Source organism: Elephas maximus, chromosome 3, assembly GCF_024166365.1.
Source record: "Elephas maximus indicus isolate mEleMax1 chromosome 3, mEleMax1 primary haplotype, whole genome shotgun sequence".
NCBI lineage: Eukaryota > Metazoa > Chordata > Mammalia > Proboscidea > Elephantidae > Elephas > Elephas maximus.
Window position 1 is genome coordinate 9960329 of NC_064821.1, and position 61135 is coordinate 10021463.

The 61135-nt window shown below is 48.5% G+C and overlaps 1 protein-coding gene and 1 long non-coding RNA gene across 3 annotated transcripts; one reads left to right on the forward strand and one right to left on the reverse strand.

Annotated features, from left to right (window-relative positions):
• Positions 1 to 6748: 6748 nt before the first annotated feature.
• LOC126072008 (complement C3-like) lies at positions 6749 to 45165 on the reverse strand. Its single transcript, XM_049876584.1, has 41 exons — positions 45030 to 45165; positions 43730 to 43922; positions 43077 to 43239; positions 42914 to 42984; positions 41134 to 41228; positions 40943 to 41025; positions 40767 to 40857; positions 40508 to 40610; positions 39861 to 39987; positions 39388 to 39503; positions 39158 to 39301; positions 36280 to 36489; positions 35976 to 36179; positions 35219 to 35377; positions 34190 to 34319; positions 33829 to 33900; positions 33439 to 33636; positions 30864 to 30972; positions 30045 to 30130; positions 26164 to 26303; positions 25863 to 26075; positions 24411 to 24477; positions 24219 to 24305; positions 22266 to 22469; positions 21508 to 21583; positions 20832 to 20991; positions 19139 to 19237; positions 18349 to 18505; positions 16362 to 16525; positions 14891 to 15049; positions 14678 to 14737; positions 14453 to 14543; positions 14276 to 14327; positions 13225 to 13312; positions 13026 to 13115; positions 10637 to 10742; positions 9690 to 9779; positions 9441 to 9524; positions 7921 to 8004; positions 7704 to 7839; positions 6749 to 7616 (listed from the first exon to the last, which is right to left on the reverse strand). The coding sequence occupies exons 1-41, from the start codon at positions 45101 to 45103 to the stop codon at positions 7475 to 7477; spliced, it is 4977 nt and encodes a 1658-aa protein (XP_049732541.1). The 5' UTR covers positions 45104 to 45165; the 3' UTR covers positions 6749 to 7474.
• On the forward strand, positions 21329 to 30050 carry LOC126072022 (uncharacterized). Of its 2 annotated transcripts, none has more exons than XR_007516441.1 (3): positions 21329 to 21510; positions 22394 to 22523; positions 27812 to 30050. It is a non-coding gene; the product is annotated as an uncharacterized LOC126072022 (long non-coding RNA). The 2 variants fall into 2 exon arrangements; XR_007516442.1 differs by lacking the exon at positions 27812 to 30050 and adding an exon at positions 27130 to 27795.
• Positions 45166 to 61135: the final 15970 nt, after the last annotated feature.

Genomic DNA, 61135 nt, shown 5'->3' on the forward strand with positions numbered 1-61135 from the left:
GGTGGGGCAGATTCTACGTTAGAAACCTCAGCTTGGCGGGCTACGAGGGAGGGGGAAGCTGTGGTGGATCGGGGAAGCCTTGGTGATGGCTTCGGTATATCCGTTACAGCAGCACTAAGAAACTAAGATGATAGTAATCGTCATAATGTCCTTGATCTTTCGCCTTGGCCCGCAAGGCCTAAAATCTTTACTCTCAGGCCTTTTACAGAAAAAGTTCGCTGTCCCTGAGCTTACAATAAACATCAAGTGGTCTTTGCTGTGTCTGGAAGCATTTGCCCCTTGGCTCGCTTGGCCCCCTCTGTCTCAAGGCCTTTGCACATTCTGTTCCCTCTGCCCAGAATACTGTTCCCTGGATTGCCCGTGATCGGCCCCTCCTTGTCAGCTGTCTCAACTCCAGGGTTACCTCCTCCCAGGAACCTTTCTGGACCACACAATGTAGAAATGATCTCCACTACTGGTCCTACAGAGGAGGGGCTCTCTCATGCCAGCCCACTCTAATCTGCTTGTTGGACGTCCTTGCTGTCTGTCTTAGTCATCTAGTGCTGTTATAACAGAAATGCCACAAATGGGTGGCTTAACAAAGAGAAATTTATTCTCTCACAGTCTAGTAGTCTACAAGTCCAAATTCAGGGCCTCAGCTCCAGGGAAAGGCTTTCTCTCTCTGTTGGCTGTGGAGGAAGGCTCTTCTCATCAACCTTCCCTTAGGCTAGGAGCTTCTCCGAGCAGGAACCTCTAGTCCAAAGGACATGCTCTGCTCCTGGTGCTTCTTTCTTGGTGGTATAAGGTCCCCAACTCTCTGCTTACTTCCCTTTCCTTTTATCTCTTGTGAGAGAAAAGGTGGTACAGGCCAGACCCCAGGCAAAGTCCCTTTACACTGGATCAGGGATGTGACCTGAACAAGGGTGTTACATCGCACCCTAATCCTCTTTAACCACACGCAGAGATTATGATTTATAACACACAGGAAAATCACAAAATGGAGGACAACCACACAACACTGGCAATCATGGCCTAACCAAACTGACACATATTTTGGGGGGACCCAATTCAATGCATGACACTGTCCAACATTAATTTGATCATTACTTTAAGTGTCTTTCCTGCTCTTCCTGTTTAGAATGTAATGTTCACAAGGGTAGGTTGTGTGCTGTTCACAACTATATTCCCAGGCCTACGACAATAACCACTACTAGTGGAAAACCTCGTGGCATAGTGGTTAAGTGCTACAACTACTAGCCAAAGGGTTGGCAGTTCGAATCCACCAGGCACACCTTGGAAACCCTATGGGGCAGTTCTACTCTGTCCTATGGGGTCGCTAGGAGTCCGAATCGACTTGACGGCACTGAGTTTGGTTTTTTTGTTTTTTGGTGGCTGGCCACCCCACTCTGTAACACGTGGGGTCACCATGATTTGGAATTGACACAGCAGCAGTTTTTTTTTTTTTTTTTTTAAGGAGGCAGGAACTTCGGGCTCCATTTGGCACTTGGGGGTGGGTGGGGTGGAATGGGCTGGTATTTCCCTGATATTCCTGGACTTGGGAGGTGGGGGTTCCCAGGGCCTTGGAGTCTTAGGAGAAAATGACTGTGCAGGGGGGATTTCCAGGCACAGAGGGGGTTTTGTGATGAGGGCCCAGAGCTAGAGCTTGGATGTACCGCTAGCACGCACACAGACACAGACACAGACACAGACACACACACACACACATACACACGGAGTCTTCTAAGGGATTTATTGTTACCTGCCATCTAGTTGGAAACCCTGGTGGCATAGTGGTGAAGTGCTACGGCTGCTAACTGTAAGGTCTGCAGTTCAAATTCACCAGGTGCTCCTTGGAAACTTTATGGGGCAGTTCTTCACCATCTTTAGCCTCCAACTCATGGTGATGCCCCACACAACGGAATGAAACACTGCCCAGTCCCGCGCCATCCCCATGATCGGAGTCGGATTGGACTGTTGTGATCCATTGGCTGTTTTGGGGTTTTCTTTTTTTTTGGAAACTTTTTTTTATTGAACTTTAGATGAGAGTTTACAGAACAAACTAGTTTCTCATCAAACAATTAGTACACACATTGTTGTATGACATTGGTTAACAACCCCACAACATGTCAACACTCTCCTTTCTCAACCCTGGGTTCCCTATTACCAGCTTTCCTGTTCCCTCTTGCCTTCCAGTCCCTGCCCCAGGGCTGGTGTGCCCCTTTAGTCTTGCTTTGTTCCATGGGCCTGTTCAATTTTTGGCTGAAGGGTGAACCTCAGGAGTGGCCTCATTACTGAGCTGAAAGAGAGTCCGGGGTCCATACTCTCAGGGTTTCTCCAGTCTCTGTCAGGCCAGCAAGGCTGGTCTTTCTCTTTGAGTTAGAATTTTGTTCTTCATTTTTCTCCAGCTCTGTCCAGGACTCTCTATTGTGATCCCTGTCAGAGCAGTCAGCGGTGGTAGCTGGCACCATCTCATTGTACTGGACGCAGTCTGATAAAGGTTGTGGTAGATGTGGTCCATTAGTCCTTTGGAGTAATCTTTCCCTTATGTCTTTAGTTTCCTTCATCCTTCCTTGCTCCCAAAGGGGTGAGACCAGTGCAGTATCCTAGATGGCCCCTCACAGGCTTTTAAGACCCCAGATACTACTCACTAAAGTAGAATGTAGAACATATTCTTTATAAACTCTGTTATGCCAATTGAGCTACATGTTCCCTGAGACCATGGTCCCCGCGGTCCTCAGCGCAGCTATTTGGTCCCTCGGGGAGTTTGGGTGTGTCTATGGAGCTACCATGGCCTTGCCTTGGACAGGTTGTGCTGGCTTCCCCAGTACCATGTACTATCTTGTGCTTCACCAAAGTTACCACTTATCTATTGTCTATTAAGTGTTTTTCCATCCCCACCCCTCCCCTCCCTCATAACCATCAAAGATTGTTTCTTTTTGTATGTAAACCTTTTCATGAGTTTTTACAGTAGTGGTCTCATACAACATGTCCTTTTGTGATTGACTCATTTCACTCAGCATATCTTGTGCCGAGTTTCTTTAGTTTGTGGATTTCTTTTGTTTTTGTGGATTTTGTTTTTATCGAGACTTCGTTTTTTTTTTTTATTTTGATGAGTAGGTTTGTTAATTTTCTTTGTAGTTACCTAGAAATTTACCCTTATCTTCCTAGCTTTGAGCCAGTGTATTATTACTTGCTATCGCCTTGCCTTCCTCTCCATTAGAGAGTTCTATACCTACACCATTTATTCCCTCTTTTATTGTTCTGACATTGTTGTCATTTACAGATTAACCTCTCTAGTTCCCTGTTGCAATTGTTTTAGTTTTGGATAGTCCTTGACAGTTCATTTCCTAGGTTGGTATCTGGCTGGTACAATCTTGCATCCTAGATTCAGGCTGTGGTCTGATGTTTTTGTTCTCAGACTGAAGGACTCCCTTTAATAATTCTTGTAAGTTTGGTTTGGTTTTTACATATTCCCTTAATTTCTATGTATCTGGAAATGCCCTAATTTCACCATTATATTTGAATGAAAGTTTTGCAGGATGTGTTATTCTTGGTTGGCAATTTTTTTTTCTTTCAAGGTTTTATATATGTCATCCCATTGCCTCCTTGCCTGCATGGTTTCTGCCAAATAATCGGAGCTCAGTCTTATTGTTTCACCTCTGTATGTGACTTTTTGTTTTTCTCGGGCTGCTTAAAGGGTTTTTTCCTTTGTCTTTGGTTTTAGCGAGTGTGATTATGATTTGCCTTGGTGTTTTTCTTTTGGGGCCTAACCTATATCTATCCTGTATGGGGTTCGTTGAGCTTCTTGGATGGTCAACTTTTCATCATTCATGATATTAGGGAAGTTTTCTGTCAGCTAGTCTTCAATGATCCTCTCCATGTTTTCCATTTTTTCTCCCTGTTCTGGAACTCCAATCACTCGCAGAGTTTTGCTTTTGATTGTATCCCACATAATTTTCAGGGTTTCTTCATTTTTGTCTTTTTTTTTTTTTCTGATTTTTCCTGAGAGTTGTATCCAAGAATTTTCTTCAGTTTTACTGATTCTGTCTTCCATCATTTCAGACCTGCTCCTCAGCCCTTCTATGACACTGTCCATTGCTGAAATCTTGTTGTTTATCTTTTGGATTTCTAATTGTTATTCTTGTGTGATTGGTAGTTGTGAATTTATTTTGGCATTTTTTCCTGTATTACTTTCCTGAATTGTTCCATTTTTTTGGTCTGTATTTTCCATGAATTTGTCAGCCTTTTCTAAAAATTTGTCTATTTTTCCCTCATTTTTGTCTGCTTTTTGCTTCAACTCTTGGATTGCTCTGAATATTAGAGATTTGAATTCCTTTCTAGGTAGTTCTAGTTCCTTTTCTTCCACTGGAAAGTCATCTGGTGTTTCATTTTGGACGCCCACTGGACCCATCCTGTCCTGTTTTTAGTACGTTTTGATATTGTCTGCTGTCTTTGGGACATTCAGTAGATATTTTCTTTGTTTCTCAGTTGTAGATTTGTTTGTTTTGTCCTGCTTTTTTGTTTTATTTGGTTATGTCTGAGAAGGTGGGCTGTGCATTCTTTGTTGTTTGCTCATCTGTGGACACAATACTTTTCACCTCCTTGTCTAATGGGCAGAGCCAGTCAATCAGCTATGGTGCGGGAGGGCAGGTCCAGTGGGTGCTCTGTTTCCTGCTGGGAACCTTGTGAAGCTGCTTTCCTGTACTCCCTGTCCACTGATTTCTGACATGGGTGTGGCTAATCGAAGTGGCATGGACACTGCACTTCCTGGCCGGCCAAGCCACCACAGCCCGCCAAGAAGGTCAGAGGTACAGCAGCGAGGAGAGGACTGGGGGTGGGAAAGCGTGTACCACTGCCTACGGGGTACTCTGTCCCCTGCTGGGAGTTTAGCAAAGCTGCTTTCCCGTGCTCCCTGGCTGCCGATCCCCAGTTGGAGTCCAAGATGGTGGAACCGTGCTGTTAGCTGATGGAGCCCTCTGCATGTATCTCTCCTCGCTCTCTGTCCTCTGTAAGTTTCTTATTCCATTCAGTGCTTGGCTGAGTTCTCTATCTCTTCATTTGGCACTTCAGATTCCCAGAATGACATTTGTCTCTGTTTTACTTACTTTCTCAGGTCTTTGCTGTGGAGGGATGGCGTGGTGCTTCTGTCTAGGGCGTCATTTGTGCCTGCTGATTTTTCAGAGTAGATAGCTAGACCTTTCTCCTAGTCCATCTTAGTCTGGAAGCTCTCCTGAAACCTGTTCAGCATCCTGGCAACACACATGCCTCTGCTGACAGACGGGTGGTGGCTACATATGAGGTGCGCTGACTGGGGATCGAGCTTGGGTCTCCCACATGGAAGGTGAGAATCCTACCACTGAATGACCACTGCCTCCCTCCAAGAGGCTAGACGTGCAGTTGGAAGAGACACCGAGCAGCCAGCAGCCCCACACACCGGTGGTGGCTGCCTCCCACACAGCTCTGAGGATGCTGTCACCGCAGCGGCCCCCGTGCCCACGCCTGACTGCTGACTCATGCTTTCCTCAGCCTAGGACTCTGGCAGGAAACGGCACCCTGCCTGCCACTTAGCACCTCCTACTGGTGGAGACACTGACTGGCCTTTTCTGACCCATTAAGATAGTCTGGACTGAGAAGGTGAGGTAAGCTCCCCACAAAATTCCAAACCAGTTGCCATACAGTTGATTCCAACTCACGGAAACCCCATGTGAGTCAGAGTACAACTGTGCTTCACAGGAAAAACATCAACAGGCCTTTCTTCAGAGGCACTTCCCGGTGTACGCAAACCACCAAACTTTTAGTTAGTAGTTGAGTGTATTAATTGTTTGCACCCCCCAGGGGCCTATGGGGAGACCAGAGGGGGAAAAGTGGGACACAGGTGAGATAGGAAATGGAGTGAAAATCAGCTGGGGAGAAGAGGCAAAATGATATGAAAATGAGAACAGGTGAGGATTCAGGTAAAGATGCAGGTGAGGATGAAGGTGAGAAGGCAGAGGGGCTGTAGGTTTGGATGCTGGTAAAGAGGTACAGGTGCAGGTGGAAATGCAGGGGAAGGTGCAGGTGAGAAAGGCAGGTAAGAATAGAGGCGATCCAAGATTCAAAGAAGGAATTGGTCCACAGGATTAATTGACTCCATGAACCAGGGTCTCCTCTACCCTGAGACCAGAAGAACTAGATGGTGCCCCGCTAACACGACCAAGTGTGTCTGATCATGGCCACAAGAGATGGGTCCTGATAGAAAGGGAGGAAAATGTGGAACAGAACTTCAAATTCTTAAGAAATCCAGACTTAACTGGATGCATTGAGACTGGAGGAATCCTTGAAACTATGGCCCTGAGATACTCTTTCAACCTTGAAGTGAAATTATCCCTTGAAGTCATCTTTTAACTAAATAGCAGGTTAGCTCAAAAAGAAAAGCATGTCACCCTTGAGTACTGTGCTTTTTTAAGAAGTCGTGGTGTAGTGGATAAAAGCTACAGCTGCTAACCGAAAGGCAGACAGCTTGAATCCACCCTATAGGACTGTTCTACTCTGTCCTGTAGGGTCACTAAAAGTCAGAGTCAACTTGACAGCAATGGGTTTGGTTTGGTTATATGAGAACAAATGGTCAACAGTTACTCTAAAACATAGATGAGAAGGCTAGGGGCCAGTGAGGATAGGTCAATGGGAGAGAAATAACCAGAACGGAAATAATGAGAATGCTGACAATGTATGTGAAGAATGTAACCAATGTCACTGGCCAATATGTGCAGAATTTATTAAGTGGGAGCCTGTACACTTTCACCAAAAATACAATATTATTTTAAAAACCAAGAAGACAGGTGAGGATGCTGGTATGAAGACAGGCGAGAATGTAGGTAAGGGTGTGGATACAGGAAGAGATACAGAGATGGGTAGAGGTGAACACGCAGGTGAGCACCCAGCTGCAGGTGCAGGGAAAATACAGGTAATATAATACTGCAAAAGAGGATGAAGGTGGAGAACAGGTGAGACTATAGGTAACGCTGGTGCAGGTTAAAGGCATAAAGATGCAAAATAAAACGCAGGTAGGTACAGTTGAGGGTGCAGGTGAGCTCAAGTAAGGATTCAGATGAGAATGTTGGTAAGAAGACAGGTGAGGATGCAATAAGGATGCAGGTGAGCAAGTGAGATTGCAGTGAAGGTGATACAGGTGAGGAGGCAGGTGAGGATGGAGATGAAGAATGCAAATAAGCACTCAGGTAAGGGTGGAGCTAAGAAGCAGGTGAGATGCAGGGGAAGATGCAGGTGCCCTTCAGGCTAGGTACAGATGAGCCAGGTACATGCTTTCCAGGTGCGGAGGCCTGTGATCTTGCAGGTGAACTACAGGAGGGGATGGACTGGGAGGGAATCAGGTGAGCTTTCTTAGGTAGGATGGAGCTATTTGAATCCCTGCTGCCTCTTTCCCACTCTCAAACACCTCCAGACTCTGGCAGACAGGTGAGATATACTGAAGCTTTATTGGGGGTGGTGGCGGGGCTCAGTTGGGGCATCCAAAGACGATCATGCTCTCTGTGAAGGCACCCAGGTCCTCACACCGCTTCTTGTTCTCTTCGTCCTGACATTCCTCAGCTTCTGGCCACAACTCCACCCAGGTGTCCTTCCCAATGATGTAGCTGGTGCTGGGGAGGTACAACAGGTGAGGACAGGTGAGGAGGGGGCAGGGCAGGGAGGAAGGGCAATCACGGCAGGCGCAGGGCAGCACTCACTTGGGTTTCTCTCCCCAAAGATCAGAGGAGATGCCCCATATGAGGTAGTGCTTCCCCTCCGTCAGCTTCAGGGCCTCTCTGCACTTGATGTGGCTGATGAACCTACGCTCCTGTCCAACCTGCACCTCGTCGGAGCCTGTGGGGGAGGGAAGGGGGGCTGAGCCCAGGGAGAGAGGCCGCGCAGCAGGGGAGGCGGATGGGCAGAGTGCAAGCTGACCTGACTTGATGAGCTGCTCTATGACCATTATGTAATCATCAAAGTCGCTGGACAGCTCCTTCCTCACCATCCTGGTCTTGTACACTGTGGGGAGGGGGAGAAATGGGGTCACAGGCAGGGGGGACCTGGGGCAGCCTCGCCCCCAAGCACACCTGGCTCCTCTAACCAGATACATGTGGAACACCACAGCCAGCCACACACACAGCCACAGCCTTACACACTTCACACCCAGAGGCACACATGAGACCATAGTCACCCTGACCACTGCCACACACACAACCATAGCTACTTACAACCAAAGCTTCACACACATGACACTCAGGAACACACACAAGGGTCACCCCAACCAGTGCCACAGACAGCCACACCCACATCACAATCGCTCATAATCACCATCTCACATGCAACCCCAGCTACTTACAACCAAAGCTTCACACACGGTTACACTCACAGCCACACATACAAGCAATCACACACACACACAACCATAGCCACTCACAACTACCACTTCACACACAGCCACACACAGAACCTTAGCTATGTACAACCAAAGTCTCTCACACAGTGACACTCACTGTCACACAGTCATCCACACTCACAGGTGCACATACAACCACAGCCACTCACAACCACCACTTCACACACAGCCACACACATAATCATAGCTATTTACAACCAAAGTCTCTCACACAGTGACTCTTTGTCATACAGTCATTCACACTCACAGGTGCACACACAACCATAGCCACTCACAACCACCATTTCACACACAACCATATTTACAGCCATGTACATAATATGGTCACTCACAACTATTGTCATATATACACAACTACAGCTACTCATGTCCACAGTCACTTCAACCACTGCCTCACATACAGCCGTACTCGCATCACAATCGCTCACATTCCCAGCCTCACACACAACCACAGGCACTCACAACCAACACCTCACACAGTCACACTCACAACCATGCACACAATATAATCACCCACAACTACAGTCATATACGGACAACTACAGCTAGTCATATCCAGTCACCCACAACCACTGTCTCATACACAACCAAACTCAGTCACGGTAACAGCCTTACAGTCATACACACACAACCATAGCCACTCAGTCACACCTACCACCAGTCTCACACTTAATGCAGACATACATAGTTTCTCTCTCACACACACACACACGCACACACACGCACTCCTACCACAGTCTCATAGACACACCTGCCTTACAGTCTCATACATAACCTACACCTCCTGCAGTCTCACACACAACCACAGCCACACCAATGATAATTCTCTCACACATACGCTCACACATCAGCCTGACACTCAACCACACCTACCACACAGTTTCACCCACACAGCTGCACCTACTGTACACCATCTCACACACACAGCCATACCTACCATCAGTCACACATACACAAAACAGCCGTGCACACTGCTGCTCACAGTCACACATCCACATGCCCTCCCCGGTCCTGCAGACACACAGCACCATCCTCCGCTCACCGTAGTCCACGCCTGGCTCACAGGCCTTGTCCAGTCGCTCGTCCAGGGTGACCTGGTCGCTCACTGGGTGCATGAAGCAGTTCTCTGTGGGAGGCAGGGGGGCACAGTCTCAGCCCCATTTCTTGTCCTGGGCCCCCTGCCATCAGTATGGCCCTTCCCTGTGGAGTCCACTGAGGGTGGCCATCAGGGCCCCTCGGGTCACCCCCATTTGAATGAGGATCAGTGGGTGCACCCCTCCCCCACACCCACCCTCAGCACAGCGGCATGTGTCCTTGTGGCAGAGCTTGTCCAGCATTCCGTCCTCCTTCTCCGGGTGGTAGAACTTGGTGCAGGACTCCTCTGGGGACAGAGGTGATGAGGAGGGCTCAGACAGACAACTGTGGCCTCCGCCCCAGAGATTATGCCTGGGATGCCCAGATCCCCCTTCTCAAACCCTCAGACGAGGATACCCCAACTTTGAAATCCCTGGGACCCTCAGACCCCAACTCTCAGATCCTTTGGACCCTCACACCCACAGGATCCTTGTTATTGTCATTGCTGTTAACTGCCATCCAGTTGGACCCGGACTCATGGTGACCCCATGCACAATGGAACAAAACACCACCCAGTCCTTTGCCGTCCCCACGATCCATTGCAGATCAGAATGTTGTGACCCATAGCATTTTTATTGGCTGATATTTTAGAAGTTGATCGCCAGGTCTTTCCTCCTAGTCTGTCTTAGTCTGGACCCACTAATTGCTGCCAAGCCAATTCCAACACTTAGTGACCCTGTAGGACAGAGTAGAACTGCCCCATAGGGTTTCCAAGGAGCAGCTCATGGATTTGAACTGCCAACATTTTGGTTAGCATCCTTAGCTCTTAACCACTGCGCCACCAGGGCTCCAATCTTAGTCTGGAAGCTCCACTGAAACCTGCTCAGCACCCTGGCAACATGCAAGCCTCCACTGACAGATGGGCGGTGGCTACACATGAGGAGCATTGGCCAAGAATTGAACCCAGGTCTCCCATGTGGAAGGGGAGAATTCTACCAAAACACCACTGCCCCCATGGGAACCACCTACTCCTAGTCTAAGATCTTAGGGAAACGTAGACCCTCAACTCAAAGACTCTTAGGACTCTTGTAGCTGTGAAACCCTCACACTCCACTCTCAGGCCCCTGGAACCCTCAGTCCCCAGCCCCAAGTTTGGCTGCTCACCCAGGTTGTAGTAGGCATAGACCTTGACGGCCCCAGGCTGGATAAGGCTGACCTTGAAGTACTGGTGAACTTTGAAGGTCAGACACTCCTCCCTGGTGTGTGAGATCTGGGGTGGGGGGTGGAGGAGCTTGGTCAGTGGGTGACATGGGAGGGAAGAAGCCCAACAAATGGCGCAAACGGCACTGGGAGCTGGAGCCATTGTTGTTGTTAGCTGCTGTCAAGTCAATTCCAACCCATGGAGACCCCATGCGTGCAGAGTAGAACTGCTCCATAGGGTTTTCAAGGCTGTGACCTTTCAGAAGATCACCAGGCCCTTCTTCTGAAGTACCCCTGGTTGGGTTTGAACCACCAACCCTTTAGTTAGCAGTCCAGCACTTCTTAACCATTTGTGCCACCCAGAGCACGTCGGGAGTCGGAGCAATGGTGGAGAAATTGAGGCGTCAAGGAGGATATGTGTCGGGGACAATGGAGTTGTGTCTGAGACTATGAGCTATTCAGCGAATCCATATTCTTTTTCTCCCAGGCTCCCAGCGAGGTGACATCTCCCAGCCTTCCTCTGGGTTAGGCGAGGCCATATAACTAAGGTCTGGCCACCTGACTGCAGTCTATACCCATAAAAACCACCCACGTGTGATTCTTTTTCTTCTAGAAATAAGAGATCCAACAAAGGATTCCAGATTGTAAGAATGGCAGAGCCACAGGATGGAAGGTACCTGGATCCCTGAGTAACTGTATGGAGCCGAGGTTCCCTCTTACCAATTACACTTCATAACAGTGAGAAATACAAGCCTACTAATTTAAGACACCATGTTCTCTAGTGCTTTGTTATAGCAGCTAGCGTTACTGATACTGACTGTTATGGATTAAATTTTGCGCCCCAAAAATACATAGTGTAAATCCTGACCCCTGTACCTGTAGATGTAATCTCTTTTGGGAATAGGGTTCTTTGTTATGCTAATGAGGCCATAGCAGTGTGGTCTGTGTCCTAAGCCAATCACTTCTGAGATATAAAAGAGGAGATTAGGCCCAGAAGAAAGCAGGAAAGTGGAAAGATAGATGCCAAGTGGTGATCACCAAGGAACTCTGAGAAGAATGAGAAGCTGAGACAAGGACCTTCCCTCAAAGCCAACAGAGAACCTTCCCCTAGAGTCACCACCCTGAATTCAGACTTCTAGCCTCCTAAACTATGAGAAAATAAAGTTCTCCTGACTAAACCCACCCACTGGTGGTATTTCTGTTACAGCAGCACCAGATGACTAACACTGTCTAATGAGGGGTTGAGGGGCCCTGGGCGTATTAGGAACTGTTGTTGTTAGTTGCCATAGAGTCAATTGTGACTCATGGTGACCCCACATGTGTCAGAGTAGAATGGCTCCAAAGAGTTCTCAAGGTCGTAACTTTTTGGAAGCAGGTCACCAGGCCCATCTTCCAAGGATCCTCTGGGTAGGTTCAAACCACCAACCTTTCAGTAAACAGCGACCATGTTAACCATTTGCACCATCCACAATCTGACCCACTTAACGCTCAGCCTGATGGTCTGTGCTTTGCCCATTAATAACAATAACTGTTATTGTTATTGTTTGCTGTTGAGTCGATTCCAACTCATGGCGACCCCATGTGTGCAGAGTACAACTGCTCCTTAGGGTTTTCAAGGCTGTGACCTTTCAGAAGCGGATCGCCAGTCCTGATTTCCGAGGCCCCTCTCGGTGCATTCGAACCACCAACCTTCCGGCTAGGAGTTGGGCATGGAGACAGGAGAATGGGAAGAAATGGGGAAGGGGGAGAAGAAATACCAAATGTTAGAGACGAAGAGAGAAAGAGAAAGGCAGTTGAAGAGAGAAGAAACAAGCACAGAAGCAAAGTTGGCACCGGAATGGGGAGTAAGGGGAGCCCTTTCTCTCCACCGAGCACTTTTCACCAAAGTGGCTCCTTTCCAGTGGTTTTTTAAGACTCTGATGAGAAGATGTCAGAGTAAGTGAAACATGAGGTCAGACATCAGTGGTCAGAGTTGAGATGCTTATAGGTGTTCTTGGGTTTTTGTTTTTGTTGTTAGTCGCCATCGAGTCAATTCCAACTCATGGAGACCCCGTGTGTGCAGAGTAGAACTGTGTTCCAGAGGGTTTTCAAGGCTGGGACCTTTTGGAAGTAGATTGCCAGGCCTTTCTTCCGAGGCACTTCTGTGTGGGTTCAAACCACCAACCTTTTGGCTAGTAGTCAAGCGCTTAACCATCTGCACTACCTAGGGACTCCGTTCCTAGGTTAACCCCTTGTTTGACAGGTTCCTTCCCCACCACTCTCCTAGCCTGGGACTAGCCTGACCTGGAGACAAAGACACAGGAAGAAGAAAAGGGCAGCCAGGTAGGGCTCAAGGTACCAATGGGAGTCTTACCTTGTCCATGTAGATGATGAGGGTGTTCTTGTTGGACAATGCCTTGTCCATCTCGTACTTCGAGATGTATCTGTCGATGCCTTTGCTCAGCTAGGAAAGGGAAGGGCTTATGGAATTCCCTCCTGGATCCCCTTCCCTCCCTCCAGCCTCTTCCAGACCCCCACCCACTCATCCTACCCCAAGCCTAAGACCTTCCTACCAGGTCAAGGTCAGCAGTGTCGGGGGAGAAGCCAGTCATCATAGATATGTCCAGGATTGACATGGTGGCATCCTGCTGTCCCAGGTACCTGGATGGGGCAGGAAGAGCTGGCGCTGGGGTCCAGAGAGGGGTCATTCTCAGAGGTCAGTGTCTGGATTAGGGGGTCTGGCCAGGGCCTGAGGCTTCTGGTTCCCAGCATAGATGGACATTGGCTTTTGGGAAACACTTTCTCAATAGGAAAAAAGGGATGGTAGTGTAAAAGTAAGGAGCACTGGAGATGCAAGGGTTAGGTGGCTAACCAAAAGGTTGGCAGTTTGAACCCACACCGCAGCTTCACGGGAGAAAGATCTGGAGATCTGCTCCCATAAAGATTGCAGCCTAGGAAAACCTACGGGGAAGTTCTACTTGGTCATGTGGGGTCACTATGAGTCAAGATACCCTTGACAGCGCCCAACACCAAGTGTAAGGATCTGAAATAAAAATGGAAGTTGTAAAGAATTTCTCTGTGCTTGGATCTACAAATAAGGCCCATGGGAGCGGCAGTTAAGAAATCAAATGACACATTGCACTTGGCAAATCTGCTGCAAATTGACCACTTTAAAGTTTTAAAAAATAAAGACATCACTTTGATGATGAAGGTGCGCCTGACCAAGCCACAGTCTTTTCAATTACCTCATACACACCCGAAAGTTGGACATAAATGATGATGTCACACGGAAGTGATACTGGCAAAAAACTACACATTAGAGGAACTGTTGGAGTCCTTGGATGGTGCAAATGGTGAACACACTTGGCTGCTACCCAAAAGGTTGAAGGTTCAAGTTCACCCAGAGGCACCTTGGAAGAAAGGCCTTGCAATCTACTTCCAAAAATTCAGCCCCATGGAGCACAGTTCTACTCTCACATACATGTGGTTGGAACTGACTTGACAGGAACTGGCAGATGCATAGTAAACTCTTGGGAAGTGTGAGCTATCACAGATAATTAGTTGGAGGAAGGCTTGCTGAAGACAGGGATGGCTGAGACGAACCCCAGTGACCCACCTTCTTACCTGACACAGATGTCGAGGAACATGGTGCTCTTGGCATCCTGAGGCTTCTTGACTAGAAGAAACATAGAAGACAGAAATATGGGAAAGGGGTCCCTGGGTCCTGACTACTCTGGAGGGGGTCACGTGTTAGAGGCCGGGTGGGGGATGGTGACAGATCAGGGTCTTTATTCCTTTTACCTGTTGCAGGAGCTGGTCGTAGTTTGACGCTAAGGTCAAACTTCTTACAGGAGGTTTTGCCTTTGACCTTGGCGTGGTACATTGTCACCACCTGACGAGATGGGAGGGGAGATGAAGTCTCAGGCCCTGAGACTTGGGATGGCTGAGGACAGGAGAGAGAGGGTCCCTCCAAGGCAAAAGGCCCGAGAGGTGGTGGTCCAGGCAGGTTTGGACCCCATTCCTTACCGACAATGTGCCTTGGCCTTTCCCTTTGGCTGTTAATGTGAAATCCTCATTTTCCTTGGTCTGCAGGGAGTAGGGACAGTGAAGAGGGTGTGTTGAGAACCAAGCCTTCCCCTGGCTGTAATGGCCATCTGGCCCCCCTCCTGCCCTCCCAGCAAACCCTGGCTGGTATGAAGGGTGAAACAGAGCAAGGAGGACTTGGCCAGGTGAATCTACCTCTTCTGATCGCAGGAGGCTGGCAGATTCCCAGACGATGCGGTGCTTGATCAGAGAGCTGCGGCTGGGCAGGTGGATGGACACATCCAGGTTCAGGTCCCTGTGGTCAGGGACGTCCCTCTGGTACTGAGCCAAGGCCTGGAAAACCATGAAGGTGGCCTAGAACCGACCAGAGAGAAAGACGGTGAGATTGGAAACCTGAGAAAGTGGTTAGAACTCATGGTGGACAAAGAGGCTCAGACCAGAGCTAGGATATTAAGACTGTGCCCTGGAACCCACCAGAAATTACAGGAGTAAAATTGGGGGCCAGAAAACACTGAGATATGTTCTAGAACTCCCCAAGGCAGACAGGCTTTGACTAGGGTTTGGGAACACTAACAATATGACCTAGAACCCACTAGAGAGTGTGGACGTAAGACTGGTAGTCTGGGAACACTCAGGGTATGTTCTAGAACTCTCTAAGGCAAAGAGGCTCCAACTAGGGCTTGGGAACACTAAGACTGTGACCAAGAGAGTGTGGGGGTAAGGCTGGAGTCTTGGGAACACTGGGAACAGGTTCTAGAACTCTCTAAGTGACAGAGTCTCAGATCAGGACTTGAAAACATTGAGTACATGTCTAGAACCCACTAGAGGATGTGGGGGTAAGACCGGGGGTCTAGCAACACGGAGAATGTGGTGCAGTCTAGGACCATTGGAGGACAGAGTCTCAGATAAGGATTTTGACACAGAGAACATGTCTAGAACTCATTCATGAAAAAAGGAATTGGAACCTAGGGACACCGAACTATGATCCAGAATCCAAAAGGAGAGAGATTCAGACCAGGACTTGGTGAGCCTGAGGTTGCCAGAACCATGGCCTTGAACCCACCAGGGGGAGAGAGAGGCTTAGACAAGGCCCTAGAGTAACCCTAGAGCAATCTAGAACCTAGTCTAGAATCCATTAGGGGGATGGAAGGACACAGGTAAGGTCCTAGAGTAATCTACAGCCTGTTCTAGAATGCCCCGGGCAGAGAGGGGGGCTCAGATAAGGCCCTAGAATAACCTAGAGCCTGGTCTAGAATCCATCAGCAGAAGAAAGGACACAGGTAAGGCCCTACAGTAACCTAGGACCTGGTCTAGAACTCCCCAGGAGGAAAGGGTAAGATTGGGAGCTGGGTGGAACTGGGAACATAGTCTAGAACCCACCAGAGAGGAGGGCAAAGAGACTAACACCTGATCCTGGGCCCTGAAAACATGATCTAGACATGAAGAGGTAGATGGAGGCTCAGAATACATCTTGGGAGATGAAGAACATAGTCTAGAACCCATAGATTGTTCACAGCTAAGAAAAAAATGGATTTCTCAATTCCACACCAATCGCACTGGCTCATGGGACAGGACTGGTCTCTGGGTTCAGCGACTCCACCAGAGGGCCAGTGGGAGGCTAGAGGAGGTAGGAATGCAGGTGCCTGGGGCACGTGGGGCCACTTGCCTGTGTGGAGCCATAGCCACCTCCATAGTATCTCTGCTCATTGAGCCAGCGCACAACAGGAGGCACAGAGTCGAAATCTTTGAGATTCAGCAGGGCCAAGAGGGCGTAGGATGTGGCTTCCACGTTGTAGAGATGCTGGCCCCGCTCCTCCCAGCGGTTCTTTTCTGCAGAGAGAGCCCCCCAGTGCTCACTGCTCTGCCCAGCCCGGTGATGGCTCAGAGAAAGTTCAGGCAAAGACTCATGCTAGCACCTCTTGGTGCCGCACTCTGTGAATGCACTTGGCTGCTGACCAAAAGGTTGGAAATCTGAGTCCACCCAAAGGCACTTCGGAAAAAAGGCCTGGCCATCTACTTCCAAAAAATCACAGCTACTGAAAACCCTATGGAGCCCAGCTCTACTCTGACACACATGGGGTCACCACGAGTCGGAATCAACTCAACGGCACCTGGCAGAATGGTGCTCAAACATCCTGGTTCTTAGTGTGCTGGCTCTTACCTCACTCTCATTCCTCATCGATCTTTTTCAATTTTGTACTTCGGCCCTACTGAACTATGTCGAGGTTTCCTAATTTGCCATGCTCATTCTGACCTCTGGGCCTCTGTGTATGTTGTTCCCTCGTTTGGAACTCTTTTTCTCCATCTGTCACTGTTGTTGTCATTGGGTGTCATCGATTCCAACTCATAGTGGCCCTATAGAACACAGTAGAACTGCCCCATAGAGTTTCCTAGGATGTCGTCTTTACGGGAGCACATCGCCAGGTCTTTCTCCCAGGGAGCCGCTGGTGGATTTGAACTGCACACCTTTCGGTTAGTAGCCAAGAGCTTAACAATTTGTGCCACCAGGCCTCCTTTCTCTCCATCTACACTTGGTTAATTCCTACCCATCCTGCATAATTCAGCTTCAGTGGCAGCCCAAGGCTGAGTTAACCCTTCTGTGTCTCAAAGTGTCCTGTATCTCTCCTATCTCAACACTGTAACATTCTCCAGCAATCTCTTATTAGCTCATCACTTTCCTCATCTGGAGTATGATTCCATGATTGCGGGGGCTGTGCCGTATCCACTATTATGTCACAAATACCTAAGAAAGCATCTATGGCAGAGTCTGCCACCAAGGACTATGTTCTCCTCTTCTTGGGCACACAGCTGGACTACATCTCCCAGCTGCCCTTGCAGGTAGGAGGGGTCACATGACTAAGTTCTGTCCAATGAAATGTGTGCAGCAGTGATTGGTTCCCTTCCATTCTGGCCCACCTCCCTTGTCTAAACCCTGTTTGCCCTTCTGCCAAGATACAGAGAATCTAAGGCCCTATGGTGGCAGTGCTACAACATGATAGAGGCCTGGATTCCTGCATCACTGCATAGAGGAGAGCTGTCCACCAACGTAGAACCGTGTTGTAAGAATGTGGCAGAGCAGGATTTGAACTGAGGTCTGCCTGATGTCAGAGCCCATGTTCTTAACTACTTTCTCACTTCTGTGTTATAAGGGGTTCTAGCTTGTTGAATGAATGATGCAATGAGACCTTCATCTGCGGCTTACCATGGGCACTTTGCACACCGTAGAGACATCCACCCCAGCTTGGCTTTGAGCCGTCCACCCCAGCTAGGCTTAGAGCTGCCTATCCCAGCTCAGCTTGGAAGCGCCCACCGCAACTCAGCTTGGAACCATCCACCCCAGTTCAGCTTAGAACTCCCTATCCCAGCTCAGCGGTGCAGCGTCCACCCCAGCTTGGCTTAGAACTCTTCACCCCAGCTCAGCTTGGAGCTGTCCACGCCAACTCAGCTTGGAAGCGTCCACCCCAGCTCAGCCTGGAACCATCCACCCTAGTTCAGCTTAGAACTGCCTATCCCAGCTCAGCTGGGCAGAGTCCACCCCAGTTCAGCTTGGAACCATCCAACCCCAGCTCGACTTGGACACACCCACCCCAGCTTGAGGTCACCCCAAGGCCCAGCCATGCATCCTTCCCTCACCTCTCCATGCTGCCCCTCACCTGTGGCTGTGGCCAGAAGTTTGTTGAGAAGGGGCCCCTCCAGCTTGCCGAGCTGGGAGAGGGCATAGCCGGCAATGGCCACGGTGTACGGCCTCTTCAGGTTGATGTAATTGGCTTCAAGGAAGTCTCCAGCCTTTTTGATGCTGCCACCCAGGCTCTACGAGGGAGAGGACCAGTATTCCTGGTCAGGTAGATTGCTGCCACTGACAGCTCATAAAGACCACACAAGTGCCACTTTCTGGGCCCCATGACACTTTCTGTCCCTGGGATGGAAATTTCTGGTGATCTGCTGTTGTTAGATGCCACTGAGTCAGCTCTGACTCGTAGCGACCCTATGTACACCAATCCTGCGCCATCCTCACAATCGTTGCTCTTTTGTAGCCACTGTATCAATCCATCTCATGGAAGGTCTCCTTCTTTTTTGCTGACCTTCTCTCTACTTGGTGATGCAAACAGTTAAGCGTTTGGCTACTAACTGAAAGGCTTGAGATTCAAATCCACCCAGAGATGCCGCAGAAGAGAGGCTTGGTGATCTATTGCCAAAAGGTCTCAGCCATGGAAAACCCTATGGAACACAGTTCTACTCTGACACACATGGGGTCCCCATGAGTCAGAGTCAACTCGACAACAACTGCTGTACTGGTTACTATTATGTCTATTGTAATGGATGTGATCATACTGGGGAAGACTGGAAATTGCTGGAATGCAAGTGGTCATCTCACTCTCCACGTTGAATGTGCCCTGAGTGGGACAGGGTGAGAGTGTGGGAGCAGGTATTAGGGGCACTTACGTTGACTTGCCCCTCACAGATATCTTTAGCCTCCTGCAGAGCGATGAGAACAAAGGCTGTGAGGGACACATCTTTCTCCGCAGCGTTCCGGAAGCCACCCTAGGATGGGGAGCAGGAAGCAAGGATGGGCTCACCAGTGTGTGTGTTCACACATTCCAACCAACCCCCATACAAACCAGGGGGCTGGGGCAGGGCTGGGTCTCTGCCCAGTGTCTCCCCCAGGAGGGCTGTTATGCATTAAATTGTGTCCTCCACAAATGGGTATTGTAAATCGTAACCCCTGGATGGGTTGTTATTTAATAAGAAAGTATTAGTGTAGGGTGTGTCTTAAGTCGATCTCTTTGGAGACATAAAAGACATTAAACAAGCAAGGGCGCAAGCAGAGATGACGGAAGAGAGATGTCAAGCTACATGGAGATCTCCAAGGAACCAGGAAACAAGATGAAAAGAGCCCTCCCTCAGAGCTAGCAAAGAGAGAAAGCCTTCCTCTAGATCTGACACCCTGAATTCTAGCCTCCTCATCTGTGAGAAAATAAATTTCTATGCGTTAAAGCCACCCACTTGTGGTATTTCTGTTATAGCAGTGCTAGATAACGAAGACAAAGGCCAAACCCTTAAGTATTCCATTCATTCATCTGCAGGTGTCTTTGGAGAGCTACTGTGCTGACATCATAGATACCATGGTGCATGAAAACCATGCATCGATTCCAACCCTCACAGCCCTTTCCTTCCCCAATCTACCAGGGGAGACAGACATTAAACAACCAGGGCATCAACAGATAGGTAATTACAAACTGCTGCATGCTATAAAGAAGTGGACAGGGTCTGAGAATTGACAGTTGGGAGAGCCGACCCAGTAGGGGTCTGGAAAGGTGTCCTGAAGAAATGCAGATTCAGATTTGATCAGAAGACTGGGTAGGAGTCAACTTTCAAAGAGGGCCAGGCTTAGCGTGCCAGACAGAGGGCGCAGCATGTGCAAAGGCCCTGTGGCAGAAAAGAGCAAGACTTCTATCAGTATGGATAGTGTGGAGAGAGAGAGAGAAGGCAGCCGGTCTCACACTGGAGCACACAGCAGCATCACCTGGGTAGGGGGACTTGTTAAAACTCCAATTCCTGCTGCCCTTCCTCCCCAGATTTTCTGATTCAATAGGTCTAATGTTCAGCCTGAGAATATGCATTTCTAACAAGTTCCCAGGTGATGCCGCTGCTGGTCTGGGGACCAGAATCTGAGAATTACCGCTGTAAGGAGTTCTGTGTTTATATGAAGAGCAATGAAAAGCCCCAGGAGCTTCTAAGTAGAGACCTGACTGGATTTGAAAAAAGCACCCTTGCTGCTGTCAGGCCCTTACAGACAAGAGTTGGGGGGCCGCAGGGGGAATGACCAGAAAGTAGCTTTGGCAAGGCTGCAGGTGAGAGACGGGGTTACTGGGACCAGGGGGTGGCCAAGGACGTGGGGGGAAGGGGTCCCTTTTGAGAGCCAGCCATAAAGCAGAATGGGCGGGGTGTGGGTTGCCTTGAATGTCAGAGGGCACTTCCAGGCAGCACCCCATACTCTGGAGAGCCCGGCTCTTAGTTTAATGAAATTCTTGGTACTTTTTGAAAAAGCGGCCCCATTTTCATTTTCCTCGCAACGAAAGAGTGAGACCCTGGCTCGTGGCTCTCTTCCAGTGGACCGCCAATCCCCTCCGCTTACAATCATTTCTTGGTGTATCACGGGCCCATCCTCCTGGAAGACGCCGTCGGGCTTCTGCTTCTCCAGGATCAGCCATTTGACCGCTCCGCAGAGGACCAAGGAGTCGATGGCGACGAGGTTGGCGGCCAGGGAGAAGACCTTGACCACGTAGGCTGTCAGCCTGGGGGCGGTACAGGGTGAGGGCGGGGGTGTGGGACTGGAGAGCGCCGCCCCAGCCAACCAATGAGTACGAAGGGGCGGGGCCTGGCAAGGCTCCCGGGTCCGCCCCATCGAGGGGCGGGCTCAGGACTGACCGTTGTATGAGCCAATCATCTGTGGAATTCCAAGAGTGCCATCCCAGAAACCCAATAAACAAATAGGGGCGGAGCCCAGCCCGGGCCCTCGGGTCCGCCCCAATGTTAGGCGGGCTCTAAGGCAGTAGAAGCCAACCGGCTGTGGGACCCGGAGAGTGCCGTCCCAGCTAACCAATCAGCAGCGAGGGGCGGGGCCTGATCCAGGCTACCGAATCCGTCCCAGTGCGGGGTTCTCCAGGGCTAGGACCACGCGTTTCACGAGCTCCTGGGGCACAACTGCTAGTGGTCCCTCCGCCAGCCGGCGCCTAGACGCTGCGGGTGACGGGGCCTGGCCCTGTGGCACACACGACTGGGCTGGTTGGCCAGTCTTCCCGGAGACTCACCAGGTGCTGGACGGCCGGTTCAGGAAGGCGGCGTAGGCGGAGTTGGGTTGCTTGAAGGCCAGCTGCTGGGTGTACCCTGCGGGGAAGGGGCCAGTGTCTTGGAGGGCATGGGGCTGGGGTGGGTGCACAACGGAGGGGAGGGGCTTAGATAGGGGACGGGGATTCTGTGAAGGATGGCACAGGGGTTCAGAGAGGAAAGATGGGCTCTATCAGGGGAGACAAACCGTTGTTGTAGAGTCAGTTCGGATTCAGCGATCCTTAAGGATAGAGCAGAACTGCCCCACAAATTTCCCAGGAGCCCTGGTGGATTTCATCTCCTGGCCCTTTCATTTGCATACAAGCTCTTAACCACTGTGCAACCAGGGGCTCCCTTTTAGGGGGAAGAAGGGATGTATATTGGGAGGGAGGGGAACTTAAGGAGGGGTGGACCTCAGAGCCAGGAAGGAAGTAGAGAGGGGGAGTGGTCCAGGGGTTCAGAGAGGGCAAGGGGCTCAGAGGGGGGAAAGTGGTCTCAGAGAGTGGGAGGAGTTCACAAAGGGAGAGAGAGACTAAGAAAGGGGAGAGGGGGCCTCAGAGGAGTTCAGGTAGGAGTCTCAGAGGAGCAAGGGTGGTCCAGAGAGGGGAGGGCGAGGAGGTCTCAGAGGAGGAGATATTTCAGAGAGGGGAGGGGGCTCAGGGGGAGAGGGAGGCTCAGAAGGGTAGAGGCCCCTTGGAGGGCGGGTGGGCGGGCACTCAGCGGGGTGGAGGGGGGCACCAACCCTTCTTGATGAGCTCCAGGGCCTCCTGACGCTTCTCCAGGCCGAACTTCTCCCACTGCTCCGTGTGGTCCAGGTAGTGCACGGCAATGGTGGTGGGCGTCATGCTGATCATGTTCTGCTCCCCACAGCCCGAGGGTGTCACGATGAGGTGCTTCAGCCGCTCTCCGTCGATGGCATCCTCTGCCATCTGGGCCACGGGGGTCCCTGCGGTGGCAGTGGAGGGGGTGACAGCAGTCAAGCCAGGTGACTCATTGTGAGGTAAGGAGGGTCGGAGCATCACCACTGTCCCAGCCTCAGACTAGCTGAAGTCGAGGGGCTCAGGGGCAGCTGAGGGCTGGGGAAGTGGGGGGACTCAAGGACAGCTGAGTGACAGACCGGCCTGACGGGGTGGGGCGGGGGGGTTGTTGCTTCACAGGGGACCCTTGGTCCCTGGGTTCTTTTGTTACATGGAAAACTAACACCAGTATCCAGAAAAAGAAAAAAAACTCAAATTCATTGCCCTGGAGTCAATTCTGACTCATGGTGACCCCACGCTTCATAGGGTTTTCTTGGCCATAATCTTTATGGAGGTAGATTGCCAGGTTTTTCGTTTGTGGTGCTGCCGGGCAGGTTCAAACTGCAAACCTTTAGGTTAGCACCAAAACTTGCTGCCATCGAGTCACTTCAGACTCATACCGACCCTATAGGAAAGAGTAGAATGCCCTATAGGCTTTCTAAGGAGCGGCTGGTGGATTCGAACTGCTGACCTTTTGGTTACCAGGCGAGCTCTTAACCACTGCATGAGTGCAAACTGTCTGTGCCACCCGGGGACCTTAACTCTGGCAACAAGAGTCATCAGTACTTATATAATGCGTAATGCAATTACTAGAGTATCCTGAGAGACTCCCTGGGTGGTGGTAAACGTTTAACACTCTTGAATGCTAACTGAAAGGTTGGTGGTTCAAATCCACCCAGAAGTGCCTCGGAAGAAAGGCCTGTTGATCTGCTTCTGAAAACTCTGCCATTTAAAACCCTAGGGAGCACAGTTCTACTCTGACACGCATGGGGTCGCCACGAGTTGGAATGGACTCCACAGCGATTGGTTGTTCTAAGAGAATGCCATGTAGTATCTCATTCAGTCCTCCCAGCAACCCTTTGATGGCCATACTGTTATTGGCCCCATTCACAGATGAAGAAACCAAGGCCCAGAGGGGCCATCTTGCCCAAGGCCTCACAGCCTGCAGCCCTCTCCTGGCCCCCCTCACTCTAATCCTCCATCCTGAGCAATGAGTTGCAGTATTTCTGATTTCCTACTGCCTTGCTTCTGACTGAAACTTCTTTATCAGCAAATGCTAGTTGCCAGACTAAATACAGCCTAGAGTCTTCTCTGTGGCTGTTGTGTGCAGCCGAGTCGATTCTGACTCACAGCCACCCTAAATGACAGAGTAGAACTGCCCCATAGTGTTTCTTAGGGTGTGATGTTTACCGTAGCAGATTGCCAGGTGTTTTTCCCATGGAGGGACTGGTGGATTTGAACCGCCAACCTTTCGGTTAGCAGCCAAGCGCTTAACTATTGTGCCACCAGGGCTCCTATAAAACAGGTCAAAGAGGGGCTGTTCTAGCTGAAGTCCAGGAGGGAGCTGCAGAGGCTGGAAAAAAAAAAAAAAACCCAAACCAGTTGCCACTGAGTCAACTCCAACTCATGGGGACCCCAAGTGTGTCAGAGTAAAACTGTGCTCCAAAGGGTTTCCAATGGCTAAGTTTTCAGTACATTGCCAGGCCTTTCTTCTGTGGCATCTCTGGGTGGACTCAAACCTCCAACATCTGGGTTAGCACCTGAACGTCTTTACCATATATACCACCCAGGGACTCCACAGTGGTTAAACACGCCTAAGATTAGATGGAATTCCCTTCTGGGCCCCCACGCCTTCCTGGCCGTCATGGGGTCAGGACCAAGGACCAAGGGCATCTCACCTTGTAGGAGGATCTTGGTCTCTGACTCCGTGTCCGGGACTTGGTCACTGAGGTCGGCTGCTCGAATCTCCTCTTTCTGCTCTCCGTCTGCCGGGCGAATGGGATACACGGATGGTACCTGCAGCCCCTCCTCCCGCAGGCCCTGCACCCCAGCCCCAGGCCATGCCCAGGCCCTCTCCTGCAGTGACTCACTTTGGCCCTTGTGTTCTGGATCCAGCGTGCGAACGGCTACAGTTTTGTTGACTCTGATTCCTTCCGGCTGTGCAGCATTCAGGAGGGCAGGGGGTTGGGTGAATAACAGGACAGGCAGACAGACAGATGGTCAGCAGTGCTGTTTGGACTACCACTCTAGCACAGGTGTGATGGGTGGTTCAAACCTCGCTCTGCCCTTTTCCAGCTGTGTGACTGAGAGCCTATGACTTAACCTCTCTGTGCCTCGCCCACCTCCCTTATAAAGAAGAGGCAATACAGACATCTATCTCGTCATATTCTTGTGCCAATTAATCACACAATGAAAATTAGTAACAACACTAAGACCTTTTGCATTCTTAAGATGTACCTGGGCCATATAGACCTGGGCATTTTACACAGGATAATGTATTTAATCCTCACAGTAAGCTAGTGAGATGGGTGCTGCCATTAGCATTCCCAGTTTACCAACGGGGAAACTAAGGTATAGAGAGGTTAGGAAACTTGCCAAATCCCCACAACTTGTAGAGAAAAACTGGGGTTCGAACCCTGGGCGGTCTGGAGCCAGGGACCGTGTTTTAGCCCATTGCCTCTCAAAAAAAAACCAAAACCATACCCACTGCTTTCGAGTCGATTCTGACTCATGGTGACCCCACATGTGCAGAGTAGAACTGCACTCCATAGGGTTTTCATGGCTGTGACATTTCAAAAGCAGATTGCCAGGCCTTTCTTCCAAGGTGCCTCTAGGCAGGTTTGAACTGCCAATCTTTTGGTTAGTAGCCAATTCCTTAAGCGCTTGCACCACGCAGGGACCCAATCCTATTGCCTCCCAGATGTCTCTTGAACGAAAGCATCTGCATGAAGTACTTAGCACAGTGCCTGGTACACAGTAAGTACTCAGTAAACAGGGGCTACTTTAATTTGTGAAGACATTGGTGGTTCAGCGGTGGAATTCTCGCCTTCCACGCGGGAGACCCAGGTTCCATTCCCAGCCTCATGTGCCTCCGCCACCCATATGTCAGTGGAGGTTTGTGTGTTTCTAGGATGTTGAACGGGTGTCAGCGGAGCCTCCAGACTAAGATGGACTACAAAGAAAGGCCTGGCAATCTACTTCCAAAATACCAACCAATGAAAACAATATGGATGACCACAGTCTGACCCACAACCCATTATGTAGATGATGCAGGACCAGAAAGCATTTCATTTGTCATGCATGGGGTCGCCACGAGTTGGGGGCTGACTTGACAGCAGCTAACAATCACCGCCACAAAATGTGCCTGAAGTGAGTGCCTCACTCTCCTCACCCTAATCCCGGCCCTGCTTCTGAACTTCTAAATCCTCTGAGGATCCTAAGCTGGACACTGGTTCTTGGTGTCTCAGAGCCTGGATCTCCCACCTGGGTTGCCAGGAGCCTTTCGGAAAGCTCAAGCGGTAGCAGGTCCCCCAAGGACTCACCACGACCTTCAGGGTCTTCTTGACACCATCACTGACAAATTGGTTGTAGACAGCGGCCTTGACCTCCACCTCTTGGAGGCCGAGCTTTAGGGGAACAATGACAAAAGGCATGGACACTGAGGATTCACCCGGGATGGTCAGGGTCTGCTGGTGTCGCTTCTTGGCGGTGGCCATGCTGCAGAAGGCTGGATTGTAGAGCAGTTCGACCCGGACCTGCGGGAGACAGAGGGTGTCAGGTGAGAGGCGTGTGTGCGTGGATCCCCCAGGCCCCCACCAGGCTTCTGCTGCCCTGGGGGCCCACCTTGATATTATCCTTCTGGTAGTTGTAGAGGACAGCTCGGATCTCCACCTGCTCATTGCGCACCACAGAGTAGGGGAGCCGCAGGTCGATGAAGAAGCTCTGCATCACCCTGACCTCGTAGGGGTCGGCCACGCAGATCCCTGCCCAGGCGGGGACAGACCACACAGCATCAGGGGCAGGGGGAGGGCGGGGCGGACAGGGCCAGGCTTCTGGTCCAAGTCCCTGCTCCTCCCAGGGTCTCAGTTTCCCCGTTTGCTGTTCTTAGTTACCATCATGTCGACCCTGACTCATGGCAACCCCATGTGTGTCAGAGTAGAACTCTGCTCTGTGGGGTTTTCAAGGCTGTGACCTTTTGAAAGCGGGTCACCAGGCCTTTCCTCCTAGTCTGTCTTAGTCTGGAACCTCTGCTGAAACCTGTCCACCAGGGATGACCCTGCTGGTATTTGAAATCCGGTGGCATAGCTTCCAGCATCCTAGCAACACAGAAGCCATTATAGTACCACAAACTGACAAGGGTGGTGGTGTTGGTTGCCGCCAAGTCTGTTCCTACTCATGGCGAGCCCGTGTGTGCAGAGTAGTCCTGCTGCATCGGGTTTTCAAGGCTCTGACCCTTGGGAAGCAGATCTCCAGGCCTTCCTTCCAAGGTGCCGTCCCTTTGGCTAGTAGTCAAGCACTTAACTGTCTGCACCACCAGGGACTCCCAGAGTTAAAGAGGCTTGGATGATTCCACCCCTGCCCTCCTTCCATTTGAAACTTCTCTGTCCTGTAACCTCACTAGTACACACAAACTTTTCCTTATACCCACATTCTGGTTTGCTCAAAAGTTGTAGTTCAGATATTAAACCCTTTTGAATACAGAAGTTTAAATGTTTACTTGCATAACCTGAGGATATGTCAAAATAGATGAAAAATGCTTTGTTTTATTATGTTCTGTCTCCCTCTCTCATTTCTTGTAAAAACTTCCAGCATTTCATGAGTCCAGAAGAACTAGATGGTGCCAGGCTACCGTTACAGAACATTTGGATCCAAGATTCTATAGAATGCTGATCAAAAGGGGGAAATGTAGAACAGAATTTCAGATTCACATAGAATCCAGGTTTTCGGAGCCAGGGAGGCTGGATGAACCCCGGAAAGTATTGCCCTGAGATCATCCTTAAACCTTAAACTGAAACTATCCCCTGAAGTCATCTTTAAACCAAACCGTAGTTTAGCTTAATCAGTAAAAAAATGTCTGCCTTGAGCATCATACTCTTTTAAGAACTATCTGTGCGGGATCAAATTGACAACAGCAACTCGAAAGGTTAGATGAGCAGCTTATGGGGCAGTTAGTTTATCTTAATGGTGGTGGAATAATTTGGAAAAGGATAGTGAAAATGGTTGCGCAACTTAACTACGGTAATGAGTGTCATTGTATTGTACCTGTAGAATTTGTTGAACTGCAGTGTGTTTTGCTGTGTATGTTTTCACCAAAACAAAACCGAAACCTCCCAGCATTTTTCTGTCTGGGGAGAACGCCTCACTGAGTCCGTGCTGCCAATTCATGAGTCTCTTCTGGAACCAAATACACTCTATAGAATAAGCATTGTCAGATTTTTCTGTTAACACCCCAAATAACGGGAGCTTTCCCTATCTCCATCTGTCTTTATAGAACCCTATAGACTGCTGTTGTAAGTTCCATCAAATCGGCTCCAACTCACGGTGACCTCGTGTACAACAGAGCTAAATATTGCCCAGTCCTGCACCATCTTCGTGATCCTTGGTATGTTTGAGTCTGTGGTTGTGGCCATCACGTCAACCCATCTCATGGAGGGATTCCGTCATTTTCACTGACCGTCTACTTTTCCAACCATGAATGTCCTTTTCTAGCGATTCGTCTTTCCTGATGACGCGCCCAGAGTAAATGAGTCAGTCTCGCCATCCTTACTTCTCAGGAACATTCTGGTTGTATTTCTGTGATTGATAATACTTTTCATGACAATGTCCTCATGAATGGTAGTGGTTTTGGGAGTTGCTCTGACTTAGTGATTTCCATTTTCTCTGTAGTTTTATTCATAGATATGTAGGGGGGAAGAGGGCCTGAATAACTAAAGGGACTTTGACTGTGACATCCAGGGACCCAGGTGGCCATTGAGCACTTGAAATATGGCTGGCCTAAGTGTGACCTGGGATTTTAGTTAGTCCTGGGTGGTGCAAACAGTTAATGCGCTTGGCTGCTAACTGAAAGGTTGGCGGTTTGAATCCACCCAGAGGCACCTCAGAAGAAAAGCCTGGTGATCTACTTCTAGAAACTCAGCCACTGAAAACCCCACAGAGCACAGTTCTGCTCTGACACACGGGGGCGCCGTGAGTTGGAGTTGGTGGTGGTGGAGGAGGCAGGTTCTCACATCACGATGTTTGTTGGGGGGTTAGGTAGGGACAGGTACATAGAAGAGGGACCACGCTTTGTCCATTTCTGCATCTGCCCCTGGTGTTTCAGTCATGCGTTTCACGCTGCTCCGCTTTTATCCTTTCTTAATCATCTTACCTGCCAGCTTGTCGACTTCACCCCTTAAGAGTTTTTGTTGCTGCAAAAGCACCCATTTTAGAGACGATATACTCCACAGGCTTGGAGCCACGGGTGGCACAGACAGTTAAGCGCTTGACTACGAACTGAAAGGTTGGTGGTTTGAACCCACGCAGAGGCATTTTGGTAGAAAAGCCTGGTGATCTCCTTCCATAAGATCACAGCCGTTGAAAACCCTATGGAGCAGTTCTTTTTTCTTTGTTTTGTTTTCTTTCTTTTTTAATTTATTTTAGATGAAGTTTTACAGAACAAACTAGCTCATTAAACAACTAGTACACAGACTGTTTTGTGACACTGGCTACCAACCCCACGACATGTCAACACTCTCCCCTTCTCAACCTTGGGTTCTCTACTACCAGCTTTCCTGTCTCCTCCTGCTTCTCGTCCTTGCCCCTGGCTTGGTGTGCCCATTTAGTCTCATTTTGTTTTATGGGCCTGTCTGATTTTTGGCTGAGGGGTGAACCTCAGTAGTAACTTCATTACTGAGTTAAAAAGGTGTCCAGGGGCCATGCTCTCGGGGTTTCTCCAGTCTCTGTCAGGCCAGCAAGTCTGGTCTTTTTTTGTGAGTTAGGATTTTGTTCTACATTTTTCTTCACCTCTGTCCTGGACCCTCTATCGTGATCCCTGTCAGAGCAGTCGATGATGGTAGCCGGACACCATCTAGCTATGCTGGACTGTCTGGTAGAGGCTGAGGTTGTGGTCCATTAGTCCTTTGGACTCATCTTTCCCTTGTGTCTTTGGTTTTCTTCGTTGTCACTTGCTCCAGATGGGGTGAGACCAGTGGAGTATCTTAGATGGCCGCTCACAAGATTTTAAGAGCCCAGACACTACTCACCAAAGTCGAATGTAGAACACTTTGTTTATAACCTATGTCATGCCAATTGAGCTAGATGTTCCCCAAGCCTCTGGAGCAGTTTTGCTCTGCACACATGGGGTCACCATGAGTTGAAGTTGACTGAACAGCAACTAACAACAAACAATTATTGGAACCTCTGAGTGATGCAAATGGCTAACCAGCTCAGCTGCTAACCAAAAGGATAGATGTTCAAGTCCACCCAGAGGTGCCTTGGAAGAAAGGCCTGTAGATATACTTCCACAACATCAGCCACTGGAAACCCTATAAAGCACGGTTCTGCTCTGCACGCATGGGGGTGCCGTGAATCAGAACAGACGTGACAGCAACTAACAACAACCACAACAGTCCTCCACGTCAGCACCTGACACCTCTGCAGTAACCAGGAGGCAGTAAGTCACCCAGAAAATCCCGAGAGCCCCCAGGGTCCCCTCCTCCCGAGGATGGTCCACCATCTCCCCTCACCTTTCTTGTCCGACAAGCTCACAGCCAGGATCTCCCAGGTGGTGATGGAGTCTTTCAAGAACACATTCATGACCTTCGTGGAGATTCTGGGTGGGGGTAGGGGAGAGGCGAGGGCGTTAGAGGAGGGGGGGCTGATGGGGACAGGTTGGGGGCACAGGTACAGGTAAGAAGCCCAACTGTGGAGTGTTCCAGGTTGAACTGTGAGGTTCCACAGTGATTCCAAAGGAGGAGCAGCTGGGAAGCTGGGGTGGTTTTACTTTTGTTGTCTTGTGCCATCGTTTCTATTCTGACTCATGGCGACCCCATGTGTAACAGAGTAGAACTGCTCTATAGGGTTTTCTTGGCTGTAACCTTTATGGAGGAGCCCCTGGCTGCCCAAATGGTTAAGTGCTGGACTACTAACAGAAAAGTTGGCAGTTCAAACCCACCCAGAGGTACCTCGGAAGAAAGGCCTGGGGATCTTCTTCAGAAAGACCACAGCCTTGAAATATCTCGTGGAGTGCAGTTCTACTCTGTGCACATACGGGGTCACCACGAGTCGGAATCGATTTGATGGCAACTTACAACAGCAATATTAATGGAAGCGGATCACCATGCCTTTCTTCTCCGGAGCTTCTGGGTGGGTTTGAACCACTCACCTTTGGGTTACCAGCTGAGTGCAAACCATTCGCACCACCCAGGGACCTTGGGGTGGGGGCAGGGGAGGTTGGGGGCACAGGTAGATTTAATGGCGGGGTCTTCGGGGGCAGTGACAGAAGAAGAACCTGATGCCTCAACTGGGCTAGGGGTGGGATTGAAGTGGGGGGTTCCCAGCCGTACCCATTTTTCTCTGGCTCTTTGAGTTCCTCTATACTCCACAGCCAGCTCTCAGGGAACTGACTCCTGGAAATGATATCTTCTTCTGGGATTATGTCTTCATCCAGGTCACCTGGGGGAGGCATCTGGGGTTAGCGCAGACCCGCCTCCCCTGTATCCCCTTAGCTTCCTCAGTAGCCCACGAGGGATTTGTAGCAGCAAAACCCACCCAGGGACCCATATAATGTAATAACGATATACTGATTATAATAGACTAACTATAAACTCTAATACAATATAAAAGTTATAATAATATAAGCTCTATATATATGGGGAATGAGATACACACAGAGAAAAGAGCAATCATTTGCTCCCAGGGAATCCTAGTGTATTTTCTAGTTTAATCCTCCATCCTACATTTCGAAATGAGGCGGATTCGACTCAACGGCACCCAGCAACAACAGCATGTATTTGGTGGTCGGAGTGGAGAGCGAGTTTTTCCAACTAAAATAATTTAGAAATATTTGCCCACGTTGGCCTTTTGGTCAATGGCTGCTTATTTTTAAGCCCCCCTCCCCCAAAAATGATGAAGACATACTCCAAAATCCTACATTCTCATATAATAGTCAACACTCATTATCTTAAAGGCTAAATGAAAATTGATTTTTTTTTAATCTCCCTTAGTTTAAATTTTGCTATGTTGTGATGGTTACTTTTTTTTTTTAATTTATAACTGTAAAGGAAAAAAAGACGAGAAGCCTGGTAGATATCACTTAGATCAACCGATCAAGGTTAACAACCCTAGTAATGGGATGATTCAAGGTCATGTGTCTCTTGCTATGAAGGACACGGCATCACATCTGTGATATTCCTGCCCCAAATGCAAAACCTGAATCTGATCATGACAAAGCATCAGATAGGCTGAAATTGACAGACATTCCACAAATACCCAGTCCATACCCTTCAAAAGGAGTCCCTGGGTGGTGCCAAGAGTTAACACACTCAGCTGCTACAACTGAAAGGCTGGAGGTTCAAGTCCACCCAGAGGCACCTTGGAAGAAAGGTCTGGCCATCTACTTCCAAAAAACCAGCCACTGAAAACCCTGTGGAGCACAGTTCTACACTGACACACGCGGGGCCGCCATGAGTTGGAATCGACTCAACACCAACTGGCAAACTTCCAAAACTTCGAGGTCACAAAAATCAGGGAAAAATTGAAGCGCTCTCACAGATTGAGCAGACTAAAAAGCCAGGGCAAGGGAACGCAATGCCTGCGTCTGAGCTGCACCGTTTTCCTACAAAGGACCAAAAACTGGATTATGGGACAGGACAAGTGGACATGGATAAAGGTAATGGTTGAACAACATGATAAACCTAACCTCGCTGAATTGTACACTGGAAGCATCTTGAAACGGCCAACGATTTGTTACTTATGTATCTACCGTGATTAAAAGTAAACAAGCTGACTGGATTCCGCGCTGCTAATGAGTGGGCATTAACGTCCTGATTCTGATAACTGGGTTGTAGTTCTGCAGGAGAATATCTTTGCTTGTAGGAAACCCAAATTGACTATTTCAGGGTGATGAGACATTAAATGGTTAAAAAAAAAAAAAGTCGATACTGCACTTCCAACTTTTCTATTCGGTTGAGATTCATTAAAGGAAAAAAAAAAAAGGGATTTTCATATTTGCTTTCGTCTGCCAGCCTGCCACTGTGCAAACTCTCTAATTTTCCTTAATTTTAAAGCAAAGGTATTCCTCTTCATTACTTTTCATTCTGTACTTGATAAAGGGATTTCCTCACAATTTCCAGAGCCACCCACGCTTCCCTCTGCTTTTCCAGCCCAATTTGATCAACAGATTTCCAGTCCCCTGTGAAAATGACTGGAGGTACAAAAGAAAATTCCAAACGGCTAGTTACAGAAACTCTGTTGGCGTAGCGGTTAAGCGCTATGGCTCGTAACTGAAAGGTTGGCAGTTTGAATCCACTAGGCACTCCTTGGAAAATCTATGGGGCAGTTCTACTCTGTCCTGTAGGGTCGCTATGAGTCAGAACTGACTCGACGGCAATGGGTTGGTTGGTTGGAATTAGAGCGCTCACTGGAGCAGTGATGGTTTCATGTAACATTATTAAAATGTGAAATTTGGACAGGTTTGTGAACTGTGACTTTGCTGAGACGATCTTTGCAAAAGGCACTGAGTGGCCTCAGGCGTGCCTTCTCTAAATTCAGTTCTGACAATGCCCATCCCAGCTGAAACACATATCTCAAGACGTACTGAAAGGTATTTAAGAAAAGGTGTGATTGGCAACACTGGGGTTCAAAGCCCCTCAGCAAATGGCAGTTTTGACTCTTGTCCTTTCTGTAAATGCCATATTGCAGACAGGACATCCCCCCACCAACGGACAGAGTATCCTCCCCTCTCAGACAGGAACCCCCTCCTCCCTCAGACAGGGACAGGGACATCCTCCCCCATCAGACAGGACCTCCTCTCCCATCAGACAGGACCTCCTCCCCCATCAGATAGGGGTGTCCTTCCCTCAGACCAGGGCCCCCCTCCGCCCGGTCCCCCTCCGCCCGAGACCCTGCAGTCAAACTCACTCCTGGCCAGGCCCAGGGGGCTGTCCCGACTGTACTCAAGCCGCAGCTGGGTGATGTAGTGGCAGCAGTCCAGGAAGGCCTTGATGCAGGACTCGCCTAAGATGTACTGTGTCCTGTGCTCGCATGAGAAGCCCATAGGGTTCTCCCGCATGCCGCCCTCGCAGCACTTGCGCAGCTCCTTGTCCTGGTACTGGCCCGCTGTGGGAGCCCATCAGACCCTCAGCCGCGGTGCCTCGAAGCAGGAGGCATTCAGGGTAGACCCTAGGGAGAACTAATCCCTGGCCAGGCTCTCCCCTCCTCCCTCTTCTGCTCCTACAAGGCCAGGCTGGGACCCTGTACGGCCCGGTTCAGGGGTGGGGAGTGGGTTAGGGTCCAGCGGAGGACTCCCACCTTTGTCTGTCCTCTTCTCCATCAGCTGCACTGAGCGACGTCGGCGGGCAGCTGGCTTCGGGCACTCAGGATCTGAGGGGCAGGAGGAGTGGGAATATGACGGATTAAGGACCTGCTGTATGCCCTTGGCTTACTCTTCACAACAGCTGTAAACTCAGGCTGCCATTGTTCCCATTAGACACATAAGCAAACTGAGGCTCAGAGAGGAGAAGTGGTTTGCTAGTTAGTGGCAGAGGTAGGACTTAAACCCAGGTGCCCAACTTCCAGGACCCTGCTCCTAACTACTAAGCCCCGCTGCCTCCTGCGTTTGGGAAGTGGAGGCACTGTCTCTCCATGGACCAGGTGCTGGCTGCACTCTCACCTGCCCTCTGGTCAGTCTTCAGGCCTTTGTTCGTCTGAAAAGCCAGGCCTGCATCCGTGAAGACACCGGCATAGTCCTTTCCACTGCCCGGGGTGCAGCCAATGTCTGCCTTCTCCACCACGTCCCAGATCTGTGAAGAAGAGGGGGCCGAGGACAGGGTGAGTCCAGGCCAGCAGTGTCTCCTCCAGTTCACCAACATGTCTGTCTGTCTGTCTCACCCCAACTCCACCCTAGCCCTGCCCCCATCAAACCCCAGCCCCACCCCATCTTCATCTTCACCCCCACCTTTACCTTATTCCTACCCCCACGCAATTACTGCCCCCACCCAATGCCATCACCATATCCTCCCCACCCCTTCCCCAGCCTCACCTATCCTATCCCCAACCCATCATTCTCAAGCTTATCCGACTCTATTCCCAACCCCTTTCTACCATCAATCTCGACTCCACTCCCATCTCCATTCCCAATCCCATTCCCAGGCCTAGCTCCCACCCAGTATCATTCCCAAGCCCGTTCCTAACCCCACTGCATCTCCATCCTGGACTCTTCTCCAACCCCTTTCCCATCGCCACCTTCATTCCCAATCCATCATCATTCCCAACCCTCTCCCACCCCTATTCCTAACCCCATCTCCATCCTCCCTCTACCCTCGTTTGCATTGCTATCCTCACTGCCATTCCCAGTCCAACCCCACCTCGTCCTCCTTCCCAGTCCCGCCTCTATCCTCATCTCTGTCCCCATCCCCAGGGCTTCCACATTGGGCAGCTCCAAAGGAGGCAGCTATTGGTCTCTCAGTGTTGGGAAATAAGGCAAAGCTGCCTATTCCCCCGACCATACCTAACTTTAACCCTTGTCCTTCCACATCGCCATCCTCAGCCTCAACACCAGCCCAACCCCACGTCCATATCCATTCTAATCTCCACTTCCAACCCACACCTAACCCCACTCCATCGTGCTGCCCACCCCAGCCCCGTCCCTTTGCTTCTTCCCCCATCTTCTACCCAGCCTCAGCTTGATGCAGGTGCATACCTTACTCTGAGTCAGTTTATTCTTCTTGTTCAGCACATACACACCCTTGTCCACGGCCACCAGCCCTACTCGGGCCCCACGGTTACCCTCTATCCTAAGAGTCATCTGCTGTCCTGGCAAATATGTCTTCTGGTCCTTCTCACCACCTTTTACCACCAGCTGTGGGGAGGGTGGGAGCAGGAGTCAGCCCTGCAAGGCCCAGTCCTGGTCAGCGAAGGACTTAGGGGGTTCTGGGTTGGATCGAAAGGGAGAGAAAGGTGGAGCTAGAGGGAAGAGAGAGGGACAGACTGACAACAGAAGCAGACTCAGACTGAAAGTCAGAGAGAAAACAAGAGGGAGAGAGATGTGCCAAGGTTGCAGCAGAGAGGGAAGAAAGGACAAGATGGTAGAGGGAGATGGAGGCACTGTGCAGATGAGAACCCCTCTGTGTAAGGAGAGAGTGGTGCTGTGTGAGTAGACAACCCCTCAATGCAAAGGAAGGACCCCTCCATGCAAATATAGGACCCCTATATGCAAATGAAGGATCCCTCCATGCAAATACAGGACTCCTTCATCCAAATGTAGAACCCCTCCATGCAAATGGAAACATCTCCATGTAAATGACAGGCCCTCTGTATGCAAACGGAGGACCCCACTGTGCAAATGGCAGGACCACTCTCTGCAAATGGACAGGAGACAGAGACTAATGTGGAGGGCTGGAGAGAGGTCAGAGAAGACAGTACAGAGGTGGGCACAACGAGAGACCCCGGGAGCTCACCGTGCCCTGGCAGGAGTCCTTGACGTCCACCCACACGGAGTCAGCCACTACCTCCCTCCCGCTTTTGCCCATCAGCGTGTAATAGGCCACCAGGCGGAAGGAGGGAATGAAGTCACTGGTGATGGTCAGAGGAAGCACCACCAGGTCCTGGCCAGACTGCCGCACCTGGCGTCCCACCTTCAGCACCTTTCCCTTGTTCATGATCTGGGGGTCAGGGAGAAGAGAGGGTGGAGAGACCAGGGATTAGGGAGGTGACCTGGCAGAGCTGGAGGAGCAAGAAGGACGGGCTGCAGGTGGCACTGACCAGGTAGGTGTAGTAGTGGATCCCGTTCTGCAGGCCAGGGTCTGCTCGCAGGTGAAAGTTGACATTGATGGTCTCGCCCGGCTTGAGTTCTAAACGAGGCACGGAGAGGTGCAGATAGTTGTTGGAGTTGCCGAAGGGGCTGTAGGCCAGGGCCTGCATGGTCCTGGAGGCCTGCTGGGCCTCTGGGATGCCTTCTTTCTTTGTGCGCACCTGGGCGGGGAGAAGAGTATGAATAATGGCCCCAAATAATGCCCACATCCTAATCCCTGGAACATTGCACAGCAAAAGAGACTTTGCAGATGGGGTTGAGTTAAGAATGTTGAAAGGGAAAGACAACACACAATACAGGAGAGGTCAGCACAACTGGACTTAACCAAAAGCAAAGAAGTTTCCTGAATAAACTGAAGCCTTCGAAGGCCGCCATAAACAGGGGTGGGGTTTTGGGGACAATGGTTTCAGGGGACATGCACGTCAATTGGCATAATAAAATCTATTAAGAAAACATTCTGCATCCCACTTTGGAGAGTGGCGTCTGGAGTCTTAAATGCTAGCAAGCGGCCATCTAAGATGCATCAATTGGTCTCAACCCACTTGGAGCAAAGAAGAATGAAGAACATCAAAGACACAAGGTAGTTATGAACCCAAGAGACAGAAAGAGCCACATAAATCAGAGACTACATCAGCCTGAGACCATAAGAACTAGACGGTGCCTGGCTACAACCGTTGACTGCCCTGACAGGGAACACAACAGAGAATCTCTGATGGAGCAGGACAGCAGTAAGATGCAGACCTCAAATTCTCGTAAAATGACCAGACTTAATGGTCTGACTGTGGCTGGAAGGACCCCAGAGGTCATGGTCCCCAGATATTCTGTTAGCCCAAGACAGGAACCATTTCCAAAGCCAACTCTTCAGACAGGATTTGAAGTGGTTTTTTTTTTTTTTTTTTTTTTTTTTTATGGGATAGAAAATGGTACTGGTGAGGAGTGAGCTTCCTGGATCAAGTAGAAACATGAGACTACGTGGGCAGCTCTCGTCTGGAAGAGAGGGCAGAGGGGGTCAGACACTGGCCGAATGGACACAAAAGTAGAGAGTGGAAAGGAGTGTGCTGTTTCATCAGGGGCAGAGCATCTAGGAGTATATAGCAAGGTGTACATACATTTTTGTATGAGACACCGACTTGATCCGTAAACTTTCACTTAAAGCACAGTAAAAATTAAAAAAAAAAAAAAAGAATATTGAGATGGAGAGATAATCCTGGCTTATCCAGGTGGCCCAATGTCATCTAGAGTATAAGATGGAGGTAGGAATCCCTTACGGAGCCCTGGTGGCACAATGGTTAAGCGGTTCAGTGCTTGGCCTCGGCTGCTAACCGAAAGACTGGCAGTTTGAATCCACCCAGAGGCTCTGTGGGAGAAAGACTTGGTAATCTGCTCCCATAAAGATTACAGCCTAGGAAACCCTATGGGGTAGCTCTGTTCTGTCACGTGGGGTCACCCTGAGTTGGAATTGAGTCAGTGCCACACAACAATGACAAGAGTCCCTGGGTGGTGCAAACAGTTAAGGGCTTGGCTGCTAACCAAAAGGGTAAAGGTTTGGGTCCACCTGGAGGCATCTCAGAAGAAAGGCTTGGAGATCTCCTTCTGAAAATCAATCAATGAAAACTCTATGGATCACAAGGGTCTACCCTCAACTGATCATGGGGATGGGGCAGGACCAGGCAGTGTTTTGTCCCATGTTCATGGGGTCTCCATGAGTTGGGTCTGACTCCAGGACAGCTAACAACACCAAAGGAGAGTCAGAGAAGGACATGTAACATGGAATCAGAGGTCGGAGAGAAAGAGAGACTGGAAGATTCTATGCTGCTGGCATTGGAGATGGAGGAGGGGGCCACAAATCAAGGAATGTGGGTGGCCTGTAGAAGCTGAAAAAGGCAAGGAATGGATTCTTCTCTAGAGCCTTCAGAAGGACTGTATCCCTGTCGACCTCTTGACTTTAGCCCATTGAGACCGATTTTTGACTTCTGACCTCCAGAACTCTCAGATAATAAATTCCTGTTGTTTTAAGTCACAAAGTTTGGGGTCATGTGTTACAGCAGCAATACGTGACTCATACTGCATACACGCTTCCAGCAAAGATGGGCTGCCCAGCCTAGGAGTGGGGCAGAGGCCCCTGAGGATATCTGCATCGTGCACATGAGCTGTGTCACCTCCCAACGAGGTATAACACGCCCGAGGCCACAGAAGCCAGAAGAACTGATCCCACTGTGGAAATGTGTAAACGGCAGAGCCCCTCCCAGCAAGGTGAGAATGGGAGAACCGCCTGCATGAGCTGAGCCCCTGTCCAAGAGCATGGGAGGCCCACAGCATACCAGTGAAAGAGCCCATTCATCTAAATGAGAACTCCACTAAGCAGATGTAGGACACCTCTGCAAATAACAGGGTCCCCTGTGTACATGGAGAATCCTTCTATACAAATGTCAGGACCCTTCTGTGCCAAGAAAGAGCCCCCCTGTGAAAATGGCAAGACCCCACTGTGCAACTGAGACCCCCCTGGATGCAAATGGAAACCCCATGTATGCAAATGCAGGGCTCCTTGATGCAAATAGGGAGCTCTTCTATGCAAACGAAAATTCTCTGTATAAATGACAGAACCCCACTGTGCAAATGACCAGGCCTCTCAAGGCAGGAAGCCTGTATACATACATCAGGACCCTACTGTTCAAATGAAGAACCCCTCTGTATAAGAGGATAACCCCTGAAGGCAAATGCAAGACTCCATTGTGCAAATGAGAACATCTTTTTGCACATGGCAGGACCCCTCTGTGCAAATAAAGGGGTCTTCCTGGCCGGTGGACCCCAAGCAGAGCCAAGACGCACCGTGATGGCCTGGGGGGTCCGGACGTCAAGCATGTTGATGGTCAGCTTGGCCACGCCATCAGCCTGGGTCAGGGACTGCACATTGTCCTTGGTCACCACGGGGATTTGGCGGGCTGGAGAGCCATCAGGGTTCGTCACAAAGACCTGTAGAGGAGCAAGGCAGGTGGAGGGGATCCAGAGGGGTGGGGAATCAGGGGCCGGGGGTACAGCCTCGCTGCCCGGGGTCTCACCATGAGGTCGAAGGGCATGGCTGGCTTGAAGAACTTGGGCGTCTTGGTGAAGTGGATCTGGTAGGGGGAGGTCACGATGGGGATCCCGCTGCGCTCAGCTTCCACCATGTCGCTGCCTGGGGTGGGGGGGCGGTCATGAGGGCAGGCTCCTGGGCCCTCCTCAGGACCTGATCTCCCCGCCTCAGACTGGGCTTCCCGCCTTAGACTGGACTCCATCCTCACACTGAGCCTCCCCCCTCAGACTGGCTCCCCCTTCAACTGCATCTCCCCCTTCAGACTGGACCCCACTTTCAGACTGGGCCTCACCCTTCAGACCAGGCCTCCAGCCTCAGACTGGGCCTTCCCCTCCAGCAAAGCCTTCCTCTGCCCTCAGACAGGGCCCTCCCTTGGACCCTGGGCTTCCTCCTCTGCCCAGTCCCCCTCTCAGACTGGATGGCAGTAGCACTGGGCGGTGGCCGCAGACCAGGCCTCACCTGATTGCAGGATGACAGTGACTGACACGTACAAGGACTTCCCCACCAGGGCCTCGGGCCTCGAGGGCTGCACCCCGTTTAGCAGGACATCTCGGCTCAGCACTGCCTCGCCATTGCCATCCTCTATCTGGGGGGGAGATGAGGGCTCAGGGCAGGAGGGGCAGAGGGGGAGGGGCTGATACGGAGAGAGACTGCGAGGGGGAGGAGCCTCAGATGGGGGGGTGAGAGCTCAAAATGAAGAGGGGGTTTCAGAGAGGGAAGAGGGCTCAGAGGGGCCAGGGGACAAGAGGGCCTCAGAGAGTGGAGAGGGCCCATGAGCAGAAGGACTCTCAGAAGAGGGAGGGGTTCAGAGAGCGGGTGGGTCTCAGGGACCCTCGGAGGGAGGAGGGGATCAGAGAGGAGGAGGGTTTCAGGAGAAAGGTCTTGGGAGGGAGATCTCAGAGGGGGAAGGATCTCAGAGGAGGAAGGGGTGAAAGGAAGGCGCTCAGAGGGGGAGGGCCTCAGAAGGGGAGGGTCTCAGAGGAGGAGGGGCTCAGAGGGGGAGGATTTCAGGGGGGAAGGGCTGAAAAGGAGGTGCTCAGAGGGGAGGGGTTCAGAAAGGGAGGGCCTCAGAAGGGGAGGGGCTCAGAGGGGCCTCTGCCAGGTACCACGACGCGGGTGAGGGACTGCGCCAGCGAAATCCTCTGGTCACCGTCCTGCACGCCGAAGATGACGAAGGCCATCCCATCCACGTTCTTCCCGTATAAGAACCTGTGAGACGAGGAGGGTCTCAGAGCCCCACTCCTGGAAAGCAGTCTCCCTCCACGTCCGCTCGCGGGGCCCGAGGACCCAGAGCCCACCCGCGCCGGCCTCGCCCCGCCCAGGCCGCTCCCCTGGCCCGCCCCTGGCTCCGCCCCTGCCCCTCACCTGGCAGTGATGGTGACCTCCAGACCCTTGGGATCATGAATGTAGTAGAACTTCTCTGTGGGCTCCACTTCCACCTCAAAGCTAGGCAGCACTGCGGGGAGAGAAGACGTTGGTGGGGACAGCGGGGGCCGGCGTCACCGGGTAGGGGCTCCCACCCGGCTCTCTCCTCCTCTTACCGTACTCCTTCACCTCAAACTCCGTGGAGAAGACCTGCTGTGGGGAATCTTCGTAGTGGGCTTGGATCTTCCACTGGCCCATGCTGGGGGGAAGTGGGAAGGACCTGGTGAGTGGCCTGGCCCAGCCTCGCAGCCCTCCACTCCGACTCCGTAGGGGAGCCCTAACCCTCTTATGGGAAGGCCTGACATACTTGACCAGCTCCGGGATGTTCCAAGACAAGGACAAGATGCCAAACTGATTGTGAGAAGACAAGGAGTCTTTCTTGATGGGAACGCCATCGGGGGTCTGCGGGCAGACGCGGGAGTGGGGTCAGAGGCCAGATCCAGGCCCTCGGCTCCCTCCACCTCTCTGTGTCTGGACTCCTTCTCCGCACCACGTCTACACAGGCAGCGTTTAAGAGCCTGGGCCTGAGTTCAAATCCCCAAGGTGCCACTTCCAAGCTGTGTGACCCTGGGCAAGTTCCTTAACCTCTTGGCGCTGAATTTGCATACCCATAAAATGGAGATAATAATAGTACCTGCCTCCTTGTCTTGGGACACAGCTAATATAAGCGTGAGCTCATTATTATCAGTGACTGTGAATTATACTAATAATAACTGGCGTTTAGTATGCATTCATTTTGTACCAGACGCTGTGCAAAGGGTTTGAATAGACTCAGCCTCATGTAATTGCCTGTATTTCACTTCCTGACTGTGTGTGATTGAGTCTAATACACACATTGCTCCATTAGTTCAAATGGCTACAAATCAGGAGATGTCGCTGAAAAATGTGGTGCTCTGGCCTCTCTTGGAAATTGGAAAGTTCTGAGGATAATGAGTGTTCCCACAAGGCCATACTTGTTTGGAGCTGGGCAGCGGCTGTGTCTTAAGCGTGGTGTATGCTCTCCGTTCCCTACAGGTCCCACCACACCCTAAACTCGTTGCTGTCCAGTGGATTCCAACTCATGGCAACCCCATTAGTTACAGAGTAAAACTGCTCTATAGGGTTTTCTTGGCTGCAATCTTTATGGAACCAGATCGCCAGAACTTTTTCCGTGATGCAGCTGGGTGGGTCAGAACTGCAAAACTTAAGGTTAGTTATTTTCTTAACGTGCCGTTGAGTCGGTTCCGACTCATAGTAACCCTGTGGGACTGAGTAGGGCAGCCCCATAGGGTTTCCAAGAGGAGTCTAGTGGATTTGATCCGGCAACCCTTTGGTTAGCAGCCGAACTCTTAACCACTGTCCCACCAGGGCTTCTTTAGGTTAGTGGTCGAATGCAAACCGTTTGCACCACCCAGGGACCTTCAAATACTTTACTTGCTTGGTCCCTCTGACCCTTGCAAGATCACTCTAAAAGGTATGAGAAGGAAACACCCCTCCTCTTCTCTTCCTCCTTTCCTGGTCTGGCTGGAGGTGTGGGCGAGGGGGAGAGAGGAGGACAGGAGGGCAGGGAGGGCAGGGGGCAGGTCGTGGGCTGCAGGAGGGTTTTGGTTTTTACCTGAGGGAGGGGGCAGCCCTGAAGGGCTGGGACCAGAGTAGTGACGGGCCCTGATTTAGGTGCTCACGGGCGCCCTCTGGCTGCTGCGGGGGGAACCGACCATATAGAATCATCTGTCATTGTCCCATCTTCGGAAACCCTGGCGGTGTAGTGGTTAAGAGCTATGGCTGCTAACCAAAAGGTCGGCAGTTCGAATTCGCCAGGCGCTCCTTGGAAACTCTGTAGGGCAGTTCTACTCTGTCCAATTGGGTCGCTATGAGTCAGGGTCGCTATGAGTCGCAATCGACAGGATGGCAGTGGATTTGGTTTTTTGGTTTTGGACCCATCTTCAGATGAGGAAACTGAGGTTCAGGAAGGTGAAGTAACCTGCCCAGCTTCACACAGAACCCACAAGCACCGCCCCACACCGGTGTCTCTTTCTCTGCCTCTCTCCAACTCTTTATCTCTCCCCGAGTCTCTGTCTCCGGGTCTCGGGGCCCCGGCTGGCTGGTACCTCGATGGTGATGATCACCGTCCGGCCCACGGGCAGCATTTTGTGGTCCACAGTGTAGACCCGGTAGAGGACTGGGGGTGGTGGGTAGAGAAAGGAGACCTGGTGAGGTCCCGCCCCTCCGCCCAGCCCCGCCCCCGCCCCGCCCAGCCCCGCCCCGCCTCACCTGTGGAGCCCGGGGTGTAGATGGTCTTGTCCGTCTGGATGAAGAGGTAACCGCTCTGCAGGCTGACCAGCACCACCTTCTCTACCGAGGTGTCCTTGAACACCGCCTGGACGATCACGAACTTACTCTTCTTGTCGGATCGTAGCTCCTTGTTGGCCGGGATCTAGGCACAGGACAAGGGATCGTTAGGGGTCAGCTTCAGAGACGGTGCCCATGGTGCCTGAGCTCCCAGAAGACAGGGGACTCAGAGGTGAGGAGACGCGTGAGGGGGAGGGTCTCAGAGATGGGCAGGGTTGGGAAGGGGAGGGTCTCATAGATGGGCGGGGACTCAGAGAGGAGGAGGGTCTCGGGAGAAGAGGGTGTTCAGAGAAGGGCGGGGCCTCGGAGGGGCTCCGGTGGAATAGGAGTCAGTGATGGGACAGACTCAGAGATGGGCGGGGCCTCAGAGGGGGGAGGGTCTCGGAAGGGAGGGACTCAGAGATAGGCGGGGACTCAGAGAGGGGCGGGGTCAGAGTTGGGAGGGGCTCGGGAGGAGAGGGGCTCAGAAATGGGCGGAGACTCAGAGAGGCGAAGGCGATCAGAGGTGGGAGGGCTTGGAAAGTGGAGGAGGGCCCGGGGGAGGGCTGTGGGTGCCAGTGCCAGCCTGTGTCCACCTTGATATTGACGGTGCCCACGTGGCTGTTTGCGGAGGTCAGCACAGTTTTCTCGCTGACCAACACTTGCTTCTTGCCAGGGAAGTCCTGGACGGAGACGGTGACGGGAATGTCCCCTTGCACCTCGTGGGCCTCCAGCACCACCGTTTCCTCATTCTCTAGCCTCAGGACATTGGGGGTGATCATGGAGTACCTGCAGGAGGAGGCGCGGAGGCGGAGCTGTCATCCCAACCTCTGACCCTTGAAGCTTTGTCCCATCCGCTGGTCCTGGAGAGCATGCCAAACCGTCCTGGGGTGCTGCCAAGGCCTCATCTAGTTCTGCCTTCCTCTCTGGGAGCCACCACAGCCTCACCCACATGAGCAAGGACGGCAGCCACCCTGACGCCCACCCTCACCCCACCTTGACCTGTGAAACCTCGACGGGCCAACAGCGGACTCCACCAGCCCCAGAACCTCAAAACCAGAACCTGAACCCCCCCAAGCCTCTAGACTTCCAGGCCACAAACACCCAAAGTTCTAAACCCCTAAATCTCTATGCAGTGGTGTCAACTCTGACTCATGGCGACCCCATGTGTGTCAGAGTAGAACTGTGAACCGTAGGGTTTTATTTAAATGGCTGGTTTTCCAGAAGCAGATGACCAGGACTTTCGTCGGAGGTGCCTCTGAGTGGTCTTGAACTTCCGACCTTTCAGTTAGCAGCAGAGCAGTTTAACTATTTGCGCTGCCTAGAGACTCCCCTAAGTCTCCAAATACCCCAGATATAAACTCCTAAACCCTCAGATACCCCAAGGTATAGGCAACCAAACCCATGTAACTGTAAACCCACTCAAACCTCTAAACTCCAAGTCCTAGAGCATCCCAAACCTAAACCTCTAACACCTCAATCCTATAAATATCCAAATCCACACACAAACCCAAAGCTGTCATGAACCCAAACCACCAAACCCTGAAACCTACAAACATGGAAAACCATAAACCCCAAAACTACAAACTCCTAAATCCTGTAAGGTTCGAATCTACAAAGCTCAAATCATCCCAACCAATAATCACCTAAACCCCACAAATGCCCAAAGCCCATAACTCCTACACGTAGAGACCCCCAATTCTATGAACTTCGGAACCCCCACACAGAACATTCCACAAACACACACCCCATAAACAGCCAAACCAACAGGCAGCCAAATTTATAGCAGCCCCTAACCTGACTCTCCAAACACCCTGGATTCTGCAGGGACCTGTGCCCACAAATGCCTGCTCTTATCCCAGAAGCAGCCTTGTTGGGTGGGTTGAGATAACTCACATGGGGTCCCCCAGGGCCAGGGGGAGGCTGGCCAGCAGCAGCAGAAGCAGGCTGGAACCCGAAGCAGGTCCCATGGTGCAGGGACAGTGGAGGGGCAGAGGGGCAGAGGGAGAGGACGGGGAGGAGTGAGCAGGGGCAGCTGGAGGCCGCCTCTTATCTGCTGCCCGCCTTTTCCCCGCCCCTCTATTCTCCCCTGGGGCTGCCCCAAATTTCTCAATACCATTTCCTAAGTTTTTCAATCTCCAGCGGCCAGCGAGTCCTGGGTGAGTAACCCCAGAGCATAGCCTCCTCCACCATGAACACACCTACCCCTGCCCCGCCCTCCCTCAGGGCCATAGCCACCTTGTGAACAGGGGCCTTTCCCTGTTGTACCCACTTTGTGGTGCAGAAATACTGAGGCCCAGAGAGGGGAGCCCCTGGATATCTGGGTGTGGCCTCTCATCTGGTTTTGGCTATGCTTTTATTCATCAAACCCTTTTTACCAGTCCATCTCTATGCTGGGAGCCGGGGCCCCAGAGGACCTCTAGGCCTCACTTCCAGAAGCTTTCATGCTAGGGAAAGAAAGGGGGACAGAGCCCAGGACACACACACCTAGCTCCATGGGGGATGTATAGGGGCTGGCGGAGCCAAAGGTAAAGAAGAATTCTGCTTCTTGGAGGGCCAGGAAAGGCTTCCTAGAGGAGGGGACATTTCAGCTGGGCTTTGAAGAATGTATAGGAGTTCATTATCCAAGTGAACATGTTTTCCAGGGGAAAAAATGGGGGCTTGGAGATCCCTTAAGGAGCCCTGGTAGTGCATTAATTGAGCACTCGGCTGCTAACTGAAAGGTTGGTGGTTTGGTTCCACCAGGCCCTCTTTGGGAGAAAGACATGACAGCCTGCTTCCTTAAAGGTTAAAGCCTTGGAAACCCTATGGGGCAGTAGGAGTCGGAATCCACTGAATGGCAATGAGTTTTTCGTTTGTTTGTTTTATTTGTTTTTTAGCTCCCTTGAGTCTCTGAGTGGTGGTTATTGTTGTTTTTAGGTTCTGTCAAGTCAGTTCCGACTAGCTCATAGCAACCCTACGTATATCAGAATGAAACACTGCCCAGTCCTGGGCCATCCCCACAATCATTGGTTAGCTTGAGCCCACTGTTGCAGCCACTGTGTCAATCCATCTTGTTGAGGGTCTTCCTCTTCTTCATTCCGGGGGGTTCAAATTGTTAATGGGCTGGACTGCTAATTGAAAAGTAGAGTTTTGAGTTCACCCAGAGGCACCTTGGAAGAAAGGTCTGGTGATCTATTTACCAAAAAACAGCCATTGAGGACCCTATGAAAGAAGTAGAAATTAATAGCAGAAAAAGGAAGGAAAAAAAATACATACACAGAAACTGAGCAACAGCTTGCTCAAAAACCACTGGGTCATAGAAGAGATCAAGAACAGAATAAAGAAATTCATAGAATCAAATGACAGTGAAAATACATCTTGCAAGAATCTTTGGGACACAGTAACAGCAGCGCTCAGAGGTCAATTTATAGCAATAAATGCACACATCCAAAAAGATGTGTGTGAGGGTTGTATTATTTCACCACACCTGTTCAATCTGTGTGCTGAGCAAATAATACGAGAAGCTGGACTTTATGAAGAAGAACGGGGCATCAGGATTGGAGGAAGACTCGTTAACAACCTGCGTTATGCAGATGACACAACCTTGCTTGCTGAAAGTGAAGAGGACTTGAAACACTTACTAATGAAGATCAAAGACCACAGCCTTCAGTATGGATTACACCTCAACATAATGAAAATAAAAATCCTCATAACTGGACCAATGAGCAACATCATGATAAACGGAGAAAAGATTGAAGCTGTCAAGGATTTCATTTTAGTTGGATCCACAATCAACAGCCATGGAAGCAGCAGTCGAGAAATCAAAAGACACATTGCATTGGGTAAATCTGCTGCAAAGGACCTCTTTAAAGTGTTCAAGAGCAAACACGTCACCCTGAAGACTAAGATGCACCTGACCCAGGACATGGTATTTTCAATGGCATCATATGCATGTGAAAGCTGGGCAATGAATAAGGAAGACCCTGGAAGAATTGAAACCTTTGAAGTGTGGTGTTGGTGAAGAATATTGACTATACCACGGACTGCCAAAAGAACGAACAAATCTGTCTTAGAAGATGTACAACCAGAATGCTCCTTAGAAGCAAGGATGGCGAGACAGCATCTTACATAGTTTGGACATGTTGTCAGGAGGGATCAGTCCCTGGAGAAGGATATCATGCTTGGCAGAGTACAGAGTCAGCGGAAAAGAGGAAGACCCTCAAGGAGGTGGACTGACACAGTGGCTGCAACAATGAGCTCGATCATAACAATTGTAAGGATGGTTCAGGACCGGGTGGTGTTTCGTTCTGTGGTTTATAGGGTTGCTATGAGTCGGAGCCAACTCGACGGCACCTAACAACAACAACAAAAAGATGAAAGGGCCAAAATCAAAACATTAACTCTACAACTTGAACAGATAGAAAGAGAGCAGTGAAAGAAGCCCTCGGGTACCAGAAGAAAGGACACAATAAAGATTAGAGCAGACATAAATGAAATAGAGACTAGAAAAGCAATTAATTGAAAGAGTCGACAAGACCAAAAACTGGCTCTTTGGAACGACCGACAAAATCGATTAACCACTGGCCAAACTGACAAAAGAAAAACAGGAGAGAAAGCAAATAAGCCAAATGAGAAGGGTGATATCACAACAGATCCATTGAAATTAAAAGGGATCATAACAGAATAACTATGAAAAATTGTACTCTAACAAATTTGAAAACCTAGAGGAAATGGACAAATTTCTAGAAACACACTACCTACCTAAACTAACACAAACCAAGGTAGAAAAAAAAACTAAATAAACCTATAAAGAAAGAAGACATTGAAGAGGTAATTTAAAAAAAAAAAAAAAAAAAACTTCCCACAAAAAAAAAGTCCTGGCCCTGATGGCTTCACTAGAGAATTCTACCAAACTTGCAGAGAACACTTAACACCAGTACTACTAAAGGTATTTCAGAGTATAGAAAAGGATGGAATACTCTTGAACTCATTCTTGATAGAGACATCATAAAAAAAGAAATTAAAGACCAAAATCCCTTATGAACATATACGCAAAAATCCTCAAGAAAATTCTAGCCAATAGAATTCAACAACATATCAAAAAAATAACTCATCATTACCAACTGGGATTTATACCAAGTATGCACGGGTGGTTCAACACTAGAAAAACAATCAATCCATCACATAAATAAAACAAAAGACAGGAACCACATGATCTCATCAATTGATGCAGAAAAAGCATTTGACAAAGTTCAATACCCATTCCTGATTAAAAAAAAAAAAAAAAACTGTCAGCAAAATACAAATAGAAGGGAAATCCCTCAGCATAATAAAGGGCATTTGTATAAAACCAACAGCCAACATCATCCTAAATGGAGAGAGTCTGAAAGCATTCCCTTTGAGAACAGGAACCAGCAAAGGATGCCCTGTATCTCCACTCTTATTCAACATTGTTCTGGAGGTCCTAGTTAGAGCAATAAGTTTAGACAAAGAAATAACGGGCATCCAAATTGGTAAGGAAGAAGTAAAAGCATCCCTATTTGCAGATGATATGGTCTTCTATAGAGAAAACCCTAAAGAATTCACAAGAAAACTACTGGAACTAATAGAAGATTTCAGCAAAGTATCAGAATACAAGATAAATATACAACGATCAATTGGATTCCTCTATACCAAAAAAAAGAACTTCAAAAAGGAAATAACCGAATCAATACCATTTACAACAGCCCCCAAGAAGATAAAATGCTTAGGAATAAACCTAACCAGAGACATAAAAGACCTATACAAAGAAAACTACAAGACACTACTGGAAGAAGCCAGAAGAGACCTACATAAGTGGAAAAACATACCATGCTCATGGACAGGAAGACTCAACATTGAGAAAATGTCAGTTCTACCCAAAGCGATCGACAGATACAATGCAATCCTGATCCAAATTCCACTGACATTTTTTAATGAGATGGAGAAACAAATCACCAGCTGCATATGGAAAGGGATGAGGCCCTGGATAAATAAAGCATTACTGAAGAAGAAGAACAAAGTAGGAGGCCTCATACTACCTGATTTTAGAACCTATTATACCACCAAAGTAGTCAAAACAGCCTGATACTGGTACAACAACAGATACACAGACCAGTGGAACAGAATTGAGAATCCAAATGTAAATTCATCCACCAATGAGCAGCTGACATTTGACAAAGGCCCAAAGTCTGTTAAATTGGGAAAAAGACAGTCTCTAACAATGGTGCTGGCATAACTGGATATCCATCTGCAAAAAAATGAAACAAGACCGTACCTCACATCGTGCACAAAAACTAACTCTAAACGGATCAATGACCTAAATATAAAATCTAAAACGATAAAGATCATGGAGGAAAATATAAGGATAATGCTAGGAGTCCTAATAAAACAAACAAAAAGTACGTGGTATAAATTGTACACAAACTGCAACTAACAACGCACAAACACCGGAAGATAACTGAGAGCTCCTAAAAATCAAACAATTATGCTCATCAAAAGACATCACAAAAAGAGTAGAAAGACAACCTACAGACTGGGAAACAAAATTTGGCTATGACATAACCAATAAGGGTCTAATGTCTAAAATCTACAAGATACTGCAACACCTCAACAACAAAAAGACAAATAACCCGATTAAAAAATGGGCAAAGGATACGAACAGACACTCACCAAAGAAGACATTCAGGTGGCTAACAGATACTTGAGGAGATGCTCACAATCATTAGCCATTAGAGAAATGCAAATCAAAACTACAATGAGATACCATCTCACTCCAACAAGGCTGGCATTAATCCAAAACACACAAAATAATAAATGTGGGAGATGTTGTGGAGAGACTGGAACACTTATACACTGCTGGTGGGAATGTAAAATGGCACAACCACTTTGGAAATTGGCGCCTCCCTAAAAATCTAGAAATAGAACTACGATAGGATCCAGCAATCTACTCCTTGGAATATATCCTAGAGAAATAAGAGCCATTGCACAAATAGATATATACACACCCATGTTCATTGCAGCACTCTTTTCAATAGCAAAAAGATGGAAACAACCTAGGTGTCCATCAACAGATGAATGGATAAACAAATTATAGTACATACACACAATGAAATGGTATGCAACGATAAAGAACAATGATGAATCAGAGAAACATATCACAACATGGATGAATCTGAGGGGCATTATGCTGACTGAGATTAGTTAGTCCCAAAAGAACAAAGATTGTATGAGACTACTATTATAAGAACTCAAGAAAATGTTTAAACATAAAAGCAAGCATTCTTTGATGGTTACGTGGGTAAGGAGGGAGGGGGAGGGGAATTCACTAACTAGATAGCAGACAAGGATTATCTTAGGTGATGGGATGGACAACACACAATACAGGGGAATTCAGCACAACTGGACCAAAGCAAAATTTAAGAAGTTTCCTGAATACAACCAAACACTCTGAGGGACAGAGTAGCTGGGGCCGGGGCCTGGGGACCACAGTTACAGGGGATATCTAGGTCAATTGGCATAACAAAATTTATTCAGAAAATATTCTGCACCCTACTTTGGTGAGTGGCATCTGGGGTCTTAAACGCTTTCAAGCGGCCATCTAAGATGCATCAATTGACCTCAACCTACTTGGAGCAAAGGAGAATGAAAAATACCAAAGACACAAGGAAAATATTAGCCCAAGAGACTGAATGATCTGACAGAGACTGGAGGAACCTCTGAAACTATGGCCCCGGGACACTCTGTTAACCCGGAACTAAAACCATTCCCAAAGACCATTCTTCAGTAAGGATTAGGTGGGACTATAAGACATAAAATAATACTCGTGAAGAGTGTGCTTCTTAGTTCAAGCAGATGCATGAGACCAAATGGGCGGCTTCTGTCCGGAGGCAGGATGAGAAGGCAGACAGGGACAGGAGCTGGTTGAATGGACACAGGGAATCCAGGGTGGATAGGGGAGTATGCTGTCACATTGTAGGAATTGCAACTAATATCACATAAAAAAAAGTGTATAAATTTTTGTATGAGAAATTAACTTGAGCTGTAAACTTTCACCTAAAGCAAAATTAAAAAAAAAAAAAAAAACCGTATGGAGCACGGTTCTACTCTGACACACATGGGGTCACCATGAATTGGAACCAACTTGGTGGCAATTGGTTTGTTTAATTTTTTTTTTTTTTAACTCCTTTTACTTACCCTCCAGGATGCCCAAGGGACTATGGTGGTTAACAAAGTCTTTTTTATTTTTTTAGAACCTGCTCCTTACAAAGAAATAAAGCATTTGAAAGACTTCACTTTCTTTTTTTTAAATAATTTTTATTGTGCTTTAAGTGAAAGTTTACAAATCAAGTCAGTCTGTCACATATAAGCTTATATACACCTTACTCCATACTCCCATTTACTCTCCCCCTAATGAGTCAGCCCACTCCCTCCTTCCAGTCTCTCCTTTTGTGACTGTTTTGCCAGTTTCTAACCCTCTCTACCCTCCTACCTCCCCTCCAGACAGAAGATGCCAACACAGTCTCAAGTGTCCACCTGATACAAGTAGCTCACTCCTCATCAGCATCTCTCTCCAACCCATTGACCGGTCCCTTCCATGTCTGATGAGTTGTCTTCGGGGATGGTTCCTGTCCTGTGCCAACAGAAGGTTTGGGGACCGTGACCGCCGGGATTCTCCTAGTCTCAGTTACACCATTAAGTCTGTTCTTTTTATGAGAATTTGGGGTCTGCATCCCACTGATCTCCTGCTCCCTCAGGGGTTCTCTGTTGTGCTCCCTGTCAGGGCAGTCTCGGTTGTGGCCGGGCACCATCTAGTTCTTCTGGTCTCAGGATTATGTAAGTCTCTGGTTCATGTGGCCCTTTCTGTCTCTTGGGCTCATAGTTATCGTGTGACCTTGGAGATCTTCATTCTCCTTTGATCCAGGTGGGTTGAGACCAACTGATGCATCTTAGATGGCCGCTTGTTAGCATTTAAGACCCCAGACGCCACACTTCAAAGTGGAGTGCAGAATGTTTTCATAATAGAATTATTTTGCCAATTGACTTAGAAGTCCCCTTAAGCCATAGTCCCCAAAACCCTTCCCTTGCTCTGCTGACCTTCGAAGCATTCAGTTTATCCCGGAAACTTCTTTGCTTTTGGTCCAGTCCAGTTGAGCTGACCTTCCGTGTATTGAGTGTTGTCCTTCCCTTCACCTAAAGTAGTTCTTATCTACTAGAAAAAAAAAAAAAAATCAGTAAATAATCCTCTCCCACCCTCCCTCCCTCCGCCTCGTAACCACAAAAGTATGTGTTCTTCTCAGTTTATACTATTTCTCAAGATCTTATAATAGTGGTCTTATACAATATTTGTCCTTTTGCATCTGACTAATTTCACTCAGCGTAATGCCTTCCAGGTTCCTCCATGTTATGAAATGTTTCACAGATTTGTCACTGTTCTTTATCAATGCGTGGTATTCCATTGTGTGAATGTACCACAATTTATTTAACCATTCATCCGTTGATGGACACCTTGGTTCCTTCCAGCTTTTTGCTATTGTAAACAGAGCTGCAATGAACATGGGTGTGCATATATCTGTTCGTGTAAAGGCTCTTATTTCTCTAGGATATATTCCGAGGAGTGAGATTTCTGGGTTGTATGGTAGTTCTATTTCTAACTTTTTAAGAAAACACCAAATAGATTTCCAAAGTGGTTGTATCATTTTACATTCCCACCAGCAGTGTATCAGAGTTCCAATCTCTCCGCAGCCTCTCCAACATTTATTATTTTGTGTTTTTTGGATTAATGCCAGCTTTGTTGGAGTGAGATGGAATCTTATAGTAGTGTTAATTTGCATTTCTCTAATGGCTAATGATCGAGAGCATTTCCTCATGTATCTGTTAGCTGCCTGAATATCTTCTTTAGTGAAGTGCGTGTTCATATCCTTTGCCCACTTTTTGATTGGGTTGTTTGTCTTTTTGTGGTTGAGTTTTGACAGAATCATATAGATTTTAGAGATCAGGCACTGGACAGAGATGTCATAGCTGAAAATTTTTTCCCAATCTGTAGGTGGTCTTTTCACTCTTTTAGTGAAGTCTTTAGATGAGCATAGGTGTTTGATTTTTAGGAGCTCCCAGTTATCTGGTTTCTCTTCGTCATTTTTGGTAATATTTTGTATTCTGTTTATCCCTTGTATTAGGGCTTCTAAAGTTGTCCCTATTTTTTCTTCCATGATCTTTATCATTTTAGTCTTTATGTTTAGGTCTTTGATCCACTTGGAGTTAGTTTTTGTGCATGGTATGAGGTATGGGTCCTGTTTCATTTTTCTGCAAATGAATATCCAGTTATGCCAGCACTATTTGTTAAAAAGACTATTTTTTCCCCAATTAACTGACACTGGGCCTTTGTCAAATATCAGCTGCTCATATGTGGATGGATTTATATCTGGGTTCTCAATTCTGTTCCACTGGTCTATGTGCCTGTTGTACCAGTACCAGGCTGTTTTGACTACTGTGGCCGTATAATAGGTTCTAAAATCAGGTAGAGTGAGGCCTCCCACTTTCTTCTTCTTTTTCAGTAATGCTTTACTTATCCGGGGCTTCTTTCCCTTCCATATGAAGTCGGTGATTTGTTTCTCCATCACATTAAAAAATGACATTGGAATTTGGATCGGAAGTGCACTGTATGTATAGATGGCTTTTGGTAGAACAGACATTTTTACTATGTTAAGTATTCCTATCCATGAGCAAGGTATGTTTTTCCACTTATGTAGGTCCTTTTTAGTTTCTTGCACTAGTACTTTGTAGTTTTCTTTGTATAGGTCTTTTACAACTTTGGTAAGATTTATTCTTAAGTATTTTATCTTCTTGGGGGCTACTGTGAATGGTATTGATTTGGTGATTTCCTCTTCGATGTTCTTTTTGCTGATGTAGAGGAATCCAAGTGATTTTTGTATGTTTATCTTATAACCTGAGACTCTGCCAAACTCTTCTATTAGTTTCAGTAGTTTTCTGGAGGATTCCTTAGGGTTTTCTGTGTATAAGATCATGTCATCTGCAAATAGACATAATTTTACTTCTTTCTTGCCAATCTGGATGCCCTTTATTTCTTTATCTAGCCTAATTGCTCTGGCTAGGACCTCTAGCACAATGTTGAATAACAACGATGATAAAGGGCATCCTTGTCTGGTTGCCATTCTCAAGGAAAATGCTTTCAGGCTGTCTCCAGTTAGAGTGATGTTGGCTGTTGGCTTTGTATAGATGTCCTTTATTATGTTGAGGAATTTTCCTTCAATTCCTATTTTGCTGAGAGTTTTTATCATGAATGGGTATTGGACTTTGTCAAATGCCTTTTCTGCATCAATTGATAAGATCATGTGGTTTTTGTCTTTTGTTTTATTTATATAGTGGATTACATTAATGGTTTTTCTAATAGTAAACCAACCTTGCATACCTGGTATAAATCCCACTTGGTCGTGGTGGATTATTTTTTTGATATGTTGTTGAATTCTATTGGCTAGAATTTTGTTGAGGATTTTTGCATCTATGTTCATGAGGGATATAGGTCTGTAATTTTCTTTTTTTTGTGATGTCTTTACCTGGTTTTGGTATCAGGGATATGGTGGCTTCATAGAATGAGTTAGGTAGTATTCCATCATTTTCTATGCTTTAACAAAGTCTTTTTTGAGGAAAGCTCTGAATGGTGGATTTTGTACCTGTCTTGTATCAACGTCCTCTCAGGATATTATTATTATCTTAAATTGTATTTATTTATTTTTAGGAATAGGTACTTGGTATGAATTGAATTGTGACCCCCAGAATGTGTGTCGATTTGCCTAGGCCATGATTACCAATACTATGTGGTAGTCCACCATTTTGTGATCTGATGTGTTTATCCAGTGTTGGAAATCCTAACCTCTATATAGGGTTGCTATGAGTCAGAATCAACTCAACGGTATTGTTTTTTTTTTTATGATGTTAATGAGGTAGGACTCAATCTAGAGGATTAGGTTATATCTTGAGTCAATCTCTTTTAAGATGTAAAAGAGAGAAGCAAGAAGAGAGGAGAGGGACTTCACGCCACCAAAAAAGAAGCTCTGGGAGCGAAGTGCATCCTTTAGACCCAAGGTCCTGGTGCTGAGAAGCACCTACACCAGGTGAAGGTTGATAACAATGACCTATCCCCAGAGCTGACACACAAAGCCTTCCCCGGGAGCTGGCATCCTGAATTCAGACTTCTAGCCTGCTAAACTGTGGGAGAATAAATCTGTTTGCTAAAGCCATCCGCTTGTGATATTTCTGTTAAAGCAGCCTGCAATAACTAAGACAGTGCTATATTCATATAATTCAAAATCTAAAAGGCACAAATGGGTGTACTGGGAAAAGGTAGTCTTCCTCCCACCCCTATTGCCAGCCAGCCAGGTTCCTCACCCAGATGCGACAATGTAACCAAAACTTTGTGTCTCTTTATATCCAGAGATATCTTATGCATTTACAAGCATGTTGTTGTTGTTAGGTGCCATTGAGTCGGTTCCAACGCATAGCGACTCTGTGCACATCAGAAGGAAACACTGCCTGTCCTGCAACATCTTCACAGTTGTTGTTATGCTCGAGCCCATCGTTGCAGCCACTGTGTCAGTCCATGTCATTGAAAGTCTTCCTCTTTTTCACTGACTCTCTACTTTACCAAGCATGATGTCTTTCTCCAGGAATTGGTCCCTCCTGATAATGTGTCCAAAGTAATTGAGATGAAGTCACACTATTCCTGCTTCTAAGGAACATTCTGACTGTACTTCTTCCAAGACAGATTTGTTCTTTCTTCCGGCAGCCCATGGTATAGTCAACATCCTTTGCCAACACCATAATTCAAAGGCATCAATTATTCTTCGGTCTTCCTTATTCACTGTCTAGCTTTCTCATTCACGTATGAGGCGATTGAAAATACCATGGCTTGGGTCAGGTGCACCTTAGTCTTCAAAGTGACATCTTTGCTTTTTAACATTTTAAAGAGGTCTTTTGCAGCAGATTTGCCCAATGCAATGCATCATCTGATTTCTTTTTTTTTTAATTGTACTTTACATGAAAGCTGACAGAGCAAAGTAGTTTTCTTATTAAACAATCAATACACATATTGTTTTGTGATTTCATGACTGCTGCTTCCATGGGCATTGATTGTAGATCCAAGCAAAATGAATCCTTGACAGCTTCAATCTTGTCTTCATTTATCATGATGTTGCTTATTGGTCCAGATTTGAGGATTTTTGTTTTATGTTGAGGTGTAATCCACACTGAAGGCTGTGGTCTCTGATCTTCGTCAGTAAGTGCTTCAAGTTCTCTTCACTTTCAGCAAGCAAGGTTGAGTCATCTGCATAACGCAGGTTGTTAATGAGTCTTCCTCCAATCCTATATGCTTTTTCATATAGTCCAGCTTCTCAGATTACTTGCTCAGCATACAGTTTGAATAAGTATGGTGAAAGGATACAACCCTGATGCACACCTTTCTTGATTTTAAACCATGCAGTATCCCCTTGCTCTGTTCAAATGACTGCCTCTTTGTCTATGTACAGATTCCTCATGAGCACAATTAAGTGTTCTGGAATTCCCATTCTTCACAACGTTATCCATAATTCATTATGGTCCACACAGTCGAATGCCCTTGCATAATCAATAAAACACAGGTAAACATCCTTCTGGTATTCTCCGCTTTCAGCCAGAATCCATGTGACATGAGTCATGATATTCCTCATTCCACTTCCTATTCTGATTCCAGCTTGAATTTCTGGCAGTTCCCTGACGATGTACTGCTGTAACCATTTTTGAATGATCTTCAGCAAAATTTTACTTTCATGTGATGTTAATAATATTGTTTGATAATTTCCATATTCTGTTGGATCACCTTTCTTTGGAATGGGCACAAATATGGATCGTTTCCAGTCAGCTGGCCAGGTAGCTGTCTTCTAAATTTCTTGGCATAGACGAGTGAGCTCCTTAAGTGCTGCATCTGTTTACAAGCAAACACACACACCAACGCAACAACTTACACATTTACAATTCAATGACATTGATTACATTTTTCACCTTGTGCCAGGATGACCACTAATGTTTTCTAAAACCTTCCACCACCTTTAATACAAACTCAATGCCCCCTAAACAGAAGCTCCCTTCCCCCGCCACCCCGGTAGTCACTAATAATCTTGGGTTTCTATATATTTGCTTATTTCATCTAAGTGAGACAGTATGACTTAGCTTTTTGTGTCTGACTTATTTCACTCAGCATATTTTCAAGGTTCATCCATGCTGTGGCATGCATCTGGACTTCATTGCTCTTTATGGCTCTGTAATATTTCATTGCATGTAGGTACAGGTAGTCCCTGGTTTATGACAGGGTTCTTCCGTTCCAAAGACTCTGTCGTAAGTCAGTTCTGATGTACATTGAATACTTGCACGCTTTTGTTTGAATTGCCAGTAAACTCACAGGAATCCGCTTGGGATTTGGTCTTCTACTGAAATCATCAACAGCTTCTCCATCTCTTGGATTGGCCCTTGTCTCTTCTTTGTTAAAATTGGCGATTTTACCCCAGCTGCTGCTTTCACTGCCTCCAAAATCCTACTCTTATCCTTAATGATTGTCAAAATGGTCAAATGAGACAGCCCTTCCTAACATGCTATTTCACCACCTTTCTTTCCATTATCATAGACCTTAGGAGCCCTGGTGGCTCAGTGGGTAAGAGCTCCGCTGCTACCCAAAAGGTTGGCAGTTCGAATCCACCAGGCACTCCTTGGAAATTCTATGGGGCAATTCTACTCTGTCCTATAGGATCGCTATGAGTCAGATTCAACTCAATCAATGGCAGTGGGTATCACCGGCTTTAATGATTCTCATCTTTACATCCATGTCTAGAGCCCTCCTCACTTCATTTTTGGATTAGAACTTGCAGGGGCATGGCTTCTTTTACTGGACATATTGCTGGGGATCAAGCAGTGCAGGTGTTACAGTTAGAGAAACTTGGACAACTCAGCTTCAAGTTAACAACTGCCTTCTTATGCTATAAAACGATCAATAAGATCACGCTGCAGGCTTGGTCTACAATGAAGCCAGCCTCAGTGTCACAACAAAGTCAGAGTGGCAAGAGCTGTTGGGTGCCTGTGCGGTTTAATTGTGATATGTCGTCAGAGTTGAACACTGCCCAACTTTCTATCCATGACAACTCCTCACACCAACACCAGCTTCGTTGTGGACCAGGCCATAGTAGCTGGCTATATGGCAGTGTTTTGAACGGTAAATCATAGCATGGAATATCTGGGAGTGAGCATCAGAGAATAATAACATCAGCAGATTATACCCTGCAACACTGTATGTAGCATATCAGCTAATTACACCCTGTAACATTGTATGTAGCACTTCAGAAAATTACACCCTGCAAGATTGTATGTAGGTCATCAGCAAATTACACCCTGCAACATTGTATGTAGTACATATTACTAACGGTAAGATGTACAAGAAAACAAACAAAACAAAATGAACAGTAGTCAGTGTGGTTCACCCTAACTAGAACGCGTTGCAAGTTGGAGACTACCTGCACCACATTTTGTTTACCCATTTGTCTGTTGATGGGCGTGTCTGTTGTTTTCACCTTTGGCTATTGTGAAAAGTGCTCTAATGAACATTGGTGTACAGCATTCACATATTTTTAAAACAAATACTTGCATATTCTTCAACGCTTGCTTTTTCACAGAGCAAACATCTTGGAGATTCGTTCATATCAGTGCACAAAGAACCACTCCAGTGCCTGCAGGCAACTGGCCTCCCATCGCACTGTGAGAAAGTAACTAGCCTCCTATTGATGGACAGTGTTTTGTGACCACAAACCACACGCCCTGCAGTGAGCAACCCCAAGCCTGCATCATTTTCCAGGTTGCACATTTACTAGCTGTGACCTTGGAGAAAGCTACTGATAACCACTCTGAACCTTAGTTTTCTCATCTGTAAAATGGGTGTTACAACGACACCTCCATCATAGAATTAAAGGAGGTAACTTGCATAAAGAGCTTAGATCAGTGCCTCGGTCATAAACCAAACCCAATCCACTGCTGTCGAGTCACTTCTGACTCATGGCAACCCCACGTGTTACACAGGAGAACTGTGCTCCCCAGGGATTTCTTGGGAGCCCTGGTGGCACAGTGGTTAAGTGCTAGGCAGCTAACCAGAAGGTCAACAGTTTGAATCTACCACCCTATGGGGCAGTTCTATTCTGTCTTGTAGGGTTACTATGAGTTGGAGTCAACTCCATGGCAACAGGTTTGTTTTTTTGTTTTTTTAAATCTTACGGAAGTCAATCACTAAGACTTTCTTTCACAGCACTACTGGATGGGTTCTAACTGCCAACTTTTAGGTAAGTGGTTGAGCACAAACCGTTCATGCCATCTGGGCTATATAGTTGCTGCTGCTTTTATCTTTACTGTTATAATGTTGCACGCATGCAAGTGTATTGGCAGCACTTCCCCAGTCAAAGTCTACAACACATCAGCAATCTTGCAAGATACCGACAATTTTCCCCTCTGCAGGAGCTGCGTCAAATTACACAGCCACCAGCACTGCAGGAAATTGTTGATTTCCCTACCATTTAACCACCAGACCATGTTGGCAAACCTTTGGATGGTTGCCAGCCTCACGGGTGAAAACTGGCACCTCCTTATCGTTTTAATTTGCAGCTCTCCAATTCTGAGCTGGGTTCACATCTGGGGAGAGGGGGGTGGTGGTGAAGTCCAGGCACAGGAGGTGAATGACTAAAGCCCTGGAATGGTGCATGGGTAGAAGCTCTGATTCCTGAGGGCTAGAGTCCAGAGCCCCATCGCAGGGGTAAAGGGGAACTTGCTCTGATTTCCCGTAAACCACACTGTCTTCCTAGCAGTGCCTGGAGCAGAGCGGGGGATGTGAGAAATGAAAACAAACCTGGCTTCTATCTGCTGGGATTGCAACACCCTCTGTTTGAAGGCAGAGGGAGGGTGCAAACACCTGATCGCGCTCCCAAATCTGGGCTCGCCTTCTGAGCCTGGGGTTGGGGAGCCTGCTGGATCCCCAAACTTACCCCCCCAATTTCTTCCTCTATTTTCCACTGTCCCCCCAAATAAAAAACCAAACCTGTTGCCATCAAGTCAATTCTTACTCGTGGCGAGTCCATGCGTGTCAGAGTAGAACTGTGCTCCAGAGGGTTTTTGGTTTTTTCAATCCATTGATTAATTATGTAACATTTGTTGAGTTTTTAGTATACGTGAGGCAGAGGACCAGATTCGGCCGTTGTTGTTGTTGGGTGCCGTGGAATCAATTTCAACATGATACAGAGTAAACCTGCCCCATAGGGCTTATTTGGCTCTAATCCTTACTATGGCAGATTGCCAGGTCTTTCTCCCACAGAGCTTCTGAGGGAGTTCAAAGCACACACCTTTTGGTTAGCAATCAAGTGCTTAACTGTTGCACCGCCAGGGCTCCTTCTGCATACGGTTTTCATGGCTATAATCTTTGGTGAAGCAGATTGTCAGGGTTTTCTTCTGTGGTGTCACTGGGTGCATTTGAACCTCCAACCTTTTGGTACAGAGTGTTGTTGCACCCAGTGGTTTTTTGCAAAAAACAAAAAACCACTGCCAGTGTGTGGATTCCAACTCGTAACAACCCTACAGGACAGAGTAGAACTGCCCCGCAGGGTTTCCAGCAGCACTGTGGGATCTCTCTCCCTGAGTGGCTGGTGGGTTTGAACCACCGACCATTTGGTTAGCAGTGAAGCACTTAACCCCTGGGACACCAAGGCTCCTTCCCCCTGCCCCCCAATGACTTTTATTTTCCTCTATCGCCCAAACCAAAAAACCAAACCCATTGCTGTGGAGTTGATTCTGATTCATGGTGACCCCGTATGTGTCAGAGTAGAACATTGCTCTGCAGGGTTTTCTTTGCTGTGACCTTTAAGGAAGCAGATTGCCAGGCCTTTCTTCCAAGGCACCACTGGGTGGGTTTGAACTGCCAACGTTGAGGT

Bases quoted from the DNA above. Each gene is read 5' to 3' on its own strand.
- LOC126072008 (XM_049876584.1), bottom strand. From the start codon at position 45,103: ATGGGACCTGCTTCGGGTTCCAGCCTGCTTCTGCTGCTGCTGGCCAGC. The intron at 26,076-26,163 runs GTGGGCCCCCAG...TGTCTCCCGCAG, and splicing joins ACCAGAAGGATAATATCAAG to GTCCGGGTCGAACTGCTCTA. The intron at 7,840-7,920 runs GTCAGCTTGCAC...CCTCCCCCACAG, and splicing joins AGAGCAGCTCATCAAGTCAG to GCTCCGACGAGGTGCAGGTT.